Source organism: Macrobrachium rosenbergii, chromosome 3 (genome assembly GCF_040412425.1).
Source record: "Macrobrachium rosenbergii isolate ZJJX-2024 chromosome 3, ASM4041242v1, whole genome shotgun sequence".
Taxonomy (NCBI): domain Eukaryota; kingdom Metazoa; phylum Arthropoda; class Malacostraca; order Decapoda; family Palaemonidae; genus Macrobrachium; species Macrobrachium rosenbergii.
In genome coordinates this window covers 64606514-64678602 of record NC_089743.1, presented here as the reverse complement: position 1 = coordinate 64678602, position 72089 = coordinate 64606514, and the positions used below count along the sequence as shown (strand labels likewise).

The 72089-nt window shown below is 35.9% G+C and overlaps 1 protein-coding gene across 1 annotated transcript; it reads right to left on the bottom strand.

Moving 5' to 3' along the window:
* Positions 1-44819: 44819 nt before the first annotated feature.
* On the bottom strand, positions 44820-54023 carry LOC136856642 (uncharacterized). The gene is made up of 6 exons (XM_067134623.1): positions 53807-54023; positions 50198-50371; positions 49658-49778; positions 48738-48823; positions 46884-47111; positions 44820-46412 (listed from the first exon to the last, which is right to left on the bottom strand). The coding sequence occupies exons 2-6, from the start codon at positions 50255-50257 to the stop codon at positions 46188-46190; spliced, it is 720 nt and encodes a 239-aa protein (XP_066990724.1). The 5' UTR covers positions 50258-50371; positions 53807-54023; the 3' UTR covers positions 44820-46187.
* Between the last annotated feature and the right edge of the window lie 18066 nt (positions 54024-72089).

Sequence of the window (72089 nt, the reverse complement as noted above, 5' to 3'; positions counted from 1 at the left end):
TACAAAACTAGGGAGTGGATCTTTTCATAGCAGATCAAGCTATGTTGGACAGAGAAACATGTTGGTTGGGAGAAAGAGAGTTTCAGAGCAGCAGTGAAAGGCCAGTGGAATGTTGCTTTAAGTAAACTATAGCTGTAGGACGTAGAGCTGGCCATTTTAACGCTAGCTCAATAAATGATATAAAAATATTACAGTGGCGTCTGCTATTTCGTATACTGCATTTCAATTCAATATTTTGTCGTAATTTGGAATGCTTATATCATTTATGGGCAGGCCTAGGCCTGTACTTTAATTTATGTAATCCTAGGTAGTTTTTAGGCTTTAAAATTTCGTTTTCGTTCCCTACACCATAAACTTTGATATTCTGTATTGTGCCTGTTATGGAAATCAGACTGTTAAGATGTGCCCCGTTAAAGTTTCATTTATTAAATATAATCGAGAGGATGGAATCAGTCTACGTCTAACTGGGAGGTGGAACGACCTGAAAAGAACATATCAGAACAAAGTGTTTGGGAAACATGGGAACGGACGAATGGGATGCTAATTGTTTCCAGGTCAACAGTGGCAAGTACGCTTTCAGTATAAGCTTTGATCGAGTTTAAGGACTTAGGCCTAATATAAACTTACCTGTTCAGAGAGAAAGGCCTAATATAAACTTACCTGTTCAGAGAGAGAGGAGAGAGTGTAAAACATGTTACCAGGGAGCCATTATAATTTTGTTCGTTGGGATTTTGGGCCTCATCCTTGAAGTTCTTGGGCCCTCTCCAGGCCCGCTTCAAAGCCTGGCAGGATACCTGCCTTCCTCCAAAGGAGCAGCCTCTGGGTCGGACTCTTCCCTTCAAGGCTTCCCTCAAGAGGCTGGCGAGCCTTGGTGGCTTTTGGGCCTCATCCTTGAAGTCCTTGGGCCCTCTCCAGGCCCGCTTTCCCAGCAGGGCAGGATACCTGCCTTCCTCCGAGGAAGCAGCCTCTGGGTCGGATCCTTCCCCTCAAGAGTGGCCTCAGGAGACTGGCGAGCCTTAGGGGCTTTTGGACCTCATCCTCGAAGTTTTTGGGCCCTCTCCAGACCCGCTTCCCCAGCCTGGCAGGATACCTGCCTTCTTCCTTGGAAGCAGCCTCTGGGTCGGACCCTTCCCTTCAAGGGTGCCCTCATGAGACTGGCGAGCCTTGGGAGCTTTTTGGCCCTATCCTTGAGGTGCTTGGGCCCTCTCCAGGCCCTCTTCCCCAGCATGGCAGAATTCCTTCCTTCCTCCGAGGAAGCAGCCTCTGGCTCGGATCCTTCCCGTCAAGAGTGGCCTCGGGAGACTGGCGAGCCTTGGGGGCTTTTGGACCTCACCCTTGAAGTTTTGGGGCCCCTCTCCAGGCCCGCTTCCCCCAGCCTGGCAGGAACCTGCCTTCCTCCTTGGAAGCAGCCTCTGTGTCGGACCCTTCCCTTTGAGGCTGCCCTCAAGAGACTGGCAAACCTTGGGGGCTCTTGGGCCTCATCCTTGAAGCTCTTGGTACCTCTCCAGGCCCACTTCCCCAGCCTGGCAGGATACCTACCTTCCTCCGAGGAAGCAGCCTCTGGTCAGACCCTTCCCTTCAAGGCATGTAGGTAGTTCCTCGTTGGGAGAGTCGGTAGAGTTGTCGGCTAGCACTCGCTAGGCCCGAGTTCGAGTCTCCGGCCGGCTAATGAAGAATCAGAGGAATTTATTTCTGGTGATAGAAATTCATTTCTCGCTATAATGTGGTTCAGATTCCACAATAAGCTGTAGGTCCCGTTGCTAGGTAACTAATAGGTTCTTAGCCACGTAAAATAAGTCTAGTCCTTCGGGCCAGCCCTAGGAGAGCTGTTAATCAGCTCAGTGGTCTGGTAAATTAAAACTAAGGTATACTTAAGGCATGTAGGGGTGGCAGTAAGTCCCCATTGGTATGTAGGAAGGATGGAAATTAAGGTAATATTTTACCAGTGAACAGGGGCACAGAAGGAAGTGCTCGAAATGTATGGTTGCAACGTTCAAACAGTGTTTTATGGGCCTTCATGTATGTATATATATATATATAATTATAATATATATATATATATATATATATATATATATATATATATATGTGTGTGTGTGTGTGTGTGTTTTGTGTATGTTATGTATGTATTACACACACACACACACACATATATATATATATATATATATATATATATGTGTGTGTGTGTGTGTGTGTGTGTGTGTGTGTGTGTGTGTGTATATATATATATATATAAATATATACACACACATATATATATATATATATATATATATATATGTGTGTGTGTGTGTGTGTGTGTGTGTGTGTGTGTGTGTGTGTGTGAGACGATTCGTTATTTAAAGCAGGTTTTAATGTCGGCTACTGTGTACGGTTTCGTTGTAAGAAACTGCAACGGTTCCTCAGAGCCACTGAGACTGTACAGTGCTCTTGTTTGGCATGCGGGTGAAATGTTAGGTTTAAGTATTGTCACATAATTTAGACGAGATTTTGCTGTATATTTTTTAAATTTGTACACTTGGTTTTAACAGAATTTAGATACTTATAATGATAACAGCTGTTTGGCAGCCAGGCCTCTTACTCTTTGACTGTAGAACTTTGACAGAAAAATCCAAGATGGTGAACGTAGGTAGCATAAATAATATCAGGAGTCATGCAAATGGTTCTGCATGATTGCCAATTCTGCACATCCTGCATAATATCAAGGCTCTCTTTGCATTCATTCCTCAGATCTGCGTTGTTTCTTAATCGATTCGTCGTCATCAGACACTGTACTGCGTTTTTTTTATTGTCAATTAAAACAGTTAATAAGCTTCAAAAGCTTTTCCTGTATTTTTTGAAAATTCGTCGGTCATCTGTGACCTAATTTGCATACCGACTGAATTTTCAAGCAGTTTTGAAAAGGTGAACACGTTTGCCGATTTTTTAGCTGGTCTGTTCAGCATTTCCTGAGATGCTTCATGATTTAAAAGCCTAAGGCAATATTGTTATGTGACCATTAAAAATTCCGAGATATTTAAATTGAGTGTACTGGTCAAAATTATCCACCTGAGTAACATGGAGGTTATTCAGGCGATGTTGGGTCATAAAATCCAAGGTGGCAGCCAGTTGGCTCCATCTGTAGGTTGCCAGGTACGTCAACCTATTGGTCTTCTACCACCATTCCAAATACGTATCATGAGCTTGGTCGGTAACCTTCCAACTTATTCTAAAAAAAACTTTGCTGCTGAAAAACAATACAGAAATAACAGAAAGCACTCTCAACAAAACACAACAGCTGATACATCAATTTGGCTTGGTTCCCTAATAGATTTCATCATTAGTATCTGCCATTTACTTACTAAGGAGTGAGAAGAAATCATATTTTCTCTTGAAGAATTGAACCTAGTTCGATTGTTCTCGATTCATCACTGACCACGTTTCTCGTGTACCGTGGGATTTCCAGGTGTCTGCTGGATGACTATGTATAACCTGTTGAAGTCTGAGTAGCCTGGGTATTTATTAAGGCCTGGGATCATCAAACGATTGAAGTGTTTTAGAATATTTGTAGTGCTGGCGAGGAAGGCGCCATTGACCCATGTTTATTGTTTAGGCTATGCAAGTCGATATAGTGTTGGAAATTACTGTAGCTCCTTTGATTTGACGATACAGAAGACATCGTTAAAAGGAAGCGTTTGGTCGACTAATATGTGTATTATTTTAGAGTGGTTCGTTGTGGTAGGTTTTTGTTTCCTAATATTAGCAGTTATGACTTGGACCATCGACGGATGGTTTCTTGTTTGTCACTTTTCCGTAAGTTGCATTTTAACCTCTTTCACATTCACAGTTGATCCATGATCCCCTTTTCCTGCCGAGAGCAACCAGATTCGCTGAACAACAGCACCAGTTTGCAGTAAATGTGCCTCGCTGTCGAACCTCTCAGTTCTAGAGGTCCTTTATTCCTCACACCGTTGGACTTTGGAACAGTCTCCCTGAGGATGTTGTGCAATTGGAACTTCAAAAGTTCAAGCGAAGATGCAATGCATTACTACCCTAATACAATTCATCTTGCATTTTAATAATTTACGTACATTTTTATCTATTAATTTATTTTTTCTTTTTTAATAAGTAATCTCTTCTTTCTATATTGCCTTGTACCTCCTCTTCTTTCTAATGAACACCGTCCATATGAATAGGGTTCATCTTATGAATAATAATATTAATATATTAATAATATTAGGTGACTTGTCATTCTTGCATTAGAATTCAATGATAATCGAACCCACGCATACACGGGCACGCTTATGCACAAACACACACACACACACACACACACGTCCTTATTTTAAATAAAAGGTGTTTTCCCCGTATTCTTGTTCAGCAATGTAACAATTTGAAATTAGCTGAAAGAAAAGACTGTTCAATCTTCCTAGAACACTCACGCAGAGCGAGAGAGATTGTCTACATGTTTTTGATAACTTAATCGTGATTCCTGAAAATTACTTTTTTTTTATTAAAAACTGGTAATTCTGGTCTGTACCAGATCAGATACGTAAAACCTTGTGATTATTTTAGAGGTAGTAACAGTGATAATCAGTCGGTGTGATGTGTAGATACAACTGAGTCATGTTTAGGATAATGCGCCAGTTGAGTTTAGGTGTGAAGAGGCTAAGGGTTTGCCCTAACTTTTCATTCGTGTTATGAAGGATAGAATCGGAAGTAAGTATATATATATATATATATATATATATATATATATATATATATATATATATATATATATATATATATATATATATATATATATATATATATATATATATATATATATATATATATATATATATATATATATATAGAGCGTCCACTGAACGTCGTTATATATTATTCACAGTTATCCTTATACTAATCACATACATACTCTCTCTTGATCGCCGGGTGGTCTAGAGCGTCCACTGAACGTCGTTGGTTCTCATTGTTCGACAGTTCGATCCTGTCTGGTGACTAATCACTTATCAATTATAACTCCCCTTCGGTATTATTTCCGAGGTAGAGCGAATTGGATACTAAACAGCATTGTAGCTTAATATTTGTGTATACAATAAAATCACGGTGTGATAAAAATTCAGTTACATGATTCATCAACACATATGAATATGTTCTATATATATATATATATATATATATTATATATATATATATATATATATATATATATATATATATATATATATATATATATATATATATATATATATATATATATATATATATATATATATACATACACTACCTGCCTGGGAAAAACTGAATGACAACTGATAAACTCTCTCTCTCTCTCTCTCTCTCTCTCTCCCTTTCCTGTTAAGATACTTGCTTCAGTTACATTGCCCAGCATTTTTGACATTTTATATTCACCCCTTCTCACCCCCTCCCTTTGGGGCTGAACTTGGACTTAAACAGCATCGGGTGTGTCACTATTCATCTCGGCGACCTTGAAAACTGTGGATTAGACACTGATATCTGTCATTTTTGACATCTTATTTTTCACCCCTTCTCACCTGCCCCCCCTTCCTATCGGGGCTGAACTTGGACTTAAAGGACATCTGGATTGTCACTGTTCATATGAGCGACCTTGAAAACTATGGATTAGACACTAATATCTCGTTTTTGGTTATTTTTACATGTCACCACCTTCCCACCCTTTCTCACCACCCCCCTTCCTATTGGGGCTGAACTTGGACTTGAAGGGCACCAGGAGTGTCACTATTCATCTCAGTGACCTTGAAAACTATGGATTAGACACTAATATTTGTCATTTTCGGTTATTTTTACATGTTATCCCCATCCCGCCCCTTCTCACCACCCATACCTATTGTAGCTGAACTTGGACTTAAAGGGCATTGGGAGTGTCACTATTTATCTCAGCGACCTCGAAAACTATGGATTACACACAAATATGCGTCGTTTTTGGTTATTTTGCATGTCACCCCCTTCACACCCCTTTTCACTCCCCCTTCCTGTCAGGGCTGAACTTGGTCTTAAAGGACAATAAGTCAAAAGGCCTAGCACAACTCCGTTGTTTCACTTTCCTTCATGGCATTGCCTTTATTTTTATATAGGCTATACTAGCTGACCAACTTGGTGCTGCCAGGGATAAATGAATAAACCCTCTCTCTCTCTCTCTCTCTCTCTCTCTCTCTCTCTCTCTCTACAACCCAACCTGTCTCTTTCCCTGTTTCTTCTCCCTAACACCCCTCTACTCTCTCTCTCACTCTCCCTCTGTCACTCCCTTCCCAACCCCCACCCACTATGGTGCCACTGATGTCTTACTCCAACAGAATTCTTTTCCAGATAGTAAGTCATATGTATACCGAAGTTAGATATGATAACTTCGTAAAGTTACTAAGTCTTCAGGCATAACCAGCCCCGTTTCACAGGCAGAACCAGCCCCATTTCAGGGAAGCCCTCCCCCAGCCCTTGGTGCCCTTTGGTGCTAGTGATGTCTTACCCCCACAGTGCTGATTTCTAAATAGTAAGTCTTATGTATACCAAGTTTGGTTGAAATTGCTCAATGCGTTTCAGAGTATATTGGTACATACACATACACATTACATCCATTTACATCCATATATATATATATATATATATATATATATATGTGTGTGTATATAAATTATATGTATATATATATATATATATATATATATATATATATATATATATATATATATATATATATATATATATTATATAGAGAGAGAGAGAGAGAGAGAGAGAGAGAGAGAGAGAGAGAGAGAGAGAGAGAGAGGAAGGGTATTTGTAGGATTTTAGCATGAGGTTGGAAAGACCTGTAATGTTTTTAGTCGAAAAGCTGTTTTCTCAAACGTTCACCATTATGGCCAAGGTTTTCGTACAAAATTAACTTTCTGACGCATTTTCATGAATGATAGAAGTCGTTAAAATTTTTAATATTAGTTTTTGATAAAAATTCCCTTTACGTATTGCTTTCAAAGTACAGTGCACTTACTGTGACGCTTACCAAGGTTAAATTGCTGGTATTTTGAAATCGTAAAATTTGAGTGAAAGTGAGCAAGTAACGAGAAATTGTTTTGTGAGTAAAAGTGAGCAAGTAATAAGAAATTGTTTTATGAGTAAGATTGAGCAAGTAACTAGAAATTGTTTTGAGTAAAAGTGAGCAAGTAATGAGAAATTATTTTGCGAGTGAAAGTGAGCAAGTAATGAAAAATTTTGTGAGTAAAAGTGAGCAAGTAATGAAAATTTGTTTTGTGAGTAAAAGTGAGCAAATAATGAGAAATTGATTTATAAGTAAAAGTGAGCAAGTAATGAGATATTGTTTGTTAGTAAGAGTGAACAAGTAATTGTTTTGTGAGTAAAAGTGATCAAGTAATGATAAACTGTTTTGTGAGTAAAAGTGAGCAAGTAATTAAAAATTGTTTTGTGAGTAAAAGTGGGCAAGTAATGAAAAATTATTTTGTGAGTAAAAGCGAACAAGTAATGAGAAATTTTTTTGTGAGTAAAAGTGAGCAAGTAATGAAAAATTGTTTTGTGTTAAAAGTGAGCAATTAATGAGAAATTATTTTGTGAATAAAAGTGAGCAAGTATATAATGAGAAATTGTTTTGTGAGCAAAAGTGAGCAAGTAATGAGAAATTGTTTTGTGAATAAAAACGAGCAAGTAATGAGATATTTTGTGAATAATAGTGAGCAAGTAATGAGAAATTGCTTTGTGAATAAAAATGAGCAAGTAATGAGAAATTGTTTTGTGAATAAAATGAGCAAGTAATGAGATATTTTGTGAGTAACAGTGAGCAAGTAGTGAGAAATTTTGTGAATAAAAATGAGCAAGTAATGAGAAATTGATTTGTGAGTAAAAGTGAGCAAGTAATGAAAAATTGTTTTGTGCTCCTTTTATTTTTCAAATCCAACCTTTACATTCCTGAAATTCGACGTCTGACATTTTAAAATGCAGAAATTAAAACGCAGTACAAATTCGTAAAAATGTATTGTCAGATTCTGTCGTTATTAAGTGGAAAATTCACATTTATGAGGACATGATTTTTTCTCTTTTATTTTTAGGCATTATGACTAATATCTGCTGCGCAACCTTGCAGTCTTCAGGTCATTCTAGTCGGCTTCTTCTGATGTCGCGGTATCCCAAATAATATGGAATTAAGTCAGGCTTGTTTCAGCCCTCGCCTCTCTCCAGAACTTTATTATAGGATTGCCTGGCACATGAAAGACGTATAGATTTGGGCTGCTGTATATGATTTGGAGAGAGAGAGAGAGAGAGAGAATTTGTATGTGCGTATAACTGCAAAATATTGTCTCCCTAGATGAAGCTTTTTAACTGCTTAATATTAACATATACTTTAGAAATGATAACGTTGTGATAAGTTTTTCTGAGACTTTGATAAATAATTGTGGTATTAAGATACAAAAATTTCATTTGCCACAATAATTGTAGTGGTAAGAGCGGCCGTCTTTCAATATGGTCCTGAAAATAAAAGTTTATTCCATATTGTATCTCAGTAGGTGAAAATTGTCTTGAAGAGTTTTGAATGTTGTATGGAGTGACAAAACTAATTTATTTAAACTTGCTCATTGAATGTAAACCAGTGGTACTGTTTCACTGGACGCTTAAAACTTTGTTAATAATTTTCACACAACATTGCCATAAATCACCATTGCACTTTGTTGCAAAACTGAGACGACTCTTCCAGTAATGAAAATACATTCTTCGTGTTTGTCTTGAATGGTTAAGAAAAAGCCAGTGTATGCAACCAAGTTTAAGTGAGTTGATATAGAACTGGAGCTTTCAACCTTCTCTCAGGTCCACTGCAGCTGTACTGAGGAATAATTACAAAGTTTACAAAGAAATAAAAAGTGGATATACAACAGTTTTAAAAGAGTAATTCCCCATTGGGGTGTTGTTCTGTCAGTGCACCTCACGCACTGCACTGTAGGCACTACTTAAGGGTCTTTGCAGCGTTCCTCCTGCCCCTAGCTGCAACCTCTTTCATTCCTATTACTGTACCTCCGTTCATATTCACTTTCTTTCCATTTGACTCCACCCTCTCTAACAAATATTATTGTTAGTAGTGCAACAGCGAGGATTTGCTCCTGTTACACCTTTCAGACCTTCTTACTGTCGATTTCCCTTTCAGCGTTGAATGACCTCATAGGTCCCAGCGCCTGGGCTTTGGACTAAATTCTGTATCCTAGTCTGTTCTATTAACCAGATGATTTTTGATAGAAAACTAAACTAGGTTGTTTGGTACAAGACATATTGCACGTCCACAGCGATCTAATTTCCATTATATTTATAAAGCATCATCGTTTCTAGTTCAAGCAGTTTCATGCTGGCGGATATAGGTCACATGGCGCGAAATTAAATGTCGTTTATACTGTTAGACTGGTAGCCAAAGAATGTTGGTTTGTTCACACGCTCAACTGAGCTTTTGTATTTGCTGGAATAGGTTCTACGTCTTCGTGTACAGTAAGACAGACATAGCTAGATTAAGGGGGTATTGATAGGTTTGTGATGTGGTTTACATTAATTTACTGCGCATGTAGGACACATTATTGTTTATATATTTTGAGAATGAATGACTAAATCTATACTTTTAGAGCCGAATTTGAACAAATTCCAATGCTAATCTTTTTCATCTTTCAACTTGATAACTTGAGCGTAAATAGTATATATTAAGAAATGCGTTTTCCGTGTAATCCGTGGAGAAACCACCGAGATAGTGCCTACCCGAACATTTGGAAGAATTAACTTCATGAGCATGACATTGGATATTCGCATGTGTATTTAGACATATTCAGCAATAACTTCAAGTTCATAGTAAGAAGGAATGAAGTGGAGATCCGTTTTTTGCATGTGTTTTGACCATCTTTTCCAAGAAATGGAGCAATAAAGTGCAGGGCATATCGAAGTGCAGAGTTTCTTATGAAATCTTTCAATAAGGGCTAATTTTAGTAAAGTTAGGGTCTCGCAGACAAAGTTTCCGGGAACAGTCTGGAATATTTTTACGGACTTGATTATGGAAAGGTTTTATTTTGCATGCTGTCATATTAACGAGTAATTCTACTTTAACTGTGCCCTTTTCTTGTACAGGAAAACTAACTAGGTCGTAGCCAGCTCAGATAAAGGGCGAACTTAGATTGAATCTTTTAGCTGAGAGAATTATAATGGCCTAGATGACTCAGACAACGGAATAAAAATAAGTCCTGGCATACTCAAGTGAAAGAAATATTATTAACATTTTATAATGGATTATAGTTTCTTTCGTATCTGAAGGTAGTAGGTGCGATCTGAGCATGCGAAGACTCGATCTTTGGTTGTGGGGTCATTCATACCAACCCGCATACCTAATATAAAGTCTAAGAATTGGATCACTCCCAGTGAGTAACTGAACTCACAGCTAGTCACAATAAATAACAGGCGAATTGTTACTGAAAGAAAAAAGTTATTATTATTATTATTATTATTATTATTCAGAAGAGTAACGTTACTGACGAAAGATATTTCAAATATTCTCGTTCATAGGGAATAGGAATGCTCCGAAGGGTAACAGGATGAGAATGATATAGAGAATGAGAATGCTGTAGTCTCATCTATCTAAAGTTTATTTCGATTCTATCTAGATTGAACTGTGTTGCTTATCTAGTCTATTCATTAACGGTTGCAGATGATGTTCATATTTTCACATTCTTGAACATCTGTGGGATATGCTTAGTGATGAATGGGCTCTGATGCTTCCTATATTTGATGCCATGAATGAAAATGACTATTTCAGACTGCATACAGCTATTGTGAATTGCTTACACTTTGTTGTTGTTTGTCTTAGATACCATTTTTAATGCTTAAACTGTAGTAATCCTATTTGATTTTATCGTGTTGTTGCACAAAATAATGAGTCAATGAAAAGGAAAAAGATAAGAGTTAAAAATTTTCTCTGTTTAACCAAAGGATTTGAGTTTGTGCGGTGTACGCAGAGTGGATTCTTAGCTTTTGGTGTTTAGTATCGGGGAAGAACAGTTACTGAAGAAATCAAAGTTACAGATGAAAGTTATTTCAGACATTCATATTCATATGGAGTAGTAATGCTGCAAAAGTAACAGGATGAGAATGGTGTATAGAATGAGAATGCTAGTCTCATTTGTAGTTCATTTCGATTCTATCTGGTATGCTTCGTGATGAATAGGTTGAACCGTGTTGGTTATCTATTATTCGTGAATAAAAAATGTCTTGATTTCATGGCGCATAGAACGGTTGCAGATAATGGTCATACTTCCACATTCATAAAATCTAGTGGCATATACTTTGTGATGAATAGGTTTAAATGCATCCTATATTTCGTGCCATGACTGAAGATGACTAAATAAAAATTACAAGCACCTATTGTGAATGGCTATTACTTTATTTTCATTTGTCTTAGGTACCATTTTTTTTAGTGCTTAAACTCTGTAGTGATCCTATGTGATGTTCAGATCGTCTTTTACTGACCCGATAAAAGTGTGTAAAAGTTATGAGTTAAAAAAATCCTTTGTCTGTCAAGGAACGGTTTACACAAAGGATATGAAATTGCTCGGTATTACGCAGTTGATTCTTGGCTTTAGACGTCCGTTATTGGCAAAGAACAGTTACTGGTGTAATCAGTACAGTGAGAAGACAGTGATGACGTCATTTTGGAGGAGGATGGGAGGAGAATGAAGGAACACGTCCTTGGAAGCTTCGTGGCTTTGGCTGCAGTGCGAAATACAAGTAAAATTGAATCCTGGTAGTACAAGTATAATTTGGATGCGATTTTGGCTCGTCCATTATTTAATCCTTATTTTATTGGTATCTGTTATGTATGTTCCCAGATAGAAGGGTGCTAGATTACATAGATGACCCATGAGCTTACGTACTAGGGGCTAACAGCTTCATTCAGTAGATACTTACTGAAAACCGGGAATGTAACACCTGCTGACGCCATCTTTGCCAAAGAGAAAAAGATTATATATATATATATATATATATATATATATATATATATATATATATATATATATATATATATATATATATATATATATATATATGCATATATACAGTATGTATATCTGTATATTATATATATATATATATATATATATGCATATATATAGTATGTATATATTGTATATATATAGTATATTATATATATATATATATATATATATATATATATATATATATATATATATATATATATATATATATATATATACTTTTGTGTAAGACTATAGCTCTTATGTTTCCTCCTCTTTTGTAGGAGGACTATTTTAAAAATGATATGTATCTTTTTTGTGCGTGATTGCTTTCGCTTACAAAGTTATGATTCCATTTTGTATTAGTAAGTAGAGACACACTGATGGATGTACAGTATAAACGGAGGAAGGGAGATTTTTCTATTTAGATTTTTCGAAAATATATGCATATGTTTATAGAAGCAACTTGATTCTTCTAAATATCAAAACGAATTTATTGCGGAATAATTGTATTTTGAGTGGGCGAGTCACCAACCTTGCTCGCTGTTTCACAGGAGGAACATTTTCATATCCACAGAAATACACCTAATCTGAAATGAATTAAAAGCTAAGACAGCTCGATAGCTCGAGCAGACTTACTGTAATCCCGCCAGTGCCTTGAATACCTATGTGGCGGTGGAGGAATGTTTTATTTTCATTGAAACAAATTAAAATCTAAAACAGCTCAATAGCTCCAGCAGAATTATCATTCGAATACCTTTGTGGTCGTGGTGACGATGATGCTGATCATGCTTGATTGGAACCCACATATCCTCACGATTCACTTCTGATGCATCGGAGCACGTCCCTTTTGCTACCACCATCATTATTATGTACAGCAGAATGCGACGGCGTCTTCGTTTTTTTTTTTTTTTTTTTTGTCACTTGCATCGCTTGGTTCGTTTCTAAACAAGCAAAGCTCTGTAAGTGAAGACAGCTTTACAGTTGAATGAAGGTGCCTTTAGGTATTACGGAACCTAATTCGTCTATATAGGCACCTTCAAAAGAATACAAAACTTGTCATTTCGGTGGAGACATCTTAAGGGTATCAAGAAATTAAACACTTCGGTGACGACTTTTTCAAAGCAATACGGAACAGTATCTTAGTTAAAGCACTCAGCGTAATCTGATACCTGATTCTTCGATAAAGACCCCTTCAAAACAATATGAAATCTAATTCTTTCAATGAAGACGCATTCAAAACAATATAAAATTTAATTCTGTAATAAAAAACAGCTTCAAAAAATACCAATATGAAATCTGATTCTTGAGCAAAGACGCCTGAAAGGAAAGGGAATAAGTAACCTAATTCTTCAATAAAGACACCTTCAAAGCAATATCAATATGAAACTTAATTCTTCAATAAAGACACTTTCACAACAATACAAATGCGAAATCTATATTTTTAGTCAAGCCACCTATAAGGAAAAGCAACGTGTACTCTGATTCCCTGATAAATAGACCCATAAAACAATAGCAATGCGAAACCTAATTCCTCAATAAAAAGACACCTCAAAGCAAAAGCAATATGTAACCTATTCCTCCAGTGAAGTCATCTTCAAAGCAATACGAAACCTAATACTTGAATGCAGACCCATTCATCTCTTTCTAATACACCAGAAGACTCCTATGGAGATTGACAGCTAATATTTAAGCCATATCAATCATAGATTAATAATCACGTAGAATGTTTATTCGGCAGGGCTCGTCACCCTTCTTATATTCATTAAAATACAGATGCTTCGTTATCATGTGGAGAAGTATGACGATCACACTGCTACTGAGATAGACGTGGACACAGTGTTCACACGTTTTGACAACTCTGTTGTTGTTCATGTTTCGTGGTATGTTCGGCTTGGTCCGAGAGTGATTCTGCTTTTCCATTGGTTTGTTATGTGTATTTCACTTTGTTTTGCTAACTGATCTCATTTTTTATCAAAAAATAATAATAATAATAATATTTTATAAAAGTTTCACTATCGTATGGGTCAGTGGAATGGTGAAGAAATCCACAATGATGTCAGTGTAAAAATATTTAATATATCTTTAATATATATTTACAGTGACACCCTTGAGGATTTCTTCACCAATAATAATAACAATAATAATAACAATGCAGTGTCAACTTTGGCTGAGCTGTTTCCTCTTAGTACGATTTTAAGAACAAAATTGGATATTTAGAGGAAATGATGTAAGAGAGGATGTTACAAGTGACATTTTGTACCACTCCCATTAGCATATTTCCTTAAGGACTATAATCCTTTTGAATAGTGTCCGAAACCAGTTGTAAATAGTACAGAACTGCCTAATGAATAGGGAGATGTGGAATAATGAGTTTGAAGACGTTAATTCAAAATAATTTCTTTTTGAGTATATACAGTATATATATATACTATATATATATATTGTATATATATATATATATATATATATATTTATATATTATATATATATATCTATATATATATTTATATATATGTGATATCTATATATATATTATATATATATATATATATATATATATATGAATATATATGTATATATATATATATATATATATATATATATATATATATATATATATATATATATATATATATATATATATTATATATACAGTATATATGTGTGTGTGTGTGTAAACACGGTTACTAGTGTCGTAGAACACAACATCTTTTTGAACGAGTCAGGTCAGCATTGCTTTTGCAGATAAGTGAAGTCTCTCTCTCTCTCTCTCTCTCTCTCTCTCTCTCTCTCTCTCTCTCTCTCTCTCTCTCTCTCTCTCTCTCTCTCTCTCTTGTGATGATTGGTTTTCTGGGGACTGAATGTCCCAAGTTTTAAAAATTAGATATGCAATTTTGCATCTTGGAAAGTCAATAAAGTTTTCTGTACCGTGTCTGTTTTATGTTGGATAGTAATGAAACCTTTAGGTGTTTGAATTATACATTTATTTACTAAAATTGCAATAACGATTGAAACTGTCCTATTATTGACAGGAAGTAATTAGTGTTAAATGTGATACTGGCCTTTCTAGCAACTTTCATGTGATTGCAAGTATAGGCTACTTGGTACATCTAAATGTAATTACAAACAACATAGTATTTTGTGTATATATATATATATATATATATATATATATATATATATATATATATATATATATATATATACTACATATTATGCATTCCTTTTGTTATTAATACATGTGTTTCAGATATAAGCTTACAAAATAAATCTAAGATTTTGTCGTTGAAATGTTCGTTTTCATCTTCTACATCTTTCTAAATACAATTTGTCTTGTAGAAGTAAAAAAAAAGTAGATTTGTTTCACATTTTATTCGATTTTCCTGAAAGTAAGATTTTTCTTAGTATATTTTCAGCATCTACAAGCGAACAGAGGATACTCTCTTTAATGCCAACAAGGAATATATAAATGAAAACATTATAATTTGGCCAAATGTTTACTGCATTAATGTATTTGTACAAAAAGAAAGGATTATGTCTATTTTCCTCATGTATCGTAAAAGCTAAACTCAGTTCACATCAAATTAATTTGGTTTATAAATAAAGGCAATTTCAGATTTAAATTGCTGCCTGTTATGTATATATATTAGTGCAATATGTTTTACGTCTGGAAATATTACATACTCGGATTTGCTATGAAACAGATTTACACTCACATCGTGAATTTTTACTGAACGTAATTTTGTTTTTCCAGACTGGTTCCCAGCGCCTGTGGAAGGGTGAGGTTCCATGAAACAATTTGCTGCTGATCATATCAGTTCCATTGTAATATTTCCATCACTATTGAGAGAAAGAAATCAGCGCTATTGGTTTCTCTCTCTCTCTTCTTCTCTTCTCTCTCTCTCTCTCTCTCTCTCTCTCTCTCCATTGTGTGATTTCATGAATCTTTCAATATTTTTACTTGTGCGGAGTAATATGAGCGGAAACACGATCTAGACGATTGTTTATTGTTTCACGCGTCTGCACGTCAATAAGCTGGTAATTCGGGTGTTGTTCGCTGTAGGTGTTGAGAGTTCATTTATTGTATTTGAGACTCTCTCAGAGTGGCTCTTATTGATATATTTTATTTATACACAGGCGCTTTTCCTGTTATTGTGTGTAGTATGACTTGCAATTTTTTTTATTTTGACAACTTCAGCGATTTAATTAATGTAAGCAGTAGATTAATACACACACACGCATATATATATATACAGAAAATGGGAGATCAGACGCGCAAGGCGCTCATTCATTACGATGAAGCAGATAAAGGGCAGGAATACGATGCGATACGCATTTTGTTTTAATCCTACGTTTCGTGACAACATCGCCACATCTTCAGGGATTTTCTACAAAATAAAATATAATATGTTAACATAAAATACGAGCTGATTATAAAATCCAGTAGTTGAAAAAGCTAAAACAATTTTAATGGTAAAATTACAACTCACAGACTTAAATTACATGCACACTTGATTAAAACTGAGAATATAGGTACAAAAAAAAAAAAAAAATAAAAAACGAAACGAACATTTAAATATCTCAGCAAATTATATATAAATAAAAAGAACGCCAACACATACAATAAAAGCAAAATTATACACTCATAAAACTACAGCTGAAGACAGCTACACAAACCAACCTTTCAGCATCAAAGATAAAAACACACTAAAAGTAAACAACGTCAAGCGGTACAAAGACTGACAGAAAATTTAGGCTAAAAACAACGGGACAGCAGAGGAATGGTTGTTTTAGAGTCGGAACTCGTAATTTGATATTTAACGTTTCCAAAATCAGTAGTTCGTTGAGTTCCTTTGTTTGGCCAATAATTTTAAAATCTTCGTATTTGATGGTACTTTACATTTGATAATGTGTTCCTTATATAAGAAGTTTCCGGGTTAGATAGCTTACAACCAGTTCTATAACTAACGCCCCGATGAGAATCGGCCCTGACCCTGAGAAGACGCCGGGTAGATCAATATATTTTCCCAGATTACATCTGGGACAAGTGTAATTCATAAACGACGCCCGACGTCATCAAAGGGCAGAGCCGATCCTTAAACTTGAAGAGCGAGCCAATGGTCTTAGGATTCTTAGGTATAAGCTTTAGATTTATGGCTCCAAAATGTTTATGTACGATCCTAGTAAAATCTCTCCGAAAATTGTCATTTAGTAGATACGGGGAAACTGGCATAAAGAGGTAGCTTAGGTACGTTAAAATGTAAAGGATGTTCAGAAAACTTTTTATTAAGAAGTTTATTTAAAATTTTATAGAAGATCTTAGAAGGAAAGCAGTTATCTGAGAAGTACTGGAGGAGAAAAGTAGTTTCGTTGTGGAAGAGAGTCCAGCTAGAGGTAAGAGACAAAAGCACGATAGAGCAAGGTATATATAGAGTTAAGTTTGAAATTGAGAAACAGCAACTATAGAAGTTGGAACCGAGACCAGTAAATGTTTTCTTTCTAAAAATGGAGGTACAGAAACCAAACATTTTCCTTGGAGACCAAAATATCTAGGAAGGCTAATTTTGAATTTTGTTCTTTTCCATCGTAAAATTAATATTACTATGGTAATTATTAGAAAACTCCAAGAACTGGTCTGCATTGAACTCATGTTTGAATAAGATAAAAGTGTCGTCCACATAGCGTGAGTAGAACAGAGGGCGGAAGGCCAGGGGCACTCGTCCAAAATGCGCTCCTCCAGGAGCACATGAAAATGTTCGCAAAGTGTAGGGCCAAGTGGAGACCCCATGGCCATGCCCTCAATTTGTTTAAAAAGTTGACCATTAAAAACAAAAGCCGTGTCCAGCACGGCCAATTCTAAAAGGGCTTTAAAATTCGAGTAACTGAAGTTAAAATAAACAGACTCAGGTTCGGGGAATAGTTTATCAAGAATAATGTTTATGGTCTCTCTTACAGGTACGTTGGTAAATAGTAACTCAACATCAAAAATAGTCATAAATAAGTCAGAATCCTGGGATAAAATACCTTCTTTAAACTGTTCAGAGTTTTTAAGGGTATACTGATTTGTGGTCAGCGGTTCCAATAGAGGGACGAGAAATTTTGCCAGTTTGTAGTTAGGTTTGTTGTAAGAGGCCAAAATAGGGCGGTGAGGAACATTATTTTTATGTAACTTTGGTAGAACATACAAAATTCCATAAGATGAACCGGTGGAGGATAAATCTGGAACACTTTTTCATCAATAATGTTGTCCTTTTTCAAGGTTCTGAGATATCTATTGATTTTATCTTCCACTTTAAATATGCTTTGATAATTAGGGGCACCCACTTTTTGGAACCTTGTGCGATCACTTAAAATAGTAGTCATTTTGTTATTGTAATCATTTTTATCCAATATTACCGTTCCCCTCCTTATCCGGCCTTTTTATGATAATGTCATCACGTTTAGAAAGGGACTTGAGAATTTCCAGATCAGTCTTTTTAAAAAAGGGAGCCCAGTTTGTTTTAAGTTTTGAGAAAGCATTTTGTGACAAAACCATTAACTCACTCTGTAGGCGGCTGAGGTCATTACACAAGTTGAGATTTTTTAAACGATGAAATAACACTTCAAGGGGCAGAAAAAATTGGCAGAAATTAGGTTTAAAATTTGGTAAGCAAAAATCTAACCCAAAGACAAAAGGAATTCTTCTCGCTTAGACAATACATATTTTGAAAAATTAAAAACAGTTTTATAATAGCTATGAAATTTTGGTAAAATAATTCCTAGGTTTCCTAGTTTTTATGGTGTCTCCGTTGTGTAGTGTTAATAAAATTTCTAATACTGTTACTAAAAGCTGAGTAAAAATAATCCTATCAATAAAAGAGAACGATTCAAGAACTTCATGAAAACTATTAAATAGTTTGTTAAGGCGGTCACAGTCTTTTTGTTTACAGATAATTTCGTAGTTAAGTAAATATCTAATAGTGTCAGAATAAAACTGAGAATGATATAAGGAGTTTTTATAAACTTTAAACTTAACAAAATTTGGAACAATATCATTAACTGAACAATATTGCAGGAACTCAAGGTCCAGACTTACTTTTTCTTTTCTCATATATTTTTCCAATTTCCGACATTTCTGAAGTAGTTCAGGGCCATAGCGAATCCTTTACGAACTGTTGGAAGTTATTGTGTCCTCTTGAGCGTAGACGGAGAATGAAAAGTAGAACGAAAAAGCATAATTCAGCTCCATTGTAGAAAAGTCTGCAGAACATCCACTGCAACCCAGCCACACAGAAAACAGATCAGACGCGCAAGGCGCTCATTCATACGATGAAGCAGATAAAGGCAGGAATACGATGCGATACGCATTTTGTTTTAATCCTACGTTTCGTGACAACATCGCCACATCTTCAGGGATTTTCTACAAAATAAAATATAATATGTTAACATAAAATAAGAGCTGATTATAAAATCCAGTAGTTGAAAAAAATAAATAAAACAATTTTAATGGTAAAATTACAACTCACAGACTTAAATTACATGCACACTTGATTAAAACTGAGAATATAGGTACAAAAAAAAAAAAACTTTATAAAAACGAAACGAACATTTAAATATCTCGGCAAATTATATATAAATAAAAAGAACGCCAACACATACAATAAAAAAGCAAAAATTATACACTCATAAAACTACAGCTGAAGACAGCTACACATAACCAACCTTTCAGCATCAAAGATAAAAACACACTAAAAGTAAACACCGTCAAGCGGGTACAAAGACTGACAGAAAATTTAGGCTAAAAACAACGGGACAGCAGAGGAATGGTTGTTTAGAGTCGGAACTCGTAATTTGATATTTAACGTTTCCAAAATCAGTAGTTCGTTGAGTTCCTTTGTTTGGCCAATAATTTTAAAATCTTCGTATTTGATGGTACTTTTACATTTGATAATGTGGTTCCTTATATAAGAAGTTTCCGGGTTAGATAGCTTACAACCAGTTCTATAACTAACGCCCCGATGAGAATCGGCCTGACCCTGAGAAGACGCCGGGTAGATCAATATATTTTCCCAGATTACATCTGGGACAAGTGTATTCATAAACGACGCCCGACGTCATCAAAGGCAGAGCCGATCCTTAAACTTGAAGAGCGAGCCAATGGTCTTAGGATTCTTAGGTATAAGCTTTAGATTTATGGCTCCAAAATGTTTATGTACGATCCTAGTAAAATCTCTCCGAAAATTGTCATTTAGTAGATAAACTGGCATAAAGAGGTAGCTTAGGTACGTTAAAATGTAAAGGATGTTCAGAAAACTTTTTGTTAAGAAGTTTATTTAAAATTTTATAGAAGATCTTAGAAGGAAAGCAGTTATCTGAGAAGTACTGGAGGAGAAAAGTAGTTTCGTTGTGGAAGAGAGTCCAGCTAGAGGTAAGAGACAAAGCACGATAGAGCAAGGTATATATAGAGTTAAGTTTGAAATTGAGGAAACAGCAACTATAGAAGTTGGAACCGAGACCAGTAAATGTTTTCTTTCTAAAAATGGAGTACAGAAACCGTCATTTTCCTTGAGACCAAAATATCTAGGAAGGCTAATTTTTGAATTTTGTTCTTTTTCCATCGTAAAATTAATATTACTATGGTAATTATTAGAAAACTCAAGAACTGGTCTGCATTGAACTCATGTTTGAATAAGATAAAAGTGTCGTCCACAGTATTAGAAATTTTATTAACACTACACAACGGAGACACCATAAAAACTAGGAAACCTAGGAATTATTTTACCAAAATTTCATAGCTATTATAAAACTGTTTTTAATTTTCAAAATATGTATTGTCTAAGCGAGAAGAATTCCTTTTGTCTTTTAGGTTAGATTTTTGCTTACCAAATTTTAAACCTAATTTCTGCCAATTTTTCTGCCCCTTGAAGTGTTATTTCATCGTTTAAAAATCTCAACTTGTGTAATGACCTCAGCCGCCTACAGAGTGAGTTAATGGTTTTGTCACAAAATGCTTTCTCAAAACTTAAAACAAACTGGGCTCCTTTTTTAAAAGACTGATCTGGAAATTCTCAAGTCCCTTTCTAAACGTGATGACATTATCATTGTAAAAGGCCGGATAAGGGGAGGGAACGGTAATATTGGATAAAAATGATTACAATAACAAAATGACTACTATTTTAAGTGATCACACAAAGGTTCCAAAAGTGGGTGCCCTAATTATCAAAGCATATTTAAAGTGGAAGATAAAATCAATAGATATCTCAGAACCTTGAAAAGGACAACATTATTGATGAAAAAGTGTTCCAGGATTTATTCTCCACCGGTTCATCTTACGGAATTTTGTATGGTCTACAAAGATACATAAAGATAATGTTCCTCTCCGCCCTATTTTGGCCTCTTACAACACACCTAACTACAAACTGGCAAAATTTCTCGTCCCTCTATTGGAACCGCTGACCAAAAATCAGTATACTCTTAAAAATTCAGAACAGTTTAAAGAACGTATTTTATCCCAGGATTCCGACCTATTTATGACTAGTTTTGATGTCGAGTCACTATTTACCAACGTACCTGTAAGAGAGACCATAAACATTATTCTTGATAAACTATTCCCGAACCTGAGTCTGTTTATTTTAACTTCAGTTACTCGAATTTTAAAGCCCTTTTAGAATTGGCCGTGCTGGACACGGCTTTTGTTTTTAATGGTCAACTTTTAAAACAAATTGAGGGCATGGCCATGGGGTCTCCACTTGGCCCTACCTTTGCGAACATTTTCATGTGCTCCCTGGAGGAGCGCATTTTGGACGAGTGCCCCTGGCCTTCCCGCCCTCTGTTCTACTCACGCTATGTGGACGACACTTTTATCTTATTCAAACATGAGTTCAATGCAGACCAGTTCTTGGAGTTTTCTAATAATTACCATAGTAATATTAATTTTACGATGGAAAAGAACAAAATTCAAAATTAGCCTTCCTAGATATTTTGGTCTCAAGGAAAATGACGGTTTCTGTACCTCCATTTTTAGAAAGAAAACATTTACTGGTCTCAGTTCCAACTTCTATAGTTGCTGTTTCCTCAATTTCAAACTTAACTCTATATATACCTTGCTCTATCGTGCTTTGTCTCTTACCTCTAGCTGGACTCTCTTCCACAACGAAACTACTTTTCTCCTCCAGTACTTCTCAGATAACTGCTTTCCTTCTAAGATCTTCTATAAAATTTTAAATAAACTTCTTAACAAAAAGTTTTTCTGAACATCCTTTACATTTTAACGTACCTAAGCTACCTCTTTTATGCCAGTTTCCCGTATCTACTAAATGACAATTTTCGGAGAGATTTTACTAGGATCGTACATAAACATTTTGGAGCCATAAATCTAAAGCTTATACCTAAGAATCCTAAGACCATTGGCTCGCTCTTCAAGTTTAAGGATCGGCTCTGCCCTTTGATGACGTCGGGCGTCGTTTATGAATACACTTGTCCCAGATGTAATCTGGGAAAATATATTGGATCTACCCGGCGTCTTCTCAGGGTCAGGGCCGATTCTCATCGGGGCGTTAGTTATAGAACTGGTTGTAAGCTATCTAACCCGGAAACTTCTTATATAAGGAACCACATTATCAAATGTAAAAAGTACCATCAAATACGAAGATTTTAAAATTATTGGCCAAACAAAGGAACTCAACGAACTACTGATTTTGGAAACGTTAAATATCAAATTACGAGTTCCGACTCTAAACAACCATTCCTCTGCTGTCCCGTTGTTTTTAGCCTAAATTTTCTGTCAGTCTTTGTACCGCTTGACGGTGTTTACTTTTAGTGTGTTTTTATCTTTGATGCTGAAAGGTTGGTTATGTGTAGCTGTCTTCAGCTGTAGTTTTATGAGTGTATAATTTTGCTTTTTATTGTATGTGTTGGCGTTCTTTTTATTTATATATAATTTGCCGAGATATTTAAATGTTCGTTTCGTTTTATAAAAGTTTTTTTTTTGTACCTATATTCTCAGTTTTAATCAAGTGTGCATGTAATTTAAGTCTGTGAGTTGTAATTTACCATTAAAATTGTTTTAGCTTTTTTCAACTACTGATTTTATAATCAGCTCGTATTTTATGTTAACATATTATATTTTATTTTGTAGAAAATCCCTGAAGATGTGGCGATGTTGTCACGAAACGTAGGATTAAAACAAAATGCGTATCGCATCGTATTCCTGCCCTTTATCTGCTTCATCGTATGAATGAGCGCCTTGCGCGTCTGATCTGTTTTCTGTGTGGCTGGGTTGCAGTGGATGTTCTGCAGACTTTTCTACAATGGAGCTGAATTATGCTTTTTCGTTCTACTTTTCATTCTCCGTCTACGCTCAAGAGGACTCAATAACTTCCAACAGTTCGTACGGATTCGCTATGGCCCTGAACTACTTCAGAAATGTCGGAAATTGGAAAAAATATGTATGAGAAAAGAAAAAGTAAGTCTGGACCTTGAGTTCCTGCAATATTGTTCAGTTAATGATATTGTTCCAAATTTTGTTAAGTTTAAAGTTTATAAAAACTCCTTATATCATTCTCAGTTTTATTCTGACACTATTAGATATTTACTTAACTACGAAATTATCTGTAAACAAAAAGACTGTGACCGCCTTAACAAACTATTTAATAGTTTTCGCCACGAAGTTCTCGAATCGTTCTCTTTTATTGATAGGATTATTTTTACTCAGCTTTTTTAGTAACAGTATTAGAAATTTTATTAACACTACACAACGGAGACACCATAAAAAACTAGAAACCTAGGAATTATTTTACCAAAATTTCATAGCTATTATAAAACTGTTTTTAATTTTTCAAAATATGTATTGTCTAAGCGAGAAGAATTCCTTTTGTCTTTTGGGTTAGATTTTTGCTTACCAAATTTTAAACCTAATTTCTGCCAATTTTTTCTGCCCCTTGAAGTGTTATTTCATCGTTTAAAAAATCTCAACTTGTGTAATGACCTCAGCCGCCTACAGAGTGAGTTAATGGTTTTGTCACAAAATGCTTTCTCAAAACTTAAAACAAACTGGGCTCCCTTTTTTAAAAAGACTGATCTGGAAATTCTCAAGTCCCTTTCTAAACGTGATGACATTATCATTGTAAGGCCGGATAAGGGGAGGGGAACGGTAATATTGGATAAAAATGATTACAATAACAAAATGACTACTATTTTAAGTGATCGCACAAGGTTCCAAAAAGTGGGTGCCCCTAATTATCAAAGCATATTTAAAGTGGAAGATAAAATCAATAGATATCTCAGAACCTTGAAAAAGGACAACATTATTGATGAAAAAGTGTTCCAGGATTTATTCTCCACCGGTTCATCTTACGGAATTTTGTATGGTCTACCAAAGATACATAAAGATAATGTTCCTCTCCGCCCTATTTTGGCCTCTTACAACACACCTAACTACAAACTGGCAAAATTTCTCGTCCCTCTATTGGAACCGCTGACCAAAAATCAGTATACTCTTAAAAATTCAGAACAGTTTAAAGAACGTATTTTATCCCAGGATTCCGACCTATTTATGACTAGTTTTGATGTCGAGTCACTATTTACCAACGTACCTGTAAGAGAGACCATAAACATTATTCTTGATAAACTATTCCCCGAACCTGAGTCTGTTTATTTTAACTTCAGTTACTCGAATTTTAAAGCCCTTTTTAGAATTGGCCGTGCTGGACACGGCTTTTGTTTTTAATGGTCAACTTTTAAACAAATTGAGGGCATGGCCATGGGGTCTCCACTTGGCCCTACCTTTTGAACATTTTCATGTGCTCCCTGGAGGAGCGCATTTTGGACGAGTGCCCCCTGGCCTTCCGCCCTCTGTTCTACTCACGCTATGTGGACGACACTTTTATCTTATTCAAACATGAGTTCAATGCAGACCAGTTCTTGGAGTTTTCTAATAATTACCATAGTAATATTAATTTTACGATGGAAAAGAACAAAATTCAAAATTAGCCTTCCTAGATATTTTGGTCTCCAAGGAAAAAATGACGGTTTCTGTACCTCCATTTTTAGAAAGAAAACATTTACTGGTCTCGGTTCCAACTTCTATAGTTGCTGTTTCCTCAATTTCAAACTTAACTCTATATATACCTTGCTCTATCGTGCTTTGTCTCTTACCTCTAGCTGGACTCTCTTCCACAACGAAACTACTTTTCTCCTCCAGTACTTCTCAGATAACTGCTTTCCTTCTAAGATCTTCTATAAAATTTTAAATAAACTTCTTAACAAAAGTTTTCTGAACATCCTTTACATTTTAACGTACCTAAGCTACCTCTTTATGCCAGTTTCCCGTATCTACTAAATGACAATTTTCGGAGAGATTTTACTAGGATCGTACATAAACATTTTGGAGCCATAAATCTAAAGCTTATACCTAAGAATCCTAAGACCATTGGCTCGCTCTTCAAGTTTAAGGATCGGCTCTGCCCTTTGATGACGTCGGGCGTCGTTTATGAATACACTTGTCCCAGATGTAATCTGGGAAAATATATTGGATCTACCCGGCGTCTTCTCAGGGTCAGGGCCGATTCTCATCGGGGCGTTAGTTATAGAACTGGTTGTAAGCTATCTAACCCGGAAACTTCTTATATAAGGAACCACATTATCAAATGTAAAAGTACCATCAAATACGAAGATTTTAAAATTATTGGCCAAACAAAGGAACTCAACGAACTACTGATTTTGGAAACGTTAAATATCAAATTACGAGTTCCGACTCTAAACAACCATTCCTCTGCTGTCCCGTTGTTTTTAGCCTAAATTTTCTGTCAGTCTTTGTACCGCTTGACGGTGTTTACTTTTAGTGTGTTTTTATCTTTGATGCTGAAAGGTTGGTTATGTGTAGCTGTCTTCAGCTGTAGTTTTATGAGTGTATAATTTTGCTTTTTATTGTATGTGTTGGCGTTCTTTTTATTTATATATAATTTGCCGAGATATTTAAATGTTCGTTTCGTTTTTATAAATTTTTTTTTTGTACCTATATTCTCAGTTTTAATCAAGTGTGCATGTAATTTAAGTCTGTGAGTTGTAATTTTACCATTAAAATTGTTTTAGCTTTTTTCAACTACTGGATTTTATAATCAGCTCGTATTTTATGTTAACATATTATATTTTATTTTGTAGAAAATCCCTGAAGATGTGGCGATGTTGTCACGAAACGTAGGATTAAAACAAAATGCGTATCGCATCGTATTCCTGCCCTTTATCTGTTTCATCTTTATATATATATATATATATATATATATATATATATACATACATATACATACATATACATATTTACACTATTACTCACACATTGTTTGTTCGTGATAGTAAAACAAACAGGCAAGGTGATGCGTTTCATATATATATATATATATATATATATATATATATATATATATATATATATATATATATATATATATATATTGTATAAATCAGGATTACTTTTAGGATTACTTTTAAGTTAATATATCGGTTTATGGACTTAAATGATACTAAGACGTGCATCCAAGAGTTTGGATTTAATGTAAAGGTTGTTGCAAACTCTGTAATTGGTTATTTTATGTATGTAATATATATGGATATATATGCTTTATATATGTATATATATATACATATATATGTAAAGCATATATAAACATATGTATATGCTTTATATTTTTCATTTAGTTTATATATTTTTATAAAGTACATTCATCGTACTGTATGTGTGCTATAACTAACTTCACTACCAGAATGAACGTGACAAAAGCACTTCGTTCTGAGTCTTCATTTACATTTCACTTTTACAGCTTGTTTCTAAGTTCATGCATTTATGCATGAATCGTGATGGTTCTTTCTTACATGAAAATTTTCTCGAATAACTTCATGATGATCATCCCTTTAGCAAAAAGAAAACCTCATATGGAAAGTTATCCTTATTTAGTAAGCCCGCCTTCGAAAGTAATACATCGAAATGTCAAAGTTGAGTTACTACTTAGGATGCGTCCCCACTGCAGTAAAAGCATACCATGAACACATGTAGCTAAATTATTGCATGTATGTCACAAACAGGTTGAAAACAACTCGGCGACAGTAAGTGAAGAACTGGTTTGGACTGTCAGTAAGTCCTTGATTTGTATTCAACTTGTTTGTGATGTGTGTGCAACAAGGTGGCGAAGTTTGTGTATGACATATTTGTCTGCAGCTGGGAAGCACCCTGAGAAGGTAGGACATGACATGACATCTGTCATGTTCACTCGTTAGGAAGTTACTTCTGTTGCTCCTTATACTCTGAACGCGAAAGGTGAATGACTGCTATACAGCTCTTCGAAATTATGATAATTTATACCTCAGAATTTTTTGTTTGTTTGACAGTCCATATCTTCACATCCGGTTGTTCACGTTGAAGGAAAAAACACGGCTGTATGTGTAGTTTTTATAGTTTTCTTGTTAAATAACTTCTTGATGAAATTGTTCATGTTGATATTTGCTGTTTTTCGTGTGATAACTAGTCGACAGTTGATCCCAGTGCAATGGATTATTATTATTATTATTATTATTATTATTATTATTATTATTATTATTATTATTATTATTATTATTATTATTATCGTTGTTGTTGTTGTTGTTGTTTCTACTGCTGTTTTCCTGTCTGGTCTTGCAACGAATGTTCATGTTACAATGATTGTTTTTTGACAAAGAATAATTATCAGTATTCGCTGTAAATAAATTTTATTAATTTTTCCTGTCTTGGAAGCCCTTACCTCTCCATTGTCTATGATAAATCAATATTTTTCCAAAACGTTCCAAGGCCTTATTCATATCGAGAACCTGCGCAGAGAGACCGCCAAAGGTTGCTTGCAGTTGACAGCACAGCCATCATGATGTTCGGTAATGGAGGGAAATACGTTTGATTTATCAAGCATTTCCCGTCAGTCGTGTCGTGCACGATTATATATAAATTTACGTCTTCGCTTCAGAGTGTATCTGTTAGAGTGGAAGGAAGTGATTTTGCAGTCTCTCTCTCTCTCTCTCTCTCTCTCTCTCTCTCTCTCTCTCTCTCTCTCTCTCTCTCTCTCCCAAGATTTTTTAGTGTCACAAATAAATCCATCAATTTGAAATATCCTCTTTTTTGTCTCATAGTAGTTACGAGTGAGTCTCTCTCTCTCTCTCTCTCTCTCTCTCTCTCTCTCAGAAGAGGAGATCGAATCTCTAGCTTTTGATCTATCTATATTTCTCTGTTTAGACATATGGATTATTCACCCTCTATACCTCTTGGTTTTGTCTCAGTCATATTAATTATAAGAACACCGAAGTTATCGAGAGATGTACAGTAATATTAGGATCCTCACTCACAAAATAGGACTCTAAAAACATATCTGTAGTCCCTTGGTTGCTCGTTGTCTCCCAACATTAAACAACGAGTAACCACGGGACTATAGACTTGTTTTTAGCGTCTTATAATGTGGATGAGGTTAGTTGGGTGTTTTTCCTCTCCTGTAAATAAACATTAACTTTGACTTGAGGAACTGTGAGGTTTGTTTTTGCTCTCTTGATACGTTGTTAAGGGCTCCGTGGGAATTATGTCGTATTATGCTCTTTGGAGACCCGCGCATGCGCATTGACATGTTATGTATTTGTTTTTGTCTATTGTATTCGTTTTCTCTTCTGACAAATTAGAGTTTATAAAATATTTACTCATTTTGAATAATACCAGGAATCAGGAGGGAGTTTTGAACGGCGGGCTTCATATAAAGCTGGGACAAGGTCAGAAAAATAATAATTTACTTACATTTTATCTATTTATTTGTTTATTTGCTAATTTATTTTTCGTTTTAATAAGTGATCCCATTACCTTATGTTACTTCTTTATAACGAGCACTGTTTATTCTTTGGGGGCTTAAATTTCAAGTCAGCGGCCGCTGTGGGCTTGTTCCATATGAGTGGGGTTCATCTTCTGAATAATATAATAGTAATAAAAGGTCGCTCGAAATAATCAGGTATCTTGTGGATATTAGGGAGAGTTAGTTTGAATTCATTATCTTACTGCATCTTTGTGTTTGAAGTCCAGTTATTGTTCAAGACACTAAGGGAAAATAAATCTTACCATCCGCAAAAGCTTTGGACCATCATTTCGTCACAACTCGATGCTTACTCAGATTGCGGTGGCATTTCCTTTTAGGTACAGTATTGACGCTGGCGCCTTCTCTCTCTCTCTCTCTCTCTCTCTCTCTCTCTCTCTCTCTCTCTCTCTCTCTCTCTCTGAATGCAACACCCATTCTGAAATAATCATAAGCTTTCAACACGTTTTGCTGTATGTCTAAATCATCTTCCCCCAAGTTCTAACTTCCCTGTCACAACATTTATGTTACCCTTTGTACCCTCTGAAACTTTGGTGGATTATGCTGCCCTAAAATGGAAGACTGCAGTATCTGCAAAAATACAAAACTGTGAAAAATGGTAGATACTACAGTTTTCCCTTGCCTTACTACTGATTTTGCAGATACTGCAAATGGGACCCCCAAAATAAAGCATTGAAGAATCATTCAGAAACTGCAGTAACTTGTGTATTAGTGTTTCACGAGACCAATATATCAGTTTCGAAAATTTTGCATATTCTGCAGTTTTCCATTTTAGGGCAGTATGGTGATCTAATGATTTTTGCCTCTGAGGAGAATCTTCGTCACTACAAGCTTTGATTCCGACGGGAAATCTCCTGCCGTGAGAAGCGTGTCCTTGAGCAACAGTGGGCGTGAGAAAGTGGCTCTCGTGTTCCTTATGGCAATGTTCTGTAGGGTTGATTTGTTGCCCGTTGAAATTTTCTTCTGGCGAGAATACTCAAGGTTGGTTTGCGTGTATGTTTGCTTGCTCAACCAGTGCTCTCTCTATTTATGTATTAATTTGTCAAGTTATTTTTTCGTTCCCGATAACTGATCTGTTCTTTCCGTATTTCTTATTACCTTCCGTTGCTCTTTTCAAATGAACACCATACTCTTTGGAAGCTTGAATTTCATGTTAGTGGCCCATGTGGGGTTTTTCTATAGGAATAGGTTTCATCTTCTGAATAATAATAACAATAATAATATTTCACTGCTCGTATAGTTTTTTCCCTTATGGTATGCACAAAAATAAGTTGGTTACGGATTTTTCTGGAAATAATACTATAATAAGAAGATATTTTGATCTAATAGCCATTGTTAGATGACAGAACAAGCCACGAGTCTCATAACTAGAGTGATATCCTGCACCCTGTCGATTACACAGGAAACAGCGGAAGATGATATGCTGAGATCGCCGAGGAACGCCTAGTTTTCAAACAAAGGCATTTTCAGAGACAAGCTATCACGCTGAAATGCTGTGCTTTTTTCGTATTGCTGTGATTCTTATCTCGCATGATTTATTGTGCATTCTTCTGGAGGGGAAAAAGGACAATGAAAAGGGGAATTATAACAAGCATTTGTTAACGCTCATCTCATTTTCAGAAACACAGCTTCTTGAACCCTATGGTAGAATTATTGCCCCTTGAAATTAGACATAATTAAATCACTCTCTCCTTTTGCCAGGCTTATCTTACGTGGAAAGTTTTTAGTATATATTCTGGAGCACTGAGGTATAATCCAGCTTGCTGTATATTAGTTTATCATCTGACGTTCTTGATACATATCAAGATATGCAATTGCTTTGTGGACTAAAATCTGCGACAACTTTTTAAAGATTGTTTGAGGATTTTACGTCTCTAGTTAGGCTCATTTTTATATATTTTATAATTCAAACGTAAGTCACAGCATCTCTTGAGCACCGAAGACAATTTTTTTTTCAATATATCTCAACTCGTGTGATGGCAAAAGTTTCCTACTTCTTGTAAGGGGTACCAGAAAATACAAAAAAAAAAAAAAAAAAAAATACAATGGAAAATTACTCCATTTTCTCTTTGTTTGTATTTTTTTTCTTGTTTTTTGTGTGTTTTTTGCTCTTGCATCACGACATTGTATCATAAAAGTATGCTGACGAATTTTTGTCCAACACCCCCTCCCCCGTTTTTCTAGTGACTTGAAAACGTCCTAAGCCTTTTCAGTAAGTTCTGGTCATTTTTTGTCAGTACTGTGATGTGACCTCTTTTATCTTTCTGTCTATATGTGTATATTTAACTCTACTATGTAAACCGGTGTTTTCTATTAATCTTTGTATTAGGTAATGAATGGGAAAGGTTAGAGTAGTTTTATGCTTTGAAGCATAAAATTGCTTTGGGACAGTGCTCCTACTGTCTTTAATGTTGTTTACTCTGCAATGTTTTCTTCTTGTAGAGAGTAAATATACATTTGCTTGCAAGATTGTTGCTTTCATGTGATTGTGTATTTGTCTTGACTTTCTTGATACATATCAAGATATACAGTTGCTTTGTGGACTAAAATCCTGCGACAACTTTTCAAAGATTGTTTGAGGATTTTACGTTTCTAGTTAGGCTCATTTTTATATATTTTAAATCAAACGGAAGTCACAGCATCTCTTGAGCCCTGAGGACAATTTTTTTTCAATATATCTCAACTCGTATAATGGCAAAAGGGGTGCCAGAAAATGCAAAAAAAAAAAAAGGAAAATTACTCCATTTTCTCTTCGTTTGTATTTTTTTCTTGTTTTTTTGTGTGTTTTTTGCTCTTGCATCACGACATTGTATTATAAAAGTATGCTGGCGAATTTTTGTCCAACCCCCCCCCCCGTTTTTTCTATTGACTTGAAAATGTCCTAAGCCATTTCAGTAAGTTCTCCTGGTCATTTTCAGTACTGTGATGTAACTTCTTTTCATAAACAAGCCTGGCAATTATTCCCCGTTATTTGCTGTTGTTGTGGTCTACTGAGAGATGCAACGGATCGTTCAAAAGAATCACTGACATCAGGACTATAGTCAGCATGACTTACAGTATATCCTTCACATACGATGAATTGAACGAGTAAAGACATTGAAAAATGATGCCAGTGACGATGTAGCATCATTTTCTATTCTCTTAGTAAGTCTCGGTGCTTTATTAGCAATTAAGTTCTTTTCTAATCCACTGAAAATATCCTTTTCATTAACTGTAAACTTGTGATTTTCTCCTTTTTTTCTTGTAGAATTTTAGCTATTTTTGTGCTTCTGATTTTGGCACTGGTTTTCCTTCGTAATTATTCTGATTTATTGTATCGCTTTGTGAGACCTATAATCGAGGAATTAGACCAAGTGGCTTATTATTCTAAAAGTGTATTTACAGGGGAATACCTTACAAGAAGATTCAAGTTTTGTAGGGGTGAAAGCACTGAATGCATCAATGGAAGTTCACTGTTGGGATAGACCTTAGGAAACATGGCTGAGCAGACTAGCTTCCAGCAATGGTTTAAACTCATAATTGCCAAATTTTGGTGAAAGAAAACCACCACATCGAACAATCTTGTCAAGTAGGTGAAGGATTAAGAGGCTGCTGTCATCCAGACAGAAGAACAAAATTTTTGAAACATGTAACACTGATCCCATCGTGTCTGTAGATATATAAAACCTTTTGAACAAGTGTTCTGGCAGTGTTATCCTTTCGTTGTTTAAGCCTTTGACACGATTGGTAATACAGGTCACACTCCCGTTGGGAGTTAGTGCCGTAAGTGCACCTCACGTGGTGCACTGTAGGAATTACTTAAAGGTTCTTTGCAGCATTCATTCGGCCCCTAGCTGCAACCTCTTTCATTTCTTTTACTGTGCTTCCGTTCATATTCTCTTTCTTCCATCTCACTTTCCACCCTCTCCTAACAATGTTTTCATAGTGCAACTGTGAGGTTTTTTCCTGTTACACCTTTCAGACCTTCTTACTGTCAATTTCCGTTTCAGCGCTGATTGACCTCATATGTCCCAGAGCTTGGCTTTTGGCCTACATTCTATCTGTCTATGGTACGAGGTCAGTCTCATAATCCATTGACCTCGATACTAACTCCGATGAGAATATCATAATCTAGCTTTACGGGCTAATCTAGGAGCAAGAGCCCGTATCAGCACAAGGCTAGCTTAATTTCAAACAACCACAACAAAATCTTGCACTGCACCATTTTATTTTCTAGACTGTCAGTCATGTCGGTAGCAAAGACCGAAAATTGTAGGTCTCGGAGCACTACCCTCAGGAACACGTCTGTGCTGCCGTTTCCTTGAAAAAAAAAAAAAAAATTTGATTGAGATCAAGTACATTACCTCTTATACCAGGGTTACTGAATTTAGGTAAAGTCTTTTGGGTTACCGAGTTAAGGACAGCATGAAACTAATTTGACCAAATATGAACTCATATCCGTCTTCAACGATGCCTTGGACGTAATTAAGCTTCTCAGATTTCTGCCCCATGCCTTCATCTCGCAAGGAGTCTTACGAGACTTTTTTTTTTTTTTTAGTCTTTCGATAAGGCAACCACATTTTTCCCCTTTGGTTGCGACATTTTATATGTCACCTTCTTTATTCCTTCTGATAAGTACATTAGTTTTCCTGTCCCTTTGGCCTCCTTATAAATGAAATAATTTCTTGAGAATCGGAAATGCAGGAACCAGCGAGTCTCATCTAGTATCAGTGCCTGCACAGTAAAGTTGGAATTTCATAGAAATGATTAAATATTAGTTACTTTTATCTTTCTGTCTATATGTGTATATTTAACTCTACTATGTAAACCGGTGTTTTCTAATAATCTTTGTATTAGGTAATGAATGGGAAAGTTTAGAGTAGTTTTATGCTTTGAAGCATAAAATTGCTTTGGGACAGTGCTCCTACTGTCTTTAATGTTGTTTACTCTGCAATGTTTTCTTCTTGTAGAGAGTAAATATACATTTGCTTGCAAGATTGTTGCTTTCATATGATTGTTTATTTGTGTCTCTATATAGCGTCTTTATAAGAACTGCTATTTTTTCTAATTCGTATAACCTGGTGTCTAGAAGATATTTGTATTTAAGTTGTTGTTAAAACCAGACTACAGTGTTACAGGTATCATAAGGATAGTCGCTACATTTAATTTTTATAATTCCTTCACATTAAATTAATCTGATGGATTTTTATATTGGATTGCGTGCATCGGGAATCGTGACCCCCTTTTTTTTTTTGTTATTTGACCTGTTTTGTAACTGGCAAAGTTGTGACCAAGCAAAGTAATTATAATTCTTTGTCTGTGGTGGAATCTTTTCATTCTCGATTCGATTTTACACGAACATTTTTTCAGTCATATATCGGCTTTGTAATGTACGATCATATGAATTTCAAACTAAAATAAGGACTACTTTATATATATATATATATATATATATATATATATATATATATATATATATATATATATATATAATATATATATGCATATTATATATATATATACACATACATACATATATACACATATATGTATGTATATGTATATGTTATATATATGTATATATATATATATATATATATATATATATATATATATACTATATATATATATATATATATATATATATATATATATATATATATATATATATATATATATATATATATATATATATATATATATATATATATATATATATATATATATATAGAGAGAGAGAGAGAGAGAGAGAGAGAGAGAGAGAGAGAGAGAGAGAGAGAGTTCTAACCAAACCGTCCATGGTGTTATTCTGAATGATTGATGCATCACTGGAAAATGTGTAAAGTGTTAGAGTTATTTTTATATCATATTTATTCGTTGAAGGTCTGAGCATAACGCCGTGAGGAAAGCGCTTTTCTCAATGAAACTCAAAGTATCCGAGGTTAGTTACGATAGAAAATAGTTGGTTACTCTCCTGAGTAAGGGAGGACAGTGATTTGGGATAATCTTACGGGAAATGGGTGTGATGGATATGAAGTACTGTACAAATGAAAAGAAAGACATTGGTGTTGAACCACCGACCATGCGTGTGACCAGTCTAATGGTGCGTTGTCCATTCAGTTCAGTGAGCGTGATGTGATTACACGAAAGTTTTATAACCAAAGCATCCAACATAGTGACTTTTTTATTACTTTTTTTTTTATTATTCATTGCTTGAAACACATTGCTCTGTGGATTTTCAAAAAACCTTAATTTTAATATTTTTCTTTTAAGTGTCCGGTTTTCATCTATTTTCATATATTTTCTTATGGAGTCTATAATAATGTATTTGTAAGAAGCTGTTACGTTAACGTTTATCTTTTAATAGTAATAATTACTGTTGTCGATATCTAATGAATGGTTAACTGGTTTTTAATCGAATTGTTCATAATTAGATAATTACATTTCATTCCTTTAGTTATACCTTTAGACGGAAATAAAATTTAGGCCGAAGGCCAAGTGCTGGGACTTTCGAAGTCATTCAGCACTGAAGGGAAAATTGATAGTAAAAAGGTTTAAAAGGTGTAACAGGGGGAAAACCTCGCAGTTGCGCTATGAAACAATAATTAGGAGGGGGTGGAAAGTAAGATAAAGAAAGAGGAAATGATGGAGATGCAGTAAAAGGAATGAAAGGGGTTGCAGCTAGTGGCCTAAGGGATGCTGCGAAGAACCTTGAGTAATGCCTACAATGCTCCGCATGAGGCGCACTGATGGGCTACCCCCGTTGGGATACCTATAGAGGGGATGCGAGAAATGACTTATGTACATTATGACATTTGAACTTTAGTTATCTTTCATTACCATAAATTCGGTCCCTTGTAGGTTGGGGGGGATAGTGCCATCAGTGCACCTCATGCTATGCACTGTAGGCATTACTTAAGGTTCTTTGCAGCGTCCCTTCGGCCCCTAGCTGCAACTTCTTCTATTCCTTTTACTGTACCTCTGATCGTATTCTCGTTCGTCCTTCTTATTCTCCACCCTCTAACAGTTGTTTCATAGTGCAACTGCCAGGTTCTCCTCCTGTTACACTTTTGAAAACCTCTTATAGTCAGTTTCCCTTTCATCGCTGAATGACCTCATAGGTCTCAGCGTTTGGCCTTTGGCCGTAATTCTACATTCTACATATAAATTCGGTCGCAGTGAGGGGAAAAAAAGGAAAGTTTTGTCCTTCGTCAGACAGTTTCACGGTCAAAAATCGACGTTATTTTGGGAAGTCTTTCATTTTCAGGTTACGGAAGAATGACGCATGAAAAAAAAAAAAATTTTATGGACCGAAAAATTCGGAAACTTGAGGTTTCGCTCTCGTTCTGAAAGCCTTTTGTCCCCTAAGAACTTGTAGGTCGTGGAGATATAGCGGAGGGCTCTGTCTGTCTGTCTGTCTGTCATGGTCTGTCCATACGTCACACTTTTGTTTGTTCGTTAACTTTTTTTGTCATAATTTGAGGATTTCAATTATTATTTAGTAAAAAAAGATACCTGACGCACACTTTCATTATATATATATATATATATATATATATATATATATATATATAGATATATATATATATATATATATATATATATATATATATATATATATATATATATATTATATATATATATATATTTATATATATATATATATTATATATATATATATATTATATATTTATATATATATATATATATATATATATATATATATATATATATATATATATATATATATATATATATATATATATATACACACATACACATACACACACACACACACATACATATATATATATATATATATATATATATATATATATATATACAGTATATGTGTATTATCTAATGTGTATGTATGTGTGTATATATATGCGATTGTATGCATAGAATATATGAACTTTGTGCTTCTTGTATAATATATTGCTATCTCGTCCTCCGTATGACACTGGAATGATCCAGTAATCAAATCAAAATTAATGTGCTACTGGTAATGAAAGTCGAAGGATTACAAATGAGAGGCACACCTCCTTGTGTTTTCCAACTCCCTCCACCCTATGTGCCCCCTCTCCATTCTCCCTCTTTCTCCTCCCTCTCTGCCCTCCCCTCCCCTCCTCCCTCCCCCATCAAAACGCACCTGCACTTTTGCACCGAACGACGATACAAGGCCTTAGTATCAGAAAAAACCTCTTGACTAAATTAAAATCTTAATTAATGAAATCATCAGATTCTAGTCTCGATCTTTCATTACCAAATATATCGCATTAAAACAATACAAATATATATTTATGTAGGATTAAACGAGGTCCTTGGAAGGTAGACTTGTGGGCAAGGTGGCAGTTGGTTAGCGTCAGTCGATTAATTGAGTAATGGCTCTATAGTTGCGAGAGCATAATTGGCCCTGATTGGCTACGTTATGCCATTCAGGAAGGGTGTGTTTGTTCGAGTGCGTCTGTGGGTGATTAATCAACGAATTTCTCTTTATTTTGAAGGTTTTTTTTTTTTCTTTTTTGTGATATAATGGCTGCCAGTCAAAAGTTGACAGTTATTGCCGAGTCTTGTTTGTGTGGATTTTTTATTTATTTAATTTTATTTTTTAGTCTGAAGGAATTTTTTCTTTTTGTTAGATGATGGTTGGCAGTCAGAAGTTGACATTTAGTTATCAACGAGTATTTTTTTTTTTTTGAGATTTTAATTTTATTTCTTTTTTTTTAGATAAAATCATTCTAATTCTGTAATAACTCGCAGAATTCGTTTTAAGAGATTATGCCAGCGTTTGTGATTTATTTCTGATCGATATCAGCCACCTTTTTTATTTATCGATTTTTTATTTATCTTTCGTATTATTTATTTACTTTTGTCTTTTTCTCCGTTTTCATTCATCGTTATATTCTTTGGATGCTTACTTTCCGAGATAATGGCCGTTTGGTCTTGTTCTACGTGAGATTTTACTTGCTTTGAATTATTATTTATAATCATAATGGAATGTGCTTTCATTTTCTTGCGTGTAAGATATATATATATATATATATATATATATATATATATATATATATATATATATATATATATATATATATAATATATATATATCTATATATATATATTTATATATATATATATATATATATATATACGTATATATAGGGTATACATTATTTTACCTTTGCCCGTATCCCTTATGGGTATTATGGCGCCAGAAAGATACACCCCTCGGTTATTAAACAAGTCTCTGGTTGTAAGTGGGGGAGGGGAAAATGCCAGCCTCTCGCCCTGTTTTGCTTTTTTATCCCATCAGACACAGGTACCCAATCAACTCATTCGTCGCTGGTTGGACATATATATATATATATATATATATATATATATATATATATATATATATATATATATATATATATATATATATATATAAATTTCCGACTCACATCGGGATCGAACCCCGGTCTCTTAAATTAAAGGCCAGGGCGCTACCAGTTGACCCACACAGGTGTGAATCAGAAATTTATTTCTGTGAAACACAAGTTATGTTGATTAGTTTCATATATAAGTTTCCTTTAGAATTAGAAAAAAGACAATTGCCTCCCTTTCTTAGATATTTTAATACATAGGGAACCATTTCAATGTCAATTCAGTATTTATAGGAAACCAACCAACAACTTCACTTATGTCCATTTTATTCAGGCCATCACCTTAATATCAAAATATCAATTTTTTCTTCTATGTTTTTACCAGCTCTGCACATTGTCACATAAGAAAAATAGGAACATATTTATGTTATCCTTCACATATACTAGATATTTGTTATGATAAAGCCCACTGAAAGTTTTATAGTGAAAGTAACATGGAGAAAGAAACCCCTAAGAGCATCTTAGCTTGCCTTATTTTAGTGGTTTTGAAAACATAAAATCATTGTTAAAACCTTGTAATGTCAACCTCGTTTTTTCCTATAATAACACACTAAAAGGAATGTTAATAAAAAATAGCCCTAAAGAAAACAACATGATAATATATAAAATTCCATGTTTGGACTGCCCTTCTTTTTATATTGACCAATCTAGCAAAGATTTAGATGTACGCATTAAGCAACATAAGTATTCAGTCAAAACTGGACAAACATCCAATGATATATTCGTTCATTTAATTGAAAACTCCCACAAGATAAATTGGACTGAAAGTTCAATGATTGTCAGATCAAAAGATTTCTCTTCAAGAAATCTTTGGAATCCAAGAAATCTTTCAGAATCCGCTATTATAAAGCTTACTTCCAGCTGTAATTTTAAACTTAACCCTTGCATGTATTATTTGGACCCCTGTATTAGAAAAATGTTCAAGAATAACCTAAAAGATAAAATCACTGACTTTATTACAAATTAGTTACCTTATATATACTTTCTATGTATTCGTATGTTTAATATAGAAAAATGTTCATCTTGCAAAAATTGTTATTTTTTACAAAAAAAAGAGAGAATTATTGAGTTGTACTTTTATAACATTTTTTGGTGGTCAGTCACCTCCTTATATAATCTTTTAATTGTCCTGTCCCTGCTTCTGAACGGTTGATCCTAATCCTTGTGTAAAACCTCTTAAATACTTAACCCTGTTTTGGCAGTTCTACTAATTCTGTAATTGTGTTGGATTCTAGGTACATATTTTTTCCTTTGCAATCCCCATCTGTCATTTATATGAGCTTTCTTTGTAAACTTATTTTTATATTTCTTCAGTCTGCTAAGTAAAGGACTACAGTGAAAGTCCTCGCACCACTCCATTGTTTCTCTTTCCTTCGTGGATTTTGTCTTTATTTATATGTTCATCACGTTCCATACTTTCGTGATTCAGTTATACACACACATATATATATGTACACATATATAGTATATATGTGTGTATGTATGTATGTATACGCACATGCAAATATAAAGGAAATGCCATACATCGTTTATTTGTGAATTTATTTGCATACAAAAGCATTCATACAATAACAAAAAATACGTCAGCTCCACCATCACCCCCATCACTATTATTATTATTATCATCTCATAAAGACGTGAAAGGAAAAATCAAGAGAAAAATAGGACACTGGGCGAGCAAAGCCAATAGCAGTACCAGCATGGTGCCTTCAATCATCATGTCTGGTGATTTGTTGTGAATTGTCCAGTAATTACCACTCTATATCTTTTCTCTGTGGGAAAGTGCAGTGTGTAAACCCAAAGGAAATCTTTGGACGAAAATGGACTAGTGCTAAGTACTTTCGTGTATTTTACACATCTTCAGGGGTCAAAGTAACACAGCATGTAATAGAAACAAGTAAGGCATTCAGTGATTTGAAACAGAAGCGATATATGTCATACCTACTAAACTGTAATTAACATAGGTGAGTCATAAAAGAAATTACATAACAAATCAAGTCTGCAAAATCAGTACAAGCAAACAGCACTTAGCAACCGCTGCGCAGACAAAGCCAAACACGTAATTTGGAAAATCTAAATAGCATCAGTAACAGTACTGCTAGTAATTAATTTTGAATAATGATAGTTATAATAATATATAAGCTGCAGCCCAGAATACACACAATTATGCATCCACTGCTAACAGGGATAGGAGACCTGTTACCAAAGGTAAATCTTATTTCAGGTCTCATTTTAAAAGTTTTCTTCCTTTTGTCCTATTCCAACAATATAACCGTCCCTGAACTCGCAGACGTTGCAACATCACAGCCAGTTCTAGATTGCCCTCCCTTCAAGTCTCTGCCAATCAGCTCTGATCTTGAGAACATATCTGAATGGCAGCCATACTTAGTAAAAGCTAGTTTCTTATCACTTGCGTACCCTTCTGTCCATTTCAGTATCACATGCTGTGAAAATGTACAGTAATTCAGGATCTCGATTTTGTGAACCTCCTCTGTGAGAGTTTGCTCAGTTCCATTTGCAAAACCGGGTGCTAGGAAATGTCTTCCTGTTTTTGTTTGGATTCTGGTCCCATGTTTTGGGCTTCTCTTTTCATGTCCTCCTTTTCAATAGTATTTTTGATAAAGGATGTATATTTTATCTTTGATTGATGAGGTATAACCCTTGTTTCTTCGCTTCAATACATTCCCGCATTCATGTAAGGTGTTCTTGCTGTCTCTGTTCTGTAAGTAGTTCTTTGACAAATACTCTAATGACCTAAGAGACACCACCTTCTCAGGATGCTTTTTTTTTTTTTTTTTATTACCTGTTGGACCACCTAACTTTACTCGGTTGAAATAGGAAAGTGTTAACAATCGGCGGTAATAATAATAAAAGGAATAACTATTCCATCAATAATAGCCATAAATTTTAAGAATGAATCAAGGGCTTCGGAATTCTCTGCCTGCTTGCTCGCTCCTATTTCACTCCGCAAGAGTTTCCTTCAAGGTCAGTGTCAACTAGTTTTGTTGTCTTGTGTCCAGTGGGGAAGTGCCAGATAAGAATACAGATAAGAATATTGTATTGCCTGTCCGACACACATATATACTGTATATATATATATATATATATATATATATATATATATATATATATATATATATATATATATATATATATATATATAGTAAAATCGTGTTATTCATATGTTAATTTTAATAGACCTCAGAATTTCACAACATCTCCGTAAGCCAAAACTTCCTGTTTAATTTTCTTTTCTATTGTCCACTTTTAGTTATTAAAATCACGGTGGATAAGATACAAACTAAACTCTGAGAGAGAGAGAGAGAGAGAGAGAGAGACTGACTTAAGGGGGGGAGACTTGGGGTGGGTGAGAGTTTTTGGGTGGGAGGGGAAGTCACTTTTTGTTCAAGATTGTTACTTTTACGACATCTCGCTAGAGCTACGATGCGCGCAGTAGAAGGAACGAGAGAATTCTGAAGTACGTTGAGTTAACAAAATATCTCTTAGGTAATGGAGAACCTGAGGTCTAATATCGCACGTTAGCGAGATTTGCCTGACAACAATGCATACTTACATACATATAAACATACATAAATACATATATACACACTGTTGTATGGACGAGGACTGTTATGAATGAATGTTACTGATGTGAAAACATTTGGGCGGAAACATAACAAAATATAACAACGTCCTTTCATAACGGAGTCAATAACCTAGATGTCGTGACGCCAGTTTTAGCAACCATAAATTTATATATATATATATATATATATATATATATATATATATATATATATATATATATATATATATATATATATATATATATATATATTATTTTTTTTTTTTTTTTTTTTCAAATCAATGTGAATGAATTCAATGATGCTTTTAAGTGGAAAAGGAACTGACTTTTTTAAAATATTTCCGGTATTTTCGGTAAATATGAAATGTGAAATGTATATTAAGCCTAAACACTTATCAAAAGCGAAATTTATTTAATCATATGGAAATGCCATAAGATTATTATAATTTCAACACGGTTGCTATACTGCTGGTGTTTCGATTATACAGTCTCTGAAACTTCGGGTCTGGTCAGTTCATCCATGTGGTAGGGCGTGGGATGGTGGCCTTAATCCAGAATGCCTGTTGACACCCCCGGGGGTGGTGCCCTCGAGAAAAACTTTCTCAAAGGGGGTCGTTCTACTCCTTTGTGGACTTTCTCAAATACTCGTAGTTTTTTATTATTATTTTTTTTTTTGCTGGATTAAACTATTTAGATTAGATTTAGATTCGGTCCCTAGCTGCAACCCCTTTCATTCCTTTTACTGTACCTTCTTTCATATTCTCTTTCTTCCATCTTGACGTCTACCCTTTTCATAACAGTTGATTCATAGTGTAGCCTAACTGCGAGGTTTTCCTCCTGTTACCTGCTTCCTCCTCTCAATTTCCCTTTCAGCGCTGAATGACCTCATAGGTCCCAGCTCTAGGCCTTTGGTCTAAATTTTATATTCCATTCCATTCCTATAGATATTTGTAGTTGTCTAACTCCTCTTAGAGATCATATAAATAAACACCGGTCCGATGAACTTTAAAACGGTTTTCTTCACATTGCTGGTCCGTGTTACGTTTGTAAGACTAGGCTTTGTGATATTGTAAAATTAGGCTTTGTAATATTGTAAAACTAGGCTCTATAATATTGTAAAAATAGGCTTTATAATATTACAAAACTAGGCTTTGCAATATTGTAAAACTAGGCTTTGTAGTATTGTAAAACTAGGCTTTGCAGTATTCTAATATTAGGCTTTGTAATATTGTAAAACTAGGCTTTGCAGTATTCTAATATTAGGCTTTGTAATATTGTAAAACCAGGCTTCGTAATTTCGTGTTAATATTGCAAAATCAGGCTTTTGTAAACTGTTATACCATACTTAGAATGTTAAATATTGTTCAGCGGAAATGCTCACTCACGTCACACGCAACTTGTCATTCACAGAAGCAAAAAGCCTGTTCTGTTTATTTGCAACACGAAAACTGCAGATGCAAAGCCAGCAGATCAGTATTCTCACGCTGACGCCTCACTGAGTTCAGCCGGTGGCCACGGTTCAGCTGCCGTTTGGATCTCTCTCTCTCTCTCTCTCTCTCTCTCTCTCTCTCTCTCTCTCTCTCTCTCTCTCTCTCTCTCAAACAAAACATTTAACATTTTCGTACATTCAAAAATTCATCTTCACATTTAATATAAACCGCCTGTTAAAAATTCAGATTCCCAACGGTCCCATCTTGAGATTCTCTCTCTCTCTCTGTCTCATATAGTGTATCTATATAAAAATTTCATCTCTCTCTCTCTCTCTCTCTCTCTCTCTCTCTCTCTCTCTCTCTCTCTCTCACATAGTGTATCTGTAAAACACTTTAATTTTTAAATGGTTGATGCAATATCTTTATTAACAATTCACTGCCTTTTTTGTTAAACGATTGTGGGGAGACAGTTTATCAAAATATAGCCTACCCCATCAAAAGACATGTTTATCACTCATGCGCGTTTAACTAACGACGTATTTACATAATATTTTTTCTTTCTTTCTTTCTTTTTTGTAAATTCCTAACGCAAATGCAACGGTTTACGAAAGAGTCCTCTCTATGTTAAGCCATTATGACCTTGTTATCCTCACATACTGGCACCCAGTTTGCCCGCCTCTTTCGGAGGCGTCGAGTGAATGAGATAGAATGAGCTGAAATGGCAGAGTGAATCTGCCCACTTTTTCTCTTCACTTTCTCTCTTCCTTTTCACATAAATTCCTTTATCCCGACAGCCGGGTAACCGAGTCTTTTTTTCTTTTTGCCTTGTCCAACTTGGTAGCAAAAATAATAAGTGGCAATTATTATTAGTTACATAAACTTTATCACTTATTCTGTGCATAAATACAATTAATGACAGGACCTCATTTAAGCTGGATAGTACCTAGCGGAGGCATTTATTCGGGAAAAGTTACAAGCTTTCCAGGACTAACTGTCCCCATCGTCTGGTAGATACCATCCAGTTTAAATGAGATAGATCCTGTTATTAATTAATAGTTATATATTTTTGGAAGGTGAAACAACAATTGTTTGATTTCATTTTTTTTCTTATTATCGTTAAGTTTCTCTTGTTATCACCGTTAGTAAGTTATTTCAGTCTTAGATCTTTCCACTTTTTTTTTTTGTCCCTGCTTGCAAACAAAACAATAATGCAAATTATTATTAGTTATATAATTCTGCTACTTTAAACAACAGTTGTTTGATTTCATTTGTTTTGTTTCTCTTGTTATCGTAGCGTTTCTCTTGATATCATCGTTATCAAGCTATTTTAGTTTTAGCTCTTCTTTCCGCTTTTCATAACAATAAACAATCAAGTTTTCTTTCGTCTCCTTTCTACATTATCATTGGCGCAAAGAAAAGAGGTTGCAGGCAAAAATATCATCATCATTATTCCTGGAAAAATTTTTAAATTGGCATGAAACAATACAGTATTAAGTTTGTTTTTTGGAGTAAGTGAAAAAGAATGATTATCTTAAATACTTTTATTTGAAAAAGACAGACGTATATACATTTCCATCTACAATGAAAATTACTTAGTTTACAGATGGTAGCTTGATGAATGACGTCACTGGATGAATGTATGGATGAAGACATGAAGTTCACGTTTGTCTAAAGAGGGTTGATCATATTTTTATTTAGCAATGGCACTATTTACACGAAGCAACCCCTTATAAGAGCAGAGGGGTTTCATGGGGTTTATGGGGTTTCTGTGTTGAAAATATTCACTTTGTGATGAAGAGGATGAATAGATGATTCACGATGAATTATGAAAAAAAAAGTTTAACGTCAATAGGCACTTTTTATGACAGCCCCTGAATATTGATCCTTATGAGTTATACTGATACAAAAATATATAAGTTACAAAAGAAATTCGTTGAGCTGTAAGACGAAAAAATAAAATAAAAAAACATTGGCAATTGACGAGTACCTCAAGTTCAAGTAAATCATTAATGAGTAATCAAGGTAGAAATTAAAACATGAAATAGACCTGCATTAGTTCAGTTTGGATACTGCCCTAAAATCATGGACAGTATGACTCAATAGGTCAATCCTTCGAAAAGAAACAATAAAACATTCGAGAAAAAAAGACACTCCGCAGGAAATTTCACTCTCCCGCAAGAAAATCTAAAATTACAGAAATAAGATTGGAACCAATTCAGCAGTCACGACTTGACTGAAATACAGTGACTGCGGTAAAACTTCATTATCTCATGGCGAGAAAGCCAACGCAAACTAAAAATTCTTTATTCCTGCAAGCGATTTTGCTGTTGGCAGTGACTTAATGTGATATGGCAGAGAAAATAACATGGATTTCTTGTGTGTCAATATGCTTTGCAAGTAAAATTCGCCACCGTGTTTCATGTTTGTTGGGTAAGGCACTAGATCTGTTATTTTCGAAGAAATAAAGACCAGTAATAGAACTGAAAATTTCAAGAGTTTACACCCTTGCACATAAAAGAAAAGAATAACCTTTAAACCTGTGGAGGGAGACTGAGGTGAGGTATTCTTGATGGCATACAAACACATACGCGTGCGCTCTCGAATAAAGGAATATCCTACAGCAGTTTGGAATGACGTTTTAAAAAACATTGGATTGTGTATCACAGAGCGAGGGTGGTGGTGGTGTTTCACAACGTACGAGAGAATGCAACGATTCAAAATGACCTAACTGGATTGGAAAATTTCTGAAACGTTGATTTATCCGTTATCCCACCTGCTCAAGCCTTCGAGATACTTTGATACAAAATATCTCAAGAAAAAATCACATCCAAGGTTGTTGTTCTTCTTCTTGGGGCATAGAAAAGCCCCTTAGGCCTAGAACTCATTGCCAGCTCTTAAACGCCCGTGGAATGCTTGAAGGTGTCTACCCGGCTGAGGTCTGTGAGGCTGGTTTTGGATGCTCTGACGGGGAGGGTCTTCTCGCTGTTGGTGAGGGCTTTGTTCAGGTACTGGGCTTCCTCTTCGTCGTAGTGGTCGAGTGGAGGAGCGGAAGCGTCGTTGGCGTCCCACTTGCGTTTGTGGTTCAGGCTTCTCCTGCTGGCTGTGCGCTCTTCGCAGACCTGAAGGTAACAGAAGAAAGATGTCAGTTTTTTTTTTTAAAGTGAGACAGTTTTTTTTTATTTCGAATATCAATGGCGTATGTGCTTCCTGTGCAATAAGAACGTCAAATGAATAATGAGAGGTAATAGAACTATTAGCAACCATTCATTTGCGTTTGCAGTAAAGGCTTATGAAATTAATACAAGCATTGAACATTTTCATTCATGATATTAACAGTTATTGATAATGTAAGGCAAATATTCAGATTATGAAATGAAGTACAAGCATTCACATATATTTCCTAGGCTGATGACAACATTTCAACAAAAGCGGAGACGATGGTAAGGCTTGTGCAACTACAAGTTATTGAGCAATCAAAGGCATATATCAACCAGTTTTGAAAACCAAAATCACGGAAATTTTTAACCAAAGGCTGAACTGCACGAGAAAACTGATAAAATGGCAATTTGTGGCAAATTGCCCATCCTTACCTTGTAGGTGAAGATACCCCCAATGAGACAGTACAGGACCAGGATGATGATCTGAATCAAAGTGAGCCCCTGGCCGGCGTAGACGAACTCATCTTCGTATTCGTCCTTCTCCCAGTTGATGTGCTCGTAACGCCCTTGCCTTATCACCCAGGAACTCAGGTAGTAGATGTTGATGGCGATGACGGCGAAGGCCTTCAGGAGCCACAGCCACGTCAGGGAGGGTTTGCGCTGTCGAAGGAGAAGGGGGATTGCTTTTAGACTTATGAGGATTTCTTTTGGGAAAAGGAGATTACTACAGACTTGCTGCTTTTAGACATTGCTTTTATTATATGTTTAAACTTGGATGTATAAGCATAAATAGATATGCGGACGACGTTTGGCGTTTGTCAATACACTGGAGTTGATTAAAAACTTAATGTATAATAACATACAAAAGTGGAGAGAGAGAGAGAGAGAGAGAGAGAGAGAGAGAGAGAGAGAGAGAGAGAGAGAGAGACTTATTGCGTTGCACTGCAACACAAGTCAGTGTGGCTCTACCGCCCACAAAATCCACCAATACTTTGCAAGTCGCGTCACATTTATACCTTCTTATTTGGAAAAAAATCAAGTCCTTATCAGTCTGGTCACATGGGAGGCACTTATTTAGTCATTTGATACACTACTCAGTGCGGCCTGTCTCCGGATGTCGCTTGGGGACGTTGGTGAAATCACAATACAGTACCTTCGTTGTATACTAATTCGAGTGGTAATTTGTACCGGATCTCTAACGTAATTTGATTCTCTCAAGTTAATCTGATGATGGAAATATGAATATTGGTGTGTTTTTGTCTGTGTATATTTATATATATACATACAATAGCATGGAGTACTAGTGGACGACGTTATTTTAGCTATCAGAAACTGTCGTTACATTTCAAAACGAAGCGGTTGGATGTTGAAAAAAAAAAAACCGTCTTCTAAAAGTAATCAAGAGACAAGATGTTCGTGCTGACCGTTAAATTGGCTTCATATGCAAGTGTTCGCTCTTCCATTTTGTTTCGTTCACGAACTGAACGACGCAATTTATGGTTTACATTTCTATTGTATCTCTCATTTGTGTATTCTTATCACTAACGTTGGGTAGTTCTGAGATCAGTTTGTCGAGGTACAAAAAAAAAAAAAGTTAAAGAATGGAAAAACTCAGTGCATATGTCGACTGTTTCAAAATGAACCACTGTCTTTCATCCTTCCCCAAAAGATAACATGTTCCTGTGTACTGTTTACAGAACTACAATCACAGCAGAATGACAAGTCTAACATCAAAGCATTTTCAGTGAGTCTAATGGAAGATTTCTTACCAAGATTTTTGCACTAACTTGCAAGGAGACATTCTCATGGTTGAGTTGTTCCCTACAACCTTTTGAACATTTCCTCTTTTCAAAGACTCCAAAATGGATGAACTTGTATTCGTTAAATATGTTCAACTTATAATCACATTACTGGAGGGATTAATTTTCCCTGCGCATCAGCGCGTGTGGCTTCTCTTCAACCCTTAAAGAAGTTTCTCGACCAATGAGGAGATACAGTGAGCCTCCTGGACCAATCAGAAGCGAGCGCAGGTTCAACATCCGCCACTATAATCGAACACATCCACAAGGTCCCAACCTTCGTACCCACCGGAGCAAACTGGAAATGCGCAGAGAATCCTCCCAAGCTAGTCCTATTCCATCATGCCCCTAACCAACTCCTTTGCAGGTCACTGCTACCCTCCCTTTTGTGGTTGTTCCAAGTGATATTTACTGGGAAAGGATAAAAATGAAAAACAGAAGCTGGAGAGAGGGAGAGAGAGAGAGAGAATATTTCGATTTCGCTTACCTTCACTAGCGCCATGATGTAGAAGAGGGAGAAAAGAACACCAACAACGCCCTCGCCTAGGCCAATGTAGACTCTCGTTTCAAACACTGTAAATAAAAAAAAAAAAATAATGATTAATAGATTGTTTATAGACATAAGGGAGGGCAATAAGTATGAAATGGGAGTTTATAACATGGCTTCTAGGTATGAAATAGCAATAAGATACTGGGTCACATATAAAATTGCCGTAAAATGTTTTTTGATGTAAGAAGCTGTGCATAACTTGGCTTGGTACATAAAACTTCCAGTAAAGGTTTGGCTATATTTCTGCTTCCAAGAAGACGATTATGAATAATGCTAATACTAAGTCAGATATTATAAAAAATGACTCAGAATAAGACCATTCCTAGATTATTTTCTTATTTCATAGTTTCCAGTCACTATAAATGAGTAAAAAAAAAGATAGATGTAAAGGCGCTGGATCAGACAATAAAGGAGAGAACATAAAAGTAAACTAAACCAAATTAAAAAAAAGAAATTAAGTAAACTTCAAGAACGCGAAAATGAATGCAGACGGTATCTTCACCAATAACCAGTGGATCAAGGCGTAATAAACACTCAGTACTATACCAGGGTTCTGTGAGTAAGTGAAAGTTAAGTGTACAAAATATACACAAGAACACAGGTCTTGAAAGAGGCCACCACGGTGATTTCGTGGTGTCCGGAGTTGGCGAGAAGGTTAACGCCCAATTCAGGCATACATCAAGAGGGCACGTTATCTTTATTTTGTAAGGTCTTGAGTTTTGTTTATCGGGTAGACTTTAATTTTAGAAGCATTATGGATGTAAATTGTTTATCGGGTAGACTTTAATTTTAGAAGCATTACGAATGTAAATGTATGCGAGAGAGAGAGAGGGAAACGTTGTTGATAATCCACTTACTTTGCTCATAAATGTAGTTTTTGTTGTGGCATAACTCCAGGGGCAAGTCCAAGGGGCAGAGATAGAATAACTCAACGATGAACTGATACGCGTAGAAGCCAGTTGTTGTCAGACCGTGAAACTGAAAACGGGAAAAGAAAACGAGTTAGTTCCGTTGTTATGCATTTTATACCAAGGAGAAACGTTCAGTAAGGTAAACTATAATTTTTTTCATACATTTTTGGAGTTTTCTTGTATCTCAAACTATATTTACATAAATATGTACTTTATGAGACACCTGTACCTCAATTTTCAATCATCCTGTATGCATTGCATGGAAGCAAAGAGATAAATTGGCAGATGATTACTCACGATATTTATACAATTGCATTTTCTTAATTAGATGGTAATTACTGTATCATAGCTGTACTTGGAAAAAAAGGTATGCAGCATATACTGTAACTAGAGCAACAGTTAACCTTAATAACTTGAGATACTAATTAGCATAACGTCATTAAGAGATAAATAGTATGATCAGTGCAAATTGATACTACTACTCACCACGTCTATCACAGCCAGTATGATGCCACAGGTAACCACAGCGCGAAGCGTACAAGCCATGTCGAAGAGACGACGGAACGTGTTTTTGGATCTCTTTCTTAATTTCCTAGGTAGATCACTCTTCCTCGGGTCTTTCACGGGAGGATACTGAAGCCACCGACAAATACCGCAGATCTGCAAAGAGGAAAAATAACGCTGAGAATCGACTCGTGGAGTTAACGGTAATCTAAGCCATTAGTCTATTTTTTTTTTTTCCCAGCGCTGACCGTCAGATTCGATCCGCGTGCAACAGATCCTTTGTAGGTCTCATGTATCATTAGTACGAAGTGGTCCGCGGTTAAGATGCTTTTATGGTAATGTCGAAAAAAGGTTAAGATAAGGCGCCAACATTATGATTAAAGAACATAAACCGTGACCCCGTTCGTATTTGGTTGGAAAATGAATAAATAACATTGAGAGCAGCAATTCGTTTATCTTGGCCTGCGATTAAGTACTGAACATTGAGAGAGAGAGAGAGAGAGAGAGAGAGAGAGAGAGAGAGAGAGAGAGAGAGAGAGAGAGAGAGAGAGAGAGACGCTGGATTATTATTCTCTTTCTGAGCATCTGGTTTTGATTGTGGTTTGAAGACAAACTGAATATCCCTAATAAAAATGCATGTAATTATCCTTTTATTATTCAAAAGTTTTGTAAAGGTTTATATATTCTTTTTCATGCAATACAGCATCACAATGGAGTGGGAAAGTTTAATTGTAGTAATATCATCCGGGGGAAATACATTGATACTTTAAAAGATTCTATTATGAAAGCGTCCTATCAAGTGATGGGATGTGGTTAATTATAAACATTTGAATCTGACACTATAGCTCTGTCATTCAGGATTGTACTGTCATGCCCTTAGGAGAATGTCGTTCTTGTTTGCAAATACACACACACATACAGTATGTGTTGTATGTAGCGCATTTATGAAACAAGAGAGTTCTGTTACTTGATTTATTCTTTTGGCTGCGGAAAAGTTTCTTTCCTTCCGCTAGGGAAAAGGAGAGAAAGAGAGAGAAGCGAATCGTTGCCGTCCACTGTGGGCAAATTTGTGATGGTTCCTCTAACCGACATCCGCTACACTAATTTTTTCCCCCCGAGGACATGTGTTCAACGTGACTTGAGTTGGATGACATTTCCTGTGAGTCACAGATCGTTGTTGTACGTAGGAGAAATTACTACTTTATCGCTTTGCGTGACGTCACCCGCCTTCGACGTTATAGCTCGGTTTAAATTGTTGCACGAGCCAATGCAAGGTTATCGAAAATACTGTCGTTTTCTCATTGTTTCAGTCACAGCTGTGATGTCTCAACAACTAAGTCCTTGGGGGGTGGAAATGTTCTTGTGAATTTCTTGAGGGATTTTTAATGGAGGGACATGATGGCGGCGCGCTAGCACGGGTACCTAAAAAAGCTCACGATTTCAAGTAACAATTCTCTGTGGTTGGTCTATGGTAATATGTCAGTACCCGGAACCATGCTTAACCACGAGTTGTATATACTTGCGAGAACTTACATAAGCAGCTTAGCAAACACTCGCACAGGTGGTACTTCGACACAAGAAATAAAAAAAAGAACGATGTCATGTCACTGGCTACTTTTTTTCGATGTGGGAGTGGCGTGAGGGTGGGGGGGGATAACATTGGCCAAGCAAGAGGAGGGAAGAAGAGTAGCGGCAGAACATAGCTGCGTTTACCCCCCTTCTTCCTTCTTATTCCGGTTAATTTGACAAAGAGGAAAAGGGGGAGGGGAGAAATAGAAAGATTGACGACGAATCCTGACCGCCGTTAAACAAGGACGTGGGGTTGTAGGATGGCTTCCAGGCGGGATTTTCAGAGAGGAGTGGAAGGTCGTCCCGTTCCGCTTTATAATTCTGCGTCAAGGGAACGGCCAATTACAGGGCAGTCGTGTATCGGTGTAAAAAACATAGAGAGAGAAGGGAGTGGGGTTTGAGTCTAAAGAACACGGAGTTAGAGTTGGGAGGAGAAAGAGAAGGGGGGTTGAAGAAAAAGGTCTGGGAGCGTTTATAAAGGGAGGAAAGGGGGCGTAGGAAAATAAGTGTGGGTAAGGGTTTTGCAGAAAACAACAGACGATTAATTATGAGTACGAAAAATGTGTGTGTGTGTTTGTGAGAGAGAGAGAGAGATTTCTGCAAACTGGAATCACAACAGCTATGGTCACCGACCTTGTGTGTGTGTGTGTGTGTGTGTGTGCATGTTTGAGAGAGAGAGAGAGAGAGAGAGAGAGAGAGGTGGGGTGGACATAGGCAGAATGTTGAAAAGCCATAAATCTCTCACAGCAGGGAGATACCAAGGCTGCACAAACCAACAAAATGGGACAAAGAACTTCGGAAAAGAAGAAAATAAGATTGGCTCAAGTGTTCGTAATCTGTGAGGGTGCAAGTTTATATAGACATAAGAATAAAAGCCACGACAAACATGGACGTAGGTGAAACTGAATATAAAAAACATTCGGGGCTCAAGATGCATGAAAACGAAATTGAATATGACAGCCATTCGAGGGGGCTTATGCGGGCAAAGAAAGGAAAAACAGATAAAAAGGAATCAGCGAATGTCAGCGCGCTGACATTTAAATGGAAGCTAAAGAATAGCTCTGGGATGGGTGCTGAAGTGGTTAGGAGCACGTATTTATATTTGGGTTAAAAGACGCCATGGAGAAGGGGGAATGGAAGATGGATAAAGAGACTATAAGTGGGTGGGAAGAGACAAATAAGAGAGCGAGAGAGAGAGAGAGACAGAAAGCGAAGTCTTTCTCCTTTTTCTTGTGGGAAGAGAGAGAGAACTCGACAGAGGAGAAGAGAACCCCAAGGACGACTTATTGATAGTCGCATAAGTAGGGTGAATGAGGGTGTTCCTGTATTACGCGTAAAGGCGCGGAGTGGAGTGGAGAATGGGCGGGCGTGCGCGCTCACATCCGAGTTTTATGCCAAAAATTGGGAAAAGAATGTCTGGTTTTTTCTTAATGTTACGGATTCTGTTGTTGAAAGTGATTTTAATTTTGTGTATGGAAACGAATCTTAAATAGTCATTCGTTCACTTCGAGATTGTTAGCACAATTGAAAACTGCGTTGACGGTATTTGGGATTATTTAAAGGAACACAGAGATGAGGGAGAGAGAACCAAATTGTCCACTGTCATGCAATATCATAATATATGGTATAATTACACAGCACAGACTAATGTCTTGTTGACTGAAAAATCTAAACATTATAAAAATTAATCGCACTTTTCCACAGAGGCTCGCCATTATCTTATGGTTATCCTTTTCTTGAGTTTGTGATCAACAGTGTCCTTTTACCAAGTAAAATCAGTTTCCATTTCATGTGGCATCACCATAAACATTTGTACAACTTGGCAACAACACCTGTCACTCTTCACTTCCACTAAATGGTTATTGTCACTGTTCACTTTCCTCCGCTTATTTTCAATCAGTGGGTTAAAGATAACCTCACAATGCCGTGTTAAAATCACTCACTAATGAAAAACTCGTTAAGTAATCTTCGATAAATAAGTCACTGTAAACAAGCTTCAAACGATGCAAAATTTTCACTTACACAAGTCTCCCCTTGTAGTAAGGTTCCTGTGCGGGTCGGGCAGTCGAAGGTGGTGGTGCCGTAAGATGGCGCGCTGCAGGGTTCTCACTTCCACTGACGTTCGGGTCTGAATGACTGGACGCTGCCTCTGCCCCTTCTTTTTATCGAGCGGCGACCAGGCTGCTTCTGAGAGGCTTGAGTCATCCGGGTTCCCGGGCTCGGCTAGGGACGCTTTACCGGGAGGAAACCCAAACAAGAGAGCAGGTTGGTCTGCGTTCTCGGAAGCGTAAAGGTGATACGCCGCTTGAATTTCCTTAGATTAAGGAGCTTACCGGCCAAGTTTGCATAACATTATTTATTGACAGGGACACAAAATCGTCTACAGGGGTTACTTCTCGGAACACAAAGGCGATTTTGATATTCGTATCTCGTTGGTTGCAGCGCCTTACGTGACGAACTTCTAGGTGCGAGGATGATTTTAAACGAAAATCGGTCTGTTTTCCGCGAAGCTTGAACGTAATCAGCTTATGTCTAATGCTGACGGGGGTTGCCTTGAAAAACCCCCTTGCTTTGAATGCTGATGCTAAACGTTTGGCTAGATGCGTATGTTGGTGAATTACCGGCCACTACAATCAATACAACTTCGGTGACCAGGTACTGTTGTTTGGTCTACCTCTTCATCTGAAATCTTAATTGAGTTCGTAATGGAAAGGTTATATATATATATATATATATATATATATATATATATATATATATATATATATATATATATATATATATATATATATATATATACGTATATATGTGTGTTCACGAAAAACTGATTGGTGAACTTAAGGTAAATTTTCTTCTTCGTTTAACGTGCTTTTTCCCATTTTTTATATGGGGTAAGCACGATGCCTTCTTCTCTCTCATTACTACGGAGATTTTTGTTTTCAAAATTTCTCTATTGCATGCATGTACGAAAGCTACAGTCTTCTCTGTCGTGCAACAACCTTATTCAGTCTGAAAACTGCTCCAGTCCTATTAGAAGTGTTGAGTAAGGTTGCAGAGTCTTGAAGCCCCCAAAAATAAGTTCACTCAGTTATTATCTCCCTTATAAGCTCAGTCTTGTGAATCGCCGTGTGATCACAGATGCAAAACATTGATGGTAATTCAGAGTCTGGAGATAACCTTTAGCTAGGTGAATATACGCCGGAGGAAGCGATAGTCCTATAGTACTAGGTGGGAGAACCGCAGTGCTTAATAGAAGGTTCATATATTACGCCTTCGCTATATACGGCGCAGGACGAGTTTGCGGTTCAGAGTGATGCCCCTATGATCTTGGGGTGCGTAGAGAAAACTTATATCCTATATATCACAATGCTGCGTTAAAATTTACGCAGGCTGACGCCTAGTTTTTTCGTTATTTGTCGCAATAAGGTGGATGAAATTTCTCTCTTTTTTAAGATTTTTTTTTTTTTTTCAAAACGAGAGAGATAGAGTAAGGTATCATTACCATTGTTTTTTAAGTTGGGATTTTGTACTTGTTTTCAGAGAGAGAGAGAGAGAGAGAGAGAGAGGGTGGGGAAGCATCTCGGCGAGTGCTCTGTATGTGTAGCAATATGTCTAGATTTTAGGGGACATAATTTACGTATATTTCGTGGATGGCAGTAACTGCTGGAACTATAATTATTGTCTATTTATGTATGTCAGATTTATCTCTGTCTGCGTGGTGAGATAAGGAAGGTGACATCTATTGCCCATTTAATTTCTGTCAAGACAGACTAAGGTAAACTAAGTAATTGATTCTCAGTCAGTTGACTGTTTTCATCCTTTTTTTTTTTTTTTTTTTTTTTTTTTTCATTAACTCTGGGAGACCAGGAACTGGCCTCCTCGGACGCAGAGGTCGAGGTCGCTCTCGCTCCGGTTGTCGCAGCAGCTGGGGTAGTCTTTTGAATATCCGCTCTTGTTAGGCTCTCATTGTTGTACTGTACAATACTTGACCCTCGTTGCTTCAATGCATTTCATGGTATTTCTGCTACTTGCTTCTAAAGCAATGTTTGTTTCTGACTGAGACCTTAATTACCGTATCTCAGAGAATAAGCGGCCAGCTTCGGGCACTGGTAATAATTAAGACAATATAAGTAAAGGAGAAGGTAAATCTTAAGAGAAGGTAAATCACTGGGCCGTCAAGAGTTGGATCAGAGATTTTTCCAGCATGTGTAGATATTCTCGTGGTATATGCTTGGTATGTAATGTGGCTGTAAGGGGGTGGGTTATTATTTTTAGATAAACTAATCACTTGATTCATCACCTAAAAACAAATGGACTTTGATTCTGATCTTTCTTTCCTAAAGTTAGATACAATTTGTGGGCGTGTGTGTGTGTCTGTGTCTGTCTGTCTGTTTGATGTATTTGTAATACTAGTGAAAGGATAGTTTGGCTTGATATGAATATATAAATATATATTATATATATATATAATGTGTGTGTTTATATACATATATATATTATATAAACGCATATACATACATATATAAACACCCACACTGACACATATGCATATATATATATATATATATATATATATATGAACACTGATTGTCATTTCCTTTGGTATTTACTTCAGAAGTTTTGACTTAGTATTATATATTTCCTTAAACTATTACTCCGTATTTCCGTATTTTTGTTTCATCTCCATCTAAGGAGAGACCGTTGTCTTGGTCCCTTTCCGTAGGTTTGCATGTGTTCATGTGACTAATCATGTTTCCATGGTGGTGATGACACTGTTATGTCAGATGAGAAACGGGCCTTAAACAAAGGGTTTTTATGTCATAAAGGCGTGGTACAGTGATGAGAACGGAAGGAAAACATGTCTGAAAACGTCTTCTTCGAGCGTATGCTCCGGGAACTTCTTATGGAATGAGATTGCTAGCCCTCCATATTGTCCTGGCTGCCACACACCACAGTTGACTAGCCTCTTGGTATTCATTTCATTGCTCAGGTCAGGAAAGGTGAAATTAATTTTTGCTCAGGTCGCGGAAGGTAAAATCAGTTTTACCCAAGTCGTTTCTCTCCCATCCCGGATCGATCTCAGGACTGTCGTTGGTAAGGTAAGGCTGGGAACTGCTGTTGTGTGTATACGTGTGATGTGTAGGCTTAGAAATATCTACTGTAGGTCTTGGGTTTGTATAGACTATAGTTTGAGGATATTTCACGAAAACAGCGAGGGATTACAGCCCAGTGGTGCAGTCCTTCTAAGCAGTGACGAACGAAGAATAAAGGAATAAATGAAAAGGGTAACAATGAAAACTAAAAGAGATGTCGCGAAGCGGAAACTTGGGAGTGTGAGGAAGACGACTACCGGAATACTCCAGAAGGAACGTTGGCTTGCGTGTGATGAGTCACTGCTCTGAGTGGGAAAGATAGTTCGATTCAAGTATCCTCGGCATTTGCCTGGAACCTTTGAGAAGGGTAATACCCGTTGACGTTATTAAATAACAGTATTTATTCAAATGAAGGACAATGAATGGAAAATATAAATGCCATGTCTAACTAATAGGCTCTAGAGATGATTATTCTTCTTCTTTTAACGGATTCCCATTTTTGTAACTGATGCCTTCTTTTGAAGGACTTTTGATTTGGCTTTAATAACTTTTAATTTGAGGTATTTAAAAAATATATAAACATTTTATTGTGTAAAAAACTTCCAAAGTACAGCACAACAACAGGCAACCCAGAGGCGGTATACGTGGAGAAAGAAAAATAATGACTGGGTCAGATTTATTTCCATGTACATTTATATTATCTTATCTTTTAGTAATAAGAGGTTGTCTGTAGTTCCAGCGACAACCACACGACTAAGATTATTCCGTAATTTATTCACAGCTTGAGAAAACTTGAACATTGCCAAAGAAAATGCAAATATATTAAGGATAGCCGTGAAAGCATGGGATGATCATAATTATAAAAAGTTTTATAAAGCGGGCACAATGAGTTATATATATATATATGTGTATATATATATGTATATATATATATATATATATATATATATATATATATATATATATATATATATATAGATAGATAGATAAATAGATAGATAGATAGATAGATAGGTAATTAATTATTTTAAGTATTTTTAAGTGTATATTAGTTTTACACATACATTAACATACTGTATGTATCTCTGTTCTCATGTATGTAAGTTTATGTATGCCTAAAAGACATGCATTCATGTTTTGAAAAAACCAGTAACGGAAATTCTCAACCATGTAGCTCCTCTCTCTCTCTCTCTCTCTCTCTCTCTCTCTCTTCTGTTGCTAAGTTCTGATGTTGTGATCACAGGAAGTAATTTCGTCTCTAATCTGTGCCCTGTGAAATACAGTCTCTTCTCTTGCCTGAACCTGTTTTCACAGCCACGCCAGGAGATGAAAGAGTTTTTTTTTTTTACTTTTTTGTCCGTAAATGATTTAATGAGTCATACGGTAGTGAGAATGTATGTTGGCCTTTAGCATCCTGTCATGTGATTGTTTCAATACTGATTCCATATCCAGGAAATGCCGCGATGTTTGATATTTGTAGTGAAAAAAGACTAAGATTTGTTTGTATGAAGGTCGGGTTTTCTTTATGTGAGCTTGGGAAAATTGACTCCAGTAACCTTCTATCCAGCCTGGCATAAGGATGCAAAGGTCAGTAGGCTCCTTAGAAATTAAATGATTTGATGGAACATGGCTTCGATTACACGCATGTCAGATATTCATCTTTACAATGAGAAATTGTGTGTTGTTCTATTGTGTTTCCGTAAGCTTCAGTGCGTGTCTGTTTGTTGTTAGCTATAAAGCAAAGCCCACTAACATTTATTCTGATGACACATATTCCAAGGCGCTCTAACATTTATTGTTACGTCATACTTCATTTCTTCCCTCGCAATAACGGGTTTGATCTGGGTAGTTATCCCCGTCTTGGGGTCAATCCATAGCATAAAAAATAATCAAATTATGATGGACGTGTGAGTCACAGACAGAGCAATATTAGAATACGGGCTCATCCGTGTCGAGATACAAATGATGTGAGAGGCGGAGGAGGAGTGCAGAGTGCAAACGTTCAAAGAGATTGGTATTTGTGTTGAGTAACGGCTATTCCTGGAAGACGGGCAACAAAACCTTGTTCGGCGGGTACTTCTCGTTTTCTATGACTCACCACCTCTTCCAGCGAGGACTATGGCGTAAATGTGGCGCAATACGCCAAGCCTGGAATTTACTATCTTGAAGGCAATTTTTCATGTCGTTTTCACTATCCAAACGAACTAGACATTCTTCAGTTTAATAATGCTACGTTTATGGATTGATTTTGGAGTTTTTGGTCGTTATATCTATTAATTTTCGTTTTTTTTTTTTATAAAGCAGGAGTTTGGGTATGACGTCACTTCGCCGGAAGTGCTGGAATGCGGGGTTCTACCCAAGTGAAGTATAAATTAAGGATGTGATGTATATAATGGGATAATTCCTGTCATGACCTTACTTGGACAAGGGGTGACTCATGTTAATACGTGATATACAATATACATGCATCACTGTATACAATTTAAAGAACAGTTTAATTGTATGGATTCATTGATGAGCAGTAATTTGTCATGATTATTTTTTTCAACTCATCACTTTTGTGAAAAACTAGCTTTATAACATTTTAAAATTTGATTTCACTGTCTTTTGGTGGGGTGGGAATTTGAGGGGTAATTTTGTAAAGGCTCCAGAATCCTAAAATACTTACGTATTGCTCGCTGTCAAATATGAATGTTTTTCTGGGAGTATTTAAGCCTTGCCTGAACAAGGAATTTATGAGACCTGTTTCTCAAATATATATGTTTTGCCGGGAGTATTTAAGCCTTGCCTGAACAAGGAATTTATGAGACCTGTTTCTCAAATATATATGTTTTGCCGGGAGTATTTAAGCCTTGCCTGAACAAGGAATTTATGAGACCTGTTTCTCAAATATATATGTTTTGCCGGGAGTATTTAAGCCTTGCCTGAACAAGGAATTTATGAGACCTGTTTCTCAAATATATATGTTTTGCCAGGAGTATTTAAGCCTTGCCTGAACAAGGAATTTATGAGACCTGTTTCTCAAATATATATGTTTTGCTGGGAGTATTTTTCTGAACAAGGAATTTATGAGACCTGTTTCTCAAATATATATGTTTTGCCTTTAAGCCTTGCCTGAACAAGGAATTTATGAGACCTGTTTCTCAAATATATATGTTTTGCCGGGAGTATTTAAGCCTTGCCTGAACAAGGAATTTATGAGACCTGTTTCTCAAATATAGAACTTATTTAAGCCTTGCCTGAACAAGGAATTTATGAGACCTGTTTCTCAAATATATATGTTTTGATTTAAGCCTTGCCTGAACAAGAAATGTATAAGAACTTTCTCAAGTGCATTTGATGTGTTACATATGAACATAAGTATACCTTAGTTTAACCAGACCACTGAGCTGATTAACAGCTTTCCTAGGGCTGGCCCGAAGGATTAGGTTTATTTTACGTGGCTAAGAACCAATTAGTTATCTAGCAACGGGACCTACAGCTTATTGTAGGATCCGAACCACATTATAGCGAGAAATTAATTTCTATCACCAGAAATAAATTCCTCTTATTCTTCATTGGCCGGTCGGAGATTCGAACTCGTGGCCAGCAGAGTGCTAGCTGAGAACGGAACCCACCCACCCAACGAGGAACTAAAAGAGGTAGAAGCATGTGCCACAGAAACTGCGGGACTAGGGTTAAAGCAGGAAGGGCTGCGATGAGACCCGCACTCTAGACAGGTTGATTGCAGCGAGGTCTTCGGAGACCTGGTTACGCTTTTGGACCGATTCTTTCCAGTGACGCTGCTTGAGTTTTGAGTAACAGTAGCTAGAGTGGTTGGCTGACAAGAACGAAAGAGCACTTCCTTATTTAATTAATCTGTGATATTTCTGTATATTTTTTGAGTTCTAGGTTTGGGGTGTTCAGAGTGATCACTAGTTAAATTAATTTCTGTTTGTTTGTTTATTCACAAAAAACAAATGATGTTATTACTTTAGGGTTTGTATGTATCATCATTTAGTAGTCTTCATATTTTTATGACTGAGATATTAGCTAAATATTGTCTTCTATTTTTATTTTTGTTTATTCAGAATAAACATATGTTGTTATTAGCATAAGGTTGGTATGTAGCATCATTTAGTAATATTCATATTTTATGACTTAGATATGGGGATGCTTATGTATTCAAAACTTCGTTAACAACGTTGGTAGTAATGGTGTAGTGATAAAAATGACCTGTCATTAATAATACTAAAGTTTATACTATAACCAGTAACAGCAACAAAGAACTGATTTCTGTATTATTCTTCATAAAGTTTTCAGAAGAACGAGTGACTTAGAAAATTCTGAAAAGTAGAAAAAAGAGTGACTTGGAAAATTCAGGAGAGTACAACAGTGCATTTGCAATATCAGGCGAACATAATGAGTTTAATTGCATTGTCATGGGAATGGAAACCTGGGAGATGCTTCTTTGCATTTTCCGTGTCTTGGTTTAAAAGGCAGAAATTCTTTATTCAGTTCATCCCTTTGTTCATAAGATGATAGACGAAAATAGGAAAAAGATGAGAGTAATGATGATTGTGGCGATGACAGCGGTAGCAATCATGATTATGATGATAGCGACGGAAACAGCAATAATAATGTTGATGATGATAACAGTGATAAATTAACAATAACGACAGAAGTAGTAATAATAATAATAGTAAAAATAATAATTCGAAATGTCTCACAGGAGTCGAAAGAGAGCTGTGATGTTAATAGATTTGTTTTTATTTTGGTAAAGGAACAATTATGGAAACGATGAAACAATAGCAAAGGATGAACTTGCAAAGAATATGTATTTTTTAATCATAAGTAAAACTGAAAGTCTCCGAAGTTCTAACATTATTCTTATATTAATTTGAAAATGATTCATTTACTTATTTTGGAGAGTTAGTAGATTTTGTCCCTGGATTTCTTTTCAAGTAAAGTAACGCGTTCTAGAAGATGTTTACCTTATTTATGTAAATTTGAAGTTCTTCATTGGAGGAGCGGCTAGAGCTTTCGGCTAGCACGCTGTTGGCCCAGCGTTCGAGTCTCCGACCGGCCAATGAAGAATTAGAGGAATTTATTTCTGGTGATAGAAATTCATTTCTCGTCATAATGTGGTTCGGATTCCACAATAAGCTGTAGGTCCCGTTGCTAGGTAACCAGTTGGTTCCTAGCCATGTAAATTAAGTCTAATCCTTCGGGCCAGTCCTAGGAGAGCTGTTAATCAGCTCAGTGGTCTGGTTAAACTAAGATATACTTATGTAAATTTGAATAATTCCGTAAATTCGAAAGAGAGTGTAGGATTGAAGAGATTTTCAAAATTTTTATTTCTACATTTATTTTCGGTCAGAATTCCTTTTGGGGAAAGTTTATATTACTTCTGTTACGTCTTGTGTTTTGTACCAGATGTTGGGACTTTGAATCTTTCTGTGTTCTTATCCCTCAGGTCAAACTGTCATCAATATTCATCTCCAGAACCTTGATCAGTCTTGTGACTGTGCTTTCCACTGCAAAACAGCTCGCGAATACTGATTTCCTCTTTGTTATTCGATGCTTGTCTTGCCTGAAAACATCGTTATAAAACTCTCTCTCTCTCTCTCTCTCTCTCTCTCTCTCTCTCTCTCTCTCTCTCTCTCTCTCTGAGAACTGACCCCGAGGTAACATTTTGAAACTGCTCTCCTCAACATTGTCAGTCGGTCAAAGAACAAATGACTAAATGTGTCAGACGAAAAGGTTTGCTTTTGATATATTTTTATGTAGTTTAGTATTCCTAGCGAGCTTGCGGTCATTTCAAGTTAAGAGGGTACCTCTGGTGCAGACTTTACGTAACTACTGGGACTTTGGTAATCTCTCTCTCTCTCTCTCTCTCTCTCTCTCTCTCTCCAGAAATCTTAGTACCTGTTCCTGAAGTAGCATTTTGTATTGGCAAGAGAAATATAATACTTGGTTCTTAGGGTAGTGTTCTTTGTCCGCTACTATATAATATGTTCTATGATATGCCGTTTGGCCTGGAGAACATGATTGTTACTTATGCAAATAATATAATTTTATTTGCATTTGTCCCTTCTCATGATTTTAGTGTAATGATTGCTGAATCCCATAGCAAAGATTTAGCTGGAATTAATGGATGGAACAAACTGTTTTAAAAGTATTTAAACCATAGCAAACCTCAAATAATGATTGTTACGTGAGTTAACTTGATTTATAAAAGCACGGTCTGATGACCTGAGACTGGAACGGCTTGGTTATTCAGTACTGTGACACTGGATTCCCCCATCCTGACCTTTTCATTGATAATGTATCTTTAACTATATGCATCTCATCAAAATCTGTTTCATTCTTGACTGCAAGTTCCATTTTGAGAAACATACGCAGTCTGTCTCCTGTCCAGGCGCGCAAAAGAATCAGTATATTGAGAAAGTCATTCAGGGGCTTTTGAGACCCATCTATCCTGACAGTTTTTTTTTTTTTGTTCCGTTATTCTACCGCCTTTTGAACATTGATCTCCGGTTTCATCAGCAACGGACACGGATCTGAAATTGTTGAATGAAATCTTGAGATCTTGGTTTAATTAATTTGTGGCACAATCGTACAGTTAGCTCATTGTGCATGTGTTGTAAAATTTTCCATTATCCTGATCATCCTATGCGTTCAAATCGTCCCTGACCAATATCATCAACATCGCAGTACCAGATAAGCAGTTAATTCTAGCAGCCTTGCCTTTTTATTTGTGAGGCTCGAATCCACAAAGTTGTCTAAAGGCTTGTTCCAGCTGTTACTACATTATGGAATGTTTTTAGCTATGCCGTTGAATCGTTAGACCTTCAAAAGTTCAAGCTTGGTGCAATGCTTTTCTGCTGCTCAGGGTCACATATCTTATTTCATAGTTCAGTATTGTTTCTTTATCCCATTTATTTGCCTTTATAATTTCTTTTAAATAGTTTATTCTTTACTTCTTAATTTCTTATTCAGTACTGAGCTGCTGTCCTTATGGGAGCCCTTAGGCTTGTAGCATTCTGCATTCCCAGATAATAACAATAATAGTAAAAATAATAATGATGATGATGATGATTATTATTATTATTAATCATCATCATCATCATCATCATTGTAGCATTCCTGTTGGCTTTAAAATACCTTGAAATAAATTATATTTTCTCTTTCTCTGTCTCTCTCTTTCTCTCTCGTGAAGATATGTAAACAAGCCATTTCTCAAAAAATTTTTCCTGCATTTTTGTTATTGATTCAAATATCTATTGCAGGAAATTCAATGCATTCCATTTTGTTGCACCCCAGAATGAGGTAAAGCCTAAGCAAATAGCTCCATAACACCACTTATGGGGATGTTGGGTTACACACGCACAATTTTAGTTTTCTTTTACAGAAAACTAAAAACATACCAAACTGCAGCCCTCTAGTCTTAGTAGTTTTTATTTATAGAAGGTTAAAGTTAGCCATACTCGTGCGTCTGACAACGATATGTGACGGGCCGTGGTTAAAGTTTCATGGGCAGCGGCTCATACAGCATTGAATCGAGACCACCGAAAGCTAGCTCTATTTTCGATGGCCTTGATTATACGCTGTACAGAAAACTCGATTGCGCCGAAGAAACTTCGGCGCATTTTTTATTTGTTGTTTATTAGTTTTTAAGTGTGTTTAATTTGGGTCCGTGCTCGATACGCGGGAGTTGCTCGGGAGTTTTCATTTTGATTTTCGTCAATGATTTTCTTTCTTGGGGCCTTTTTTCATTTTCACACTGACTTTTCTGCTCTTATCCTCTTTTCCTTTTTTTCGTCTTTCTTGTTCATTATTTTTTGGCCTCCTCCTCCTCCTCCTCCTACTCCTCCTCCTCCTCCTCCTCCTTCTAATCCGTACTCTTCTTTTGTATTTATTCCTCTTATTCAGTTTTTTAATTCTCTGTTATCTTCACATAAATGCTCATGGTAATTATGTAATCTTTGAATTTGTTAAATTATGGAACTCTCTCTCTCTCTCTCTCTCTCTCTCTCTCTCTCTCTCTCTCTCTCTCTCTCTCTCTCTCTCTCTCTCTCTCTCTTACTATATATATATATAGTATATATAATATATATATATATATATATATATACATATATATATATATATATATATATATATATATATATATATATATATATATATACACAGTATACACACACACACAAATACACACATGAATGCACGTGTATATGAGTAACACAAAAGCAAAGTATTAAGCATGGAAGCATTTCCTGCGAGATCGTTTTCCTGTGTGTCTCATTCAAGGCCAAACCGACGCCCGTTGTCGTAACAAGAGCGAGATGTTTACATTATTTGCTTGCTCGTTAGAGGTCATGGCTTCAGGGGGTTGATAATTTCCCAAAATATTCTAGGGATGACGTTGGTAGCCCTGTGCCGTTTTCTACCTTGGCAGCGACCTTCCAAAGTTGAATAACAGATAGGTTCATAATACCTTGTTGAGGTTTATAGGAACACGAGATATTTCGAGAAACTGGTTATATGACCTTAGTTCCAAACTCCACGTTCCCACTAACCCCAGAGGGATCGAACTTCGGTTTCTTAATGGTGAGGCGGAATGGTTACATACAGAGTCATAGAAGCCTATGTATATATATATAATATATATATATATATATATATATATGTATATAAAATGTGTATGTATTAGTATTTAAGGACATATTGAAGGAAATGTGAGACGAAGTTCGATTTTTCCAATTTTTTCAAAAAATCTGTATTCCAATTTCTGATTTTTGTGAAAAAATTTTCAGTTTTAAAGCAAAATCTTATGGAAACAAACTTGTGTAGAATTTAATTTCTTATTTTTAAGTCTCTATACCTCTTACCCGTAAGAGGCACTATTTTCGAGAAAAACAAAAAAATATGAAAAAATATACTCGCCGAAAAGGTTAAAAGTGGGAATTGCGCAATTTCAGAATAGCAGAATTTGGATATGGTATTACTAAGTGTTCATATAACATGTTCATGCAATAAAACAAACTATTGCAATTTGTTTTACTAAACCATCTTTTTTCACCTATTTCCCATGGACTAATAATGTAATATATATATATATATATATATATATATATATATATATATATATATATATATATATATATATATATATATATATATATATATATATATATATATATATATATATATATGTATATATATATAATGGCAGACGCCACAAAGGAAAAAGTGAGTCTGATGTTAAAGGGCCATGTGTCGAATGGCCTAACAACGACTCCGTTGTTTCTCTTATTCCTTCGTGGCGTTTGCCATTATATGTATATACGCCCATAACACGTTTTTGATGAGTCACGCGTTTTGCTGATGCACTATTGCTGTACCCATCAAAAACAACAATAGGATTGCTGTTTTCCTTGACAAGAGTAACATACTTGGATGCAATATCTTCATATGTTTCTCCTGTGGTCCATTTGATGCGTTGGAGCAAGGATCGTACATTCATGATTTTATTAAACTGAGCAAAATAAACAATTGGTAAATGAACAATTACTATAGTAATTATATATCAGTTTCTGAATGATTTGGTGTACATAATTCTATTTGATTAGGGGATTTTGATGCGGATTCTGTAAATGAAAATCAGAGGTCTGAGCCCTGACTTTGGAAATGTAAGGATTGCCCTTTGACGTAGGAGCACATAGGGGTCAAGGGTCAAATCTGATGCCAAATATGAATTCCTTGAGATCGTGGTTCTATTAGTAATCAATAGATTTATGTTAAAATGGATATTTGAGGACAATGAGAATGGTCGAATGTGTCCTATTTTTTGCTATGGTGTTCCTAAAGGTCTAAATATCACATTCATGCAACAGAACAAATTATTGCAATTTGTTTGGCTGAACTCACTATTTTCTTCTATTTTGCATGGACTTAAAATTGGGTCTATTTCTTTGTTCGTGTTTCTTGTGCGCAATATTAGCATGTAAAGGAAAACAAATATGCCAAATTAAAGTAAAAGTCACCGTAAAAGGCCGATTCTATAACATTTTACTGTGAAATTAGTAGTTTAGGAGATATTGACCAAAGTCAATTTTTTTCACTATTTAAAAAAATCTGTATTTCAATTTCGGGTTTGTTTGCGAAAAAGCTCCAGTTTTAGAGAAAACCCTTATAGAAACAAACTTGTGCAGAATTTAATTTTCCTATTTTTTAATCTCTATACCTCTTACCCGAAAGATGCACTGTTTTGGAGAAAAACTGGAAAAAATGGAAAAATGTACCCTCCGAAAAGGTTAGAAGTGTGAATTACACAATTTCAAAATGGCCGAATTTGTCCCATTTTGGATATGGTGTTCCTAAGGGTCCATGTAACATGTTCATGCAATAAAACAAACTATTGCAATTTGATTTAAAATGCTATTTCCCATGGACTGCCCACTCAATCGCAGTCATTGAAGTCTCCTGCGCTGTCCACCCATCGCGGGTACCTCCTGGACACACAAAACATGAACTCTTTCCTCTGCGATCATTCTTCCGCAATCTGTCCCGGATCCGAACGCGCACGTCCTATCCATTGACGCTTTCAGGAGAAAAAAAAAACTTTTCTATTCTCCTTTTCTTCTTTTTATCACCTGGGGCCCTTTTGTTCACGTCAGGGCCACCGGCCTCTCTCTCTCTCTCTCTCTCTCTCTCTCTCTCTCTCTCTCTCTCTCTCTCTTCTTAGTACATGTTGTAGCCTAACACTGACTTGTCCTCGAATGCCTTCTTGTTTGTTTGATTCTCTCTCTCTCTCTCTCTCTCTCTCTCTCTCTCTCTCTCTCTCTCCTTCTTAGTACATGTAATATCCTAACACTGACTTGTCCTCGAATGGCTTCTTCTTGTTTGATTGACTGTTTGATCAGCCTACTAGACTTTGAGGACATGTCTCTTCCTTCTGATTTAATATCACAAACTTCAAGTTCCTCTTTGCTTTCCTTATACCAGTCCCTCCCATCGACCTTGTGATAGAATTAGGATGTTTTTGCACTCTTTTGTCGACTCTGCTTTCGTTCTACAGTTGCCTCTTTCTCTGTTTGACCCGCATGCTCTCTCTCTCTCTCTCTCTCTCTCTCTCTCTCTCTCTCTTTATATGGTTTCCGTCCTTTGTGCTGTTATTGCGTAAGGTCACAAAGAGCCGGGTTGGGGGGAATCTTCCTTCCAGGTGAAATTACTAGGGGTTAATTATGATACTCTCTTTAACTCTCCTTCTGTTTCTTTGTGTCTGTGGGGATAGGTTTCTATTTGGATATCGTTTCTTAACTCAAATGAGAATATACAGTATTGGTAGAGTGGTCATGCGTTTTTTATTTGTTTTATTTATAATGATTACTTGAAAATGTCTTTAGAGGAACAATGCACAGTTATGTAGGGATACAAGTTTATTTAAAAATAAATTTATTTGTACCCATACATAACGGTGGATTTGTTTTTCCATTGCAAGATTATGCTACTATTAGTATTTTTTAATGTTGTCTTTGTTCATCTAGCCCGGGTATTTGTTTATTTCTATTTTATGCTGCTGTATCGCAAACTAATTACAGTTACAGAATGCAGGAATCTCTGGTCAGCCATTGATACAGAACTAGCAAACAAAAGATCGCCATGGCGGGTAAACAAAAGCTTACTATGGCAACTAAACCATTATGAAAAGTACTACCATCTGCAACAGCTCTGTTGAAGTCATCTTACCCCGGACCCTCTTAACCTTTTAAAAGCGTCTCCTAATCTCGGAATTCCAATGAAACCTACCTCTAATACCACAGCAACAGTCTCCTCCTCTCTCTCTCTCTCTCTCTCTCTCTCTCTCTCTCTCTCTCTCTCTCTCTCTCTCTCTCTCTCCGAGCAGTAATGAGATATCCCTTAACGATAAAGCTTCATCTTGCACATGCAATGGTTATGGCACAGAGCCTCTCTTGATGCCTTGTCTATAAAGAACCCCCTGTAAGATGTCGCGCTCCGGGCAATACTATGTCTCTCTGTCTTGGTGCCTTGGATTAGCCTCTAATGATCCGAGTGGCTGATTCTTTTTTTTTTTCTTCTTCTTGGCTTTCGTGTTTTCTTTGTTTTTATGAGAAGAAGAAGAATGATCATCAGTCTATTGTCACCGCTTCGGTTTTCCTTTTCAAATTTAAATTATTGGCACGATAATTTTATTCTGCGAAGCTGGATTCTGTGATTCTTTGCTGGCAAGTTTAGTGAAAATGTGTGTATATATATATATATATGTGTGTGTGTGTGTGTATGTATATAGATAGATAGATATACATATATATACACACATATATATGTGCGTGTATATAGAAATAATGAACACATGAGAACGATAGCAGTTGTCTCACTGCTGGTTCGAGAGGTTGCTTAAAATTCGCTGGTATGTTAGGCGGTAGCTTGCCCGGGAAAAACCTCAGGTACGGAGTACTTAGGGTACAACTTCTTTTATGACCTGTGCTGGTGAATTGTTAATGTCCTGGCCTCTCATTTGAAAGACCAGGGGTTCAGTCCCGGTGAAAGTCAGAAATTTATATATATATATATATATATGTATATATATATATATATATATATATATATATATATATATATATATATATATATATATATTGTGTGTGTGTGTGTATGCATGTATATTTGTATGTATGTGTGTGTATTTACAACGTACAAATATATATGAGTGCTTGTACTTCATTTCTCAAGGCTGTTTTATTTCTCGATTGAAATATAATATTCAAGTTACCTAATTTTCAATTCTTTCTTGGTAGTGTTTTTAGCATTTTATTAATGTTCTTACGTTTTTGATAATGCCAGTATATAGAATTAAGTAAAAGCGGATGTCTGCGGTTTTTTTTTTTGCTTGCAATTTATTGCATCCTCTCATTCTTTTGCTTGTGCGAATTTGCCTCACATGCAAAACGTAACTGATTGTTTGGAAGATATGTCTTGAGTAACTCTCTCTCTCTCTCTCTCTCTCTCTCTCTCTCTCTCTCTCTCTCTCTCTCTCGTTCTTGTAGTTTTCTAAAGAAAACCGACTTGTTCCTAAGGCTGTTGATGTTTTGTGTTGCTGAATTTTTAATGAATGTTTAATTACCTGGTTCAAGGCCCCAGTTTTAGTAGATGACTTTTCATAAATGAATTATTAATATGAAATTATTATGAACCATTAAACTCAGAATATCTGAAACTAGCTGTTTTTAGTCTTAAGATTCTTGTGTAAATACGTCTTCCTTTTTCGTATAAGTGTTGAAGGATTGCATCATAATATTCAGCTTTCTAATATTGTCAAGGGTTTTATCATTCTTATGTTATTGCTACTTTGCTTTGGACCTTTTAGAATTAATAATGACATTGTACGCATATAATCAACACAGTTTAAGCTTTTTTTACACTTCATTTTTTCTTTGAAGACTGCAAACAACTAAGACTGGGTTTCTTTGTTTAATTCAGTACCACTGTTGTACCTAACAGGAGACTCATTTTTTTTTTTATTTCTTTTTTGATAAATACCTAGAGAGTCTAAACCCAACTTTCTTACACAGGATGATAGTTTGCAAGTCAGCATTTCCAGCAATGTGTCTTGAGATTTGCCATATGCCAGCTTTTTGTGTCAGCATTTGTAGATAATTATTATCGGCAAAAAAATAATCTGTACAGATCTTTATAGGAGTGCAAAGGTCTTTTGTTACACTTATTGGCAGAACAGATAACAGCGAGAGGTATAGGAAGCTAACTTTCAAATTTAGTTCGTACCATGACCCCTGTTGAGTGTCTCTCAGCCGTTCTAGATGTGAATTAACTTTGAATTGCAATAACCGGAGTACTGTTGTAATAACTTAATTTCTTTTCCTGCACTTGTGTACTTGAGTTTTGGGTACTTTTAAAGCACAAGTTTTGTTGCTTGATTGAGGAATAAGGGGAAGCCTTTACCTAATTGTTTTTTTTATTTCTTTGGCAAGTCCTTATTTACTGTTTCAGATGTCACCATCCTAACAGTGTTGCATTTTTGTTTTTTTTTGGTTTCTTTTAGATGTATGAAGTTTTTGTTTCATTGTCTGTTGTGCAAAGGGTAATTGCTGTCACTATATCATATCGCTTTTCGTTTATGTTCATTTCATAATACAGCTCTTTTACTAGTTTTTCAATTTAATTTTTATTTGCTGATTGATCTCTTCCAATATTTACTGTGGATGCCCATTACTTTCTACTAATTCCTTTTTTTTTTTTTTTTTTTTTTAGTCTGTATGTCATCCATACGAGTCAGTTTATTAAAGCGTAAACAATAATACGAATCTTGAATGATCATGCCAGTGTACTACCTAACTTTGGCCCTCTTTCCCTGCTACCGTGTTTCCTTCTATTACCCTTCTTCCTGTTACGTACTTTAGTCGAGTTAGACCCGAATTAGCCCATTGCCACCGTCATGTAAATTTCAGTTAGTAGTGTGTTTTGTATGAGCGTTAAGTGAATTTGTTCCGTTTACCGGTACCTATGCATAAACACTTCTTCAAAACAATATAGACGTTAGTGCATTTTTTGTGAGGTATTACGGTAAAGAAATAACAAATAGTATTCGTAAAATAGTCAATTGCAACCGAGAATGACGGAGTAAGATATCAGTCCTAAATTTCATAGAATATAATCATGAAATTTTTATTTTCATTCGTATTAAGTGGCTAAACATATTAATTAAGGTCCACCCTTTCATTGTCGCTTTTTGAGAAAACAAATGTTCAAAACGTCCTTTAGACCCCCATCACTCATAAACGTTCACGACTGATTCGACCACCATGCGCTTCTTTTTTCTATCCCCTACCCTCCACCGCCGATATCCAGTCTCTCTCTCTCTCTCTCTCTCTCTCTCTCTCTCTCTCTCTCTCTCTCTCTCTCTCTCGGCCTCATTCCTCCCCTCCCTCTTGTTCGCAGATACTATCCTAATGTTGCTCAATCAAGCGTATCTTCTTTCGAAGTTTCTTAAATTGTCGTTTCAGTATCCTCCATTTGTGTCTGTGTATGTATGTGTGTGACGTGTGCGTGTGTCTGTTTTGCGTGTGCACGCGCGTGCGTCCGTGTGCCTTTGTGCTTTACAATACCGCGTCACATCTGCTAACCGGTCTTCGTTATGACTCTCTCATTGTATTCGTATTCTGCATTCACCAGCTCATTGAATTTCTTCA

Coding starts and splice junctions, on each gene's coding strand:
- LOC136856642 (XM_067134623.1), bottom strand. CDS start 50,257: ATGGCTTGTACGCTTCGCGCTGTGGTTACCTGTGGCATCATACTGGCT. Junction 49,779..50,197: donor TACTGGCTGTGATAGACGTG/GTGAGTAGTAGT, acceptor TCCCGTTTTCAG/TTTCACGGTCTGACAACAAC. Junction 47,112..48,737: donor ACATCATGGCGCTAGTGAAG/GTAAGCGAAATC, acceptor CTCCTTCGACAG/CGCAAACCCTCCCTGACGTG.